General features: G+C 37.6%; 3 protein-coding genes across 10 annotated transcripts in view; 1 reads left to right on the top strand and 2 right to left on the bottom strand.

The window, feature by feature from the left end:
* Positions 1-21,336: 21,336 nt before the first annotated feature.
* On the bottom strand, positions 21,337-27,227 carry LOC120526056 (THAP domain-containing protein 2-like). Of its 2 annotated transcripts, none has more exons than XM_039748912.1 (3): positions 26,651-27,227; positions 26,254-26,458; positions 21,337-22,121 (listed from the first exon to the last, which is right to left on the bottom strand). In XM_039748912.1, exons 1-3 carry the CDS (start codon positions 26,731-26,733, stop codon positions 22,065-22,067), a joined length of 345 nt encoding a protein of 114 aa, XP_039604846.1. In that variant the 5' UTR covers positions 26,734-27,227; the 3' UTR covers positions 21,337-22,064. The 2 variants fall into 2 exon arrangements, with proteins under 2 accessions (XP_039604846.1, XP_039604847.1); XM_039748913.1 differs by lacking the exon at positions 21,337-22,121 and adding an exon at positions 22,630-22,759.
* A 61-nt stretch (positions 27,228-27,288) lies between these two features.
* On the top strand, positions 27,289-54,891 carry slc66a3 (solute carrier family 66 member 3). The gene is made up of 7 exons (XM_039748910.1): positions 27,289-27,541; positions 40,094-40,176; positions 41,590-41,659; positions 44,709-44,766; positions 47,460-47,580; positions 52,416-52,457; positions 54,422-54,891. The coding sequence occupies exons 1-7, from the start codon at positions 27,396-27,398 to the stop codon at positions 54,511-54,513; spliced, it is 612 nt and encodes a 203-aa protein (XP_039604844.1). The 5' UTR covers positions 27,289-27,395; the 3' UTR covers positions 54,514-54,891.
* A 13,110-nt stretch (positions 54,892-68,001) lies between these two features.
* The window catches only part of rock2a (rho-associated, coiled-coil containing protein kinase 2a), a 272,191-nt gene continuing 268,103 nt past the window's right edge, over positions 68,002-72,089 (bottom strand). For 4 of the 7 annotated variants that reach the window (XM_039748920.1, XM_039748916.1, XM_039748919.1 and 1 more), the window contains one exon: positions 68,002-70,144. In XM_039748920.1, the coding sequence (XP_039604854.1) occupies positions 70,069-70,144 (76 nt within the window). In that variant the 3' untranslated portion in view covers positions 68,002-70,068. The remainder of the gene's footprint in view (positions 70,145-72,089) is intronic. The other 3 variants (XM_039748915.1, XM_039748917.1, XM_039748918.1) reach the window with 1 other exon arrangement.

Below are 72,089 nucleotides of genomic sequence, written 5' to 3' on the forward strand. Positions count from 1 at the left end.
TCAATGCTTGCTTGCTAATATTCTATATAATCAATCCAATTGCCTTGGCTACCTCAATAGTGCCAACAGTGTAAATAGTAAGGTAGAAACTTTTCATGCTTATTTAGAGCTGCAATTGTCATAGTGGCACCTGAAAAGACAGTTAAGAAATCCTCCAGCACTATTAAACCTTGGAAAACCCAAAGAGTGTTCTAATTTAAAGAGAACATGCTGGGGAGCAGAGCATAAATGGAAAAACAATAAACTGATAGTTTACTATGAAATACTGAAAGCAAAAATAACCAAATATAACAACGCAGACTTGAGAGGCAGTCTTTTTTTCTCTAAAATTATCTATATATATAATTCACTAAGCCAAGACACCCATGGAAAGCACGCCGGAATGGGTGTGGATTCACTAAGCACACAACAAGCAAGACACCTATGTCGCACGCAGGGAGGAGCCACGCCCACCAACTCCAAGACCATTGGATACGACGACAACTCGCAGGGCCACGCCCACCAACTCGGACACGACGACACAGAAAGAACGGCGTCATTTATATTCGTCTGTCGTAGAGGCCTCATGTACCTCCGAGCCATCTTGACTGTTCATAGAGGCATGTTTCTCGTGGATGTGAGTCGCCATATGCAGCGTGTTAAATGGTTTGCAAGGGGTATCCCATGGGATCCTTAAAACAATCCTTTACAACTGAGGTTAAAACACAATGAAGAAAGCAGTCTTTAAAAACCGAGTTTTCGGTTACGACGCACGACCGTGTGCACCATGGCAAACTGTTTTACACGCTACATACAACAATTCGCATCCGCGACAAACATGCGTCTTCTTCACTCATGGACAATTATATGTTGCTCTCTCCAGAGTTCCATCTTTTCATTCACTTTCTGTTGTATCCTCAAACCCTCCTTTTTTAGACAACTGTGTCTTTCCAGAAGTGTTCAACCATCAATAAATAATTATGCGGCGTTTGTTATGCCGCGGGTTCACTATTGTGTTGTATTTTGCTCTCTCCAGAGTTCCATCTTTTCATTCACTTACTGTTGTATTCTCACACCAACCCGTTTTAGACAACCGTGTCTTTCCAGAAGTGTTTATCATTCAATAAGTAATTATGCATGAGATAGAGCGTGTGTCTACCCTGCGCAGAGAGGCGTGGGTAAGCCGTTGAACCCCATTCGGGCTGCAAACTGTGGAATTCCAAAGGTTGCGTCCCTACCCTTTGTGCACACCCCCCTCCCACCTCGCTACTACCGTGGTCGGGTGTCTTGGTGGATTATATATATAAAAGCAGCCAAAAACGCACAGAGCAATGAGACGTCTACGTGAGTCACAGGTGCATCTGGACTGTGTAAAGACGACGACGACTCAAGTGACGAGTTGGAGGTGGGCACATGAGCGGGCAGTGCATACTGAACGAGAAATCAGCAGACTTGCATGACGGAGGGAGGTGAATGGACGTCCTTCTCCTCTCCTCCTGTTCCACACTGAGCACTGTGCACCCCCATCCCTCTGTCTGGCAGGAGAAGGCGCGATGACGGTCCGCCAGTTTTCAGTCACGGACAATTGTGTGTTGGTTTGTTCTGTGCATTGTTACAATGTTGCTTTTCTTGCTGATTTATTACATTACTGATTTTTCAAATGTTAATTTTCTTCCTGTACTTAAAAATCATTAAAAAAACGGCCTGATTATGCGGCGTATGGTATGCCGCTGGTTGGCTAGTAAGTAATAATGCTAGTAATCCAAGAGTTTTATTTGTAACTATTGCTTATCTTTTAAGCCTAGCTCACTCAAAGGAAAGCCTCCTAAAAACTTGTGAGGCTTTTGCTATATTTTTTAAACAAAACATAAATTATATTAGAAATAATACAGTACATCCCCCCCCAAAGTTAATCCAATTGAATCCCAGCATGCCCTTTTAAGACAGTTAAATTCTTTCAATGGAATAGATCCACCCGAAGTAGAATAACTTCTCAGCTGAAACCCTTCACCTGTGTCCTTAACCCAGTACCAAAAGGCTTTTTCAAAGAAGTCTATGATGACTTTATTGATAGTGTATGTGGCATAGTGAACTCCTCATTAGATAAGGGGGTCTTCCCTGGCTGTCTAAAGGCTGCAGTTGTTAAACCCTTGCTCAAGAAAAATAAACTTGACTCTTTGTCTTTGAACATTTTATCTCAATTTCTAGCCTGCCTGTCTTAAGTAAAAGTCTAGAAAAGGCAGTTATTGAGCAGCTCAATGATTACCTGAATAAACATTATAGAATTCATAAGTTTTCAGTCAGATTTTAGAACAAACCATAGTACAGAAACTGAGCTGGTTAAACCTGTAAATGATTTGTGGGTTAATGCGGACAGAGGCTGTATATATCTGTTGTCCTTTTAGACTTTAGTGCAGCATTTGACACCATACAGCACAGTATTCTTATAAATCACCTTAGACGGTGGTTGGGCCTCACTGGCAACATCTTAAATTGATTTCAGTCTTACTTAAAAGGTAGAAAATTCTTTATTAGTTGTGGTTATTGTACTTTGGAGACCCATGATATTGCATATGGTGTACTACAATGATCTATTCTGAGTCTGCTGCTCTTTTCAATCTTCATGTTTCCATTAGCTCAGATTATCTCAAAGCACAAGGTGAACTACCACAGCTATGCAGACAACACAAAGTTTTATTTGTCAATAGCGCCTGATGACCCTGATGCGCTTGGCCCTCTGATCCAATGTCTTAGCACTTCCGAATGGATGAATACTATCTTTCTCAAACTTAATAAGGAATAAACAGAAATCTTAGTGATTGGCAAACATGGATATAGCGAAGGCATTAGAAATTAATCTGTTAGGTTTAAAAATCAAGGTGAAGATAAAGAATTTATGGGTTATCACCGACTCTGACCTAAACTTTAAACAGCATATTAACCAGACTATGAGTACTGCATTTTTTTACTTAAGGAAAATTGCAAAGGTTAGACCTCTTATAACTTTATAAGACTCTGAAATATTAATTCATACTTTGTTTTTAGTTGATCAGATTACTGTAATGCACTCCTAACAGGACTATGTAAGAAAGACATCAATCAGTAGCAATTAGTGCAGAATGCAGCAGCTAGAATTTTAACTAGGAAAATAAAATCTGAACAGTAGTTTTAGCATCATGACATTGGTTAACCGTGTCGTTCAGAATTGAATGCTACTAATGGTTTATAAAGCCTTAAATAGTCTTCCTCCATCCTATATTTTGGAATGCCTGACCCACTACACTCCAAGTTATAACCTTAGATCTTCAAATGGAATTCTGCTTATAATTCCAACAGCCAAGTTTAAAAGAAGTAATGAGGCAGCCTTTTGCTGTTATGCACCTACAATCTGGAATACTTTACCTATCAAAGTTTTCCAGTCTAGCCCATTATTTTAACGTGCTGTTTTCATAGAAACATTTCAGTTGTATTCCCAATAGACTGTATGGGTAAAGAATCATCATAATCTTCAGTAATGCACAATCTGTACTAATCCCCACTATTCTCTGCTGTCTTTTCAGGTTCCTCTGTGGTGACGACCTGCGCCACCACCACCTGATCAGGGCACCAGGCAACCCCTGAGATGATGGAATGAAAGCAGGGGTTTCATCTGTGCACAAGGCCAACTTCATTAGAATCCTCTCATATGAAGCTTGAAAAACCAGTGTGAATGATTTAAGAACATTTGTTGGGTAGAAAGCCCAAAGGGGGTCTTTTGGCCTTGGAACCCCTGCAGATTTTGTTTTTTCTCCAGCCTCACCAGAGTTTTATTTTTGTCATTTCTGTCTTCCTGGCCATTTGACCTTATCTTTTTTGTTACTTATTATTAATATTATTGCTTTATTTTAATTGTTTTTCTTTGCTTGTAACTTTCTCTTGGTCATTTTGTAAAGCACTTGGAGATACAGTGATGTATGAAAATATGCTCTATAAATAAAAGTTGCTGTTGTTAATAAAAATCTGTGATATACTGCTGAATTTCCAAGTTTTTCCAAATAAGTGAATTATGTTTTAAAAATATGTAGTAAGCTGAGATTCTTCCAACTGAGTTAAATGAGAAGACAAGCAAGCACCATGCAGTAATTAGAGATATCACGCTAGAATGCTGACACAGGAATGTTAATTCCACAAGATATTACTGCATAAATGGGTTTTAAGACAGTAAAGAGGGTTGCTCCAAAATGTCCTCTATATATTGGCAAAAACAATAGTTAAGCTGGGTGCAGGCCAATGACTTTTAACAAATTATCACAATGCTCCAAATTTTTGGGTTAGCATGATGTTTTTGGCAGGTCAATGATAAAGATGAACAGAGAAGAAATAAAACAGTTTGTTACCATCCTAAGGTGGCACTGTTGTACTTTGACAAAAATAAACAAGTTAGCATACATCCCAACAGTTCTTGTATACAACCCTGTCTAGTCAGTTAAGTACAAAATAAAACTGGGCAAGATGGGCAACGTTAACGGATTAGAAACCGCAAGACTGTTCTTCCTCAACTCCCAACTATCTTGATCCCCATACAGGCAGAACAATCATCAGTGCAACACCCTAGTCCTTTAATAGGAATCCAGAGAGAAGAATTTCAGAGGGAGAACAAAACCACTTCCCAACAATCTTGAATATTAATATTCTATTAGATGTATATGAATTAGTTCTGTTAATGCTTCAGCCATTTTGGTTTTCCCTTCCAGGTCCTCTTCCTTTTTAAACAATATTAAACAACAAAAAGTAATAGCAAAATAAATGTATTCTTTTGGCATTTTGAAATAAAAACAGAAACATTCACAGAATTATTTTTCTACTATAAGGGATGTCAACACATTAATTTCTAGTTATGTACTTCTAACAAGACTGGGTGTTCTCCTTTTTTCCTCTTTAGTATCAATAAAGCATTCAGTAATTATTGAAATCATAGAGCTCATCCCTTAAAGTTGTATTTGCTAGAAATACACTTTGTGACAAATGACTCCTGTTATGACATGAAACTTTATTAATTTTTTCTGAGGTTAATAAATTTCCTTTGTTACTCATATAAGGATTTACAGATTTTGAACGGCGGGAATTTTAAACTTCTGGTTGCTTGCCTTGCATATTTTGTTTGGAACCTTCCTTATTTAAATTATCATGTTTTGAAAATTCCCACAACGCAATTTTGTCACAGACATTTTCTGCTCTGCTGCTGTGACGTCATCGCCCATTGTTGGGACCACGGTCCCAGAAGTCACGTTTCATGATGTCATCAAGAGGATACCTTAAAAATCAGTGCCATGTGCTTACCTGCATTCAAAACTGAGAATTCTTTTTAACCTTCATGTATCAAAGTGAGTGTGTCTTGAATTATCACAGACATCATGCAACAAGACACTGATTTTTGGTCTACATTTTGATTTTGGTAAAAGATTTTTTTTATTGACTCTTGCCTTCTTACCTCTGAAACACTCAAATGTGTAAAAACAGCACTTGGCATGACTTTTTGTGTTGACAGTGAGTGGCGGACAAATTGGTAGTTCGGAAGCCCGGGATCACCAGTTTTCATTTTTAGAAACCAAACTATAGACTCACAAAACCTGGTTCATGCAATATTTTCCTAATCAAAAACAAGTTGATTCTTCAGGCATGATCTGAACTTGGGTGTTGCTTTTAAAGGCAGTTCCTAATAGTGTACCAGACAGCCGTAATCCCTGTCTAACAAGCATACTTAACTAGCAATATAGAGAAATTGTGCTAAAAGTTTCTAAAATAAGCTAGAGAAACAAATACATTAGCTGTAAACCAACTGGAACAGAGATATCAAGAATGCCAAAAGTTAATCATGTCCTCTGATCACTTACCGCAATATAAATAAGGTAATAATTAATGCATATAAATATATATATTAGGCCTGAGAATCACTTTAAAAAAATGAACTAATCACATAAAGGTATATAATCATATCTGATATTAAAACATGTAATTATTTAATAATTTAATACATAAATCATGAAGTAAATTTGCAATGAATCATAAAATTAAAGTAGAATCAACACAAAGGAATTCAAAAAAATAATGGCATAGTTTACACTAACCTTAAACTGAAATTTATCAAAATATTGTTTAAGCAAGTACAATCAGAAATTGAACATCTTCCTAAAAAGAATAAGAAAATAAGGCCAATGTATTAATTCTCAGATTGGCATAGCACGATTGAAATGACTGTTGATCTTGAATACAATTCCTAAAGACTGATTTAACTGAAAGAATATGCATCTCTTAAATGGGCAAACATTAAAACTTGTGTTCGCTGCTACCTCTTCTGTTAGCTGCTATCTTGATGAAAACTGACACTGTGTACTTGAATGATTATGTAGCTTTCTTTGCATAAATTAGCAAAGATACTGCAAACTGCAATAATAGGTAGGGATAATCAATATACTTCTATTCTTCACAGAATTTGTCATTATGCTGTATTAGGACAGTCAGCACTGTAAGCTACTTAGCAGACCAGGGAGTCAAACACAGAGGTACTAGAGACTTATTGTGGTTTCAGTGCCACTCAAAGATAACTTATTTAGCACTTATAGTATGTGATATGACATTGTTTCAATCTTATTACAGAAACATGAAATGGAAAAAAACAAATTTAATTTTTACCATTGCAACTTTTCTCTAGCAGTGGACCAGGACTGCCATAAACCCCCACCCCTTCCCGGTTTACTCCCAACTCCCTTGCAGTATGTATACATTAAGAAAATGAACAACAGTGCTGTGTATTGACCTGTGGCATATAAGTTTGAACCACGTAATGTAAAATTTAAATTTTTAAATGAAAATTATTATAAATATGGTACTTGATGTGTGTGCAGTTCTTTAGGCATACACTTAACTTTTTTGTATTATTGTTTTGTAATTTAAAAAAAAAATGACATGAAAAGGCTGTCCTGACCAAAGCACTGCCTGAGGCATTTGCCTCGTAGCCAGCCCTGGATGCAAGACACATATAAAAACAGAGGAAAGGACAAGGTGTACTGCTCCACTACTGCTTCAATACCAGTTACAAGTGAAAAGAATCATAATTACAAACAGCGTTATGAGAAAAGTAAATAGAAATTAACTTTTCAAATAATAGAGAAAATTTTTTCAGTGAATTAAATACAGAGGATAGGAGACCTGGGTTCGCTTCCCGGGTCCTCCCTTGTGGAGTTTGCATGTTCTCCATGTGTCTGCGTGGGTTTCCTCCGGGTGCTCCGGTTTCCTCCCACAGTCCAAAGACATGCAGGTTAGGTGCATTGGCGATCCTAAATTGTCCCTAGTGTGTGCTTGGTGTGTGGGTATGTGTGTGCCCTGCGGTGGGATGGCACTCTGCCCGGGATTTGTTCTTGCCTTGTGCCCTGTGCTGGATGAGATTGGCTCCAGCAGACCCCCGTGACCCTGTGATAGGATATAGTGGGTTGGATAATGGATGGATGGATTCTGCAATGTAGGTACGACTGCAGGAAGAGGACAGCATCACAACCAAGTCAAAGAATGACCACATATAAAAGTGGTCCTTTGTTTTCAGACAAAACTAATTTAGGATTAAAAAGGTGAGAAAGTATAGTAACACTGGACTGTTTACTATAATAGTCAGCCTATGAGAAACAACAAATACTGAGGCAGTGCCAAGTCATTTGATGAAATCTACAACTTGATAAGAACAATGTACACTGATAGAGAAAATTAACTGTTTTCCACTGACAGAGCTTGCTACCACTGAGAACATTACCTATAATATTCACCAGTTTGTTGATCACATGTGATGGCTTGAAGGTTGCAACAATGCTCTTGTCACAAATTTATGTGGTCACAGCAAGAGCATGGAAGGAATCACACAAAAAAATAAGATGCTCACAATTAATCAATATGTACTCTAGGCTCTTAACAAATATATTAGAATTTGCCAAAATGCTTTATACTATTAGTCCAAGCAATGCATTGTGTGGACATACTCTTTCAGGCCAAAACCTAATCTTTAACAACATGAAGTGTGACGAATTGCATGGCAGCTGTATAAAACTGGCTGTTGTCAACTAAAAGTGCATGCCACTGTAAAGGACATACTGCTCCTCAAAATAACCCAGACGGTGAAACTAATGATGTTTTTGACAGAGAAATTGTTGGTGTCTAAATTAGGTCTGAAAACAAAATTTGACAATACAATAGAATGCAGCATTTCAGTTTATTTTTGATCAAATATTTTAGTGTTCATTGGGAAAAAGACCAAACCTCTACATGACAAGCTAGACAGTGTGGTGTAATAGTTTAATTTTCTCAACAAGTGCAACTTTTCAGATCTGTAATATTATCTAGCAGAACTTAATTTTGTTTAGCCAGAATGCGACTGAAGACTACCATTAATTTTCTTGCCAATAGGCAGGAGTGCAGCCTTAAGTCACCTAGTTCAATTTGCAGAAGTTCATTCAGCATGGCTCATTAGGTTTTTGACTTTGATTTCATTTTGGCCTAGAAATTTCAAGTTTTTTTTTTTTTTTTTTAAATATATAAACTTTCATGACTTGTTCCTTGAATAATTCTTTAAGCTTTTCCTGGCTGTTCCATTAGTTTCAGAACATGGCCATTACAGTTTTCTTATTCCTCCAAGGCAGGGTTTATATTTGATGCAATGCGACGCGTTGTATGAACACACTTCAGCATTCATCCTAACAGTGATGTAACAAATCGGAAAACAATTCTTCAATGGGTAGCTAAATTTAGACAGACAGGTACATTGAACAGAAAATCTCCAGGCTGCCCCGGACTGTACGTACGCCTGACAACATCCAAGCTGTAAGGGCATCAATTTTGCAGTCTCCTAGACGTAGAGCGCACAAACATGCTTCTACCTTAGGCATTTCCAACATGTCTTTGAGGAGGATTTTGCATGAGGAACTTAATTACATCCATACAAAATTATGGTAGTACAGGAACTCACCGAGAGAGAATGAGAGAGCCATAGAGATTTGTGCTCAAACATTCAGCAAACCATTCATTGAGATGACATCGTCATGTGTAGCGATGAGGCACATTTCCATTTGAATGGTTGCATAAATAAGCAAAACTTCCACTATTGGCCTGAAACCAACCCTCGTGAACTTCATCAGAGACCCCTGCACAGTGAACATGTTACAGATCGGTCCGCTGTTGCAGAATTTGCCATTATAGGCCCTTACTTTTTTGAGGAGGGGGGAGCAACGGTCACTGTCATTTCAGAATGTTGCATTGAAATGCTGGAGACCTTTTTGCAACCCCAGCTGGAAGAAATGGAGGTGGTGGTTGCCTGGTTTTGACAGGATGGAGTAACAGCTCATACGGCTCAGGGATCCGTGTAGGTTTTGCGGGAGATGTTTCCGGGGAAGCTGATCTCCCCGTGCGGCGATGTGGCGGCCTTCATTCGCCTGATCTTGCTCCATGTGTTTTTTTCTTGTGCGGCTATCTCAAGTCGAAGATATACACACACCAACATCAAAACCATTAAGCCCTATTTGCCACAAACTCGCCGCTATTCCCCTTGAAATGGCCGAACAAGTCATGCGAGCGTTCAGAAATCGTCTCGAAGATTGTATTGCTAATGATGACCACAACCTTGAAGACATCATTTTTAAAACACAGTGAAAAAAATCTATTTTGTATACCCTTTCTTGTGTCGTTTCTTGTTGCATTTTTGTAGAATAAACATTTGAAATGTGGTACTTCTTTTTGGCTCACCCTGTACTTGCGTGTGTACTTTATGTAAATCTGGAAGATTCTACCAGGTGGCAGTGCGAGATATCATCACAGTGAGAAAACAATGTTTGGCTTCGTTGTGTTGTGAATTGCTTGACACCTTGCCACAATATCTCTGAAAAATTATGGATGCTTAATGATAACATCCATCAATCCAGAGACGTGCCCATTCCAGCAACCATCGGGCATGGTACAGAAACAACCCCTGGATGGGGCATCAGCTCCAAGGTGAATACATGCACACACAGACACCGTTGTCCTTTTATCATCGCCAAATCCCCAAACTTACTTGCCCTTGGAAAGAAACCAGGAGTGCACTGTGGAAACCCAACAGGAAAACATGCAGACTCCAGGCAGGGAACACCAGGAATGTGAATGCCTACTGCAGGGCAGCACCACTACCGCTCTGCCACCATGCTACCTAATTATGCTAATTATTAACAGTACTCATTATTTAAATGAAATTGACAATCTGTAAATTGTAATATACACTCACCTAAAGGATTATTAGGAACACCTGTTCAATTTCTCATTAATGCAATTATCTAATCAACCAATCACATGGCAGTTGCTTCAATGCATTTAGGGGTGTGGTCCTGGTCAAGACAATCTCCTGAACTCCAAACTGAATGTCAGAATGGGAAAGAAAGGTGATTTAAGCAATTTTGAGCGTGGCATGGTTGTTGGTGCCAGACGGGCCGGTCTAAGTATTTCACAATCTGCTCAGTTACTGGGATTTTCACGCACAACCATTTCTAGGGTTTACAAAGAATGGTGTGAAAAGGGAAAAATATCCAGTATGCGACAGTCCTGTGGGCGAAAATGCCTTGTTGATGCTAGAGGTCAGAGGAGAATGGGCCGACTGATTCAAGCTGATAGAAGAGCAACTTTGACTGAAATAAGCACTCGTTACAACCGAGGTATGCAGCAAAGTATTTGTGAAGCCACAACACGTACAACCTTGAGGCGGATGGGCTACAACAGCAGAAGACCCCACCGGGTACCACTCATCTCCACTACAAATAGGAAAAAGAGGCTACAATTTGCACGAGCTCACCAAAATTGGACAGCTGGAGACTGGAAAAATGTTGCCTGGTCTGATGAGTCTTGATTTCTGTTGAGATATTCAAATGGTAGAGTCAGAATTTGGCGTAAACAGAATGAGAACATGGATCCATCATGCCTTGTTACCACTGTGCAGGCTGGTGGTGGTGGTGTAATGGTGTGGGGGATGTTTTCTTGGCACACTTTAGCCCCCTTAGTGCCAATTGGGCATCGTTTAAATGCCACGGGCTACCTGAGCATTGTTTCTGACCATGTCCATCCCTTCATGGCCACCATGTACCCATCCTCTGATGGCTACTTCCAGCAGGATAATGCACCATGTCACAAAGCTCGAATCATTTCAAATTGGTTTCTTGAACATGACAATGAGTTCACTGTACTAAAACGGCCCCCACAGTCACCAGATCTCAACCCAATAGAGCATCTTTGGGATGTGGTGGAACGGGAGCTTCGTGCCCTGGATGTGCATCCCACAAATCTCCATCAACTGCAAGATGCTATCCTATCAATATGGGCCAACATTTCTAAAGAATGCTTTCAGCACCTTGTTGAATCAGTGCCACGTAGAATTAAGGCAGTTCTGAAGGCGAAAATATTAGTATGGTGTTCCTAATAAACCTTTAGGTGAGTGTACATACTTTAATGAATTTCATGAATTATACATCTGAAGATTCTACTGTACATGTACAGAGAACTGGAATATCATACATTTAATGTGTTTTAAGTAGCAATTGGTGCCTGCCACTGCTATCAGTTCAGGAGGAAGCTCCAGCAGCATGTAGTGCTTAAAAACTGGGTTGGTTTTAAGATAATGTTTACGATGGTCTGCTTTAATGACAAAATAAATGATGAGCTAAATGTGGAAATTTCTAGTTTAAATCCAAAATTTCCACTTTAATCACAAAGTAGACATAGTCACTGTGTTCCTATTTTTTTTTCTCTGTGGCTCAAATATGCCACTGTACATTCTGATGAAAAAAACAAAAAAGATGGCACAGAAGATGGTGCATGAGGCCATTACAATGTATTGCATCATTATGATGGAGAATATGCGACACTTGAAAAGAAAAGCACCACGAATACATTTGTATATCAGTATTTTGCTTCACCACATCAAACATCGAAGCATGCACACTGATTCTGCAGTACCTGCAAGGCGGCTTGCCGACACATGTTGATAGCAAACAAAGTCCCTGACTTCACGGTCTAACTTGAACACATTGCACCCCCCAATTTTTTCCTTGTACTGCAACTCGTGCACGCATCATGTAAATTTCTGAGGAGGAGGCATGGAGGACGAGGCAAATGAACACTGGGAACATGTGGCAACCATGATATGTGCGTGTACATGTTCCGAGTGTGAAGTATAAACTGGCCCTAAGACTGAGGTAGTTTTTCACACTTCTTATAATGTCATAGCCTTTATCTGCTCCTAAAAGATCTCTCCTGAATGGTGCCATCATATATGGTAAGTTGTTGCATAACTATTATAGTCTTAGCTTACCAAAATCTTTACTTGGGTGCCTGGGTACTATTTGTGTATAATTGCTGGTGGTTGTTGGTAGTGCTTACTTAAATTGTTAATGCTGTATTATAGATAGCTGATGCCTTTATTCAAGGTGTAATAAATATCAATATTTATTAACGCTGTATACATATAATTTTTAACATTTTTAAAAAATTAAGGTCATGTCACATTAGGCATCTTTTCCAGTTATTTTCAGTTGTGACCATCATTTGCATAATCTTACCAAGATGGAGGCATTCAGCACTGCGCTGCTGTGAAAGCATAATGTGACATACCTGCAAGTCACCCCGAAAAAAAGTCAAACAGGTTTCATTCAAAAGAGAAGCTTGTTTATCTGAGGTCTCTTACTTTACATACCATGGACAAAACAGAAAAAAAAAAAAAAAAAGGCTGGATATTGCAGATGAACTTGCCTTTTCCATTAACCAATCATATAGCACTGGCTCTGTCAGACAGCATGCTATTGGCTGCCAGAAAAAGGAGCAAGTTAAACTGTACTGGTAAGTCAGCACACAGATGCTAAATATTAGCATGCCCAATGATTTTCAGTTATGTAAATTGACATGGTCCAGTGGAGAGATCAGTAACTTAGGTCTGTAAGTCTGACAGAACCTACAACTAAACACTACATAATGCGACATTGGCCATAAGCGACTTGCTCACTGTCAGACTACAGACACCAGGAGGAAACTGAACCATCATAGTGGTTTATAACCCCAGTGCTTTAGCCAGTATCAAACAATGCTAGCCTATTAACATTAAAATAAACCACAGTTTGTTTTAAGGAAGATGGTTCCTTCATACTTTTACATGTGAAAACAAGACCAACTGGCCTTTATATTAGTTGGTCCCAGCAACATGTGGTTAAGTCATGTGGAAACCAAAATATCCGGGTCTGATGTTGTATCTTCAGAATGGTAACTCAAGTTATTCTTTTGGTCAGGCCTCTTTGGCATGAATTATTGGCACCAGAAAGACAGAGATTACAAAAGAATAGTACTACTGGACGAGTTTTTCTAAGGAGGCTGGCATTTTAAAATGGAATATTATAGGAATTTGTAGAGCCAAATGGTGAAGCAGACTTAAAACAAGAAAAAATAAAAATTGAATTTATTTAAAATAATCATTATAGATCATTCATAACAAAGACATGCGAGTATTAAAAAAAAACAATGAAGATAACTATAGTACAATATATTTTGCTTTTGTCAATATTTAAACATTTTCCTCTTTATCATTATGAGTACTTCTAAAAATCAAATATTAACAATTGAGAACGATCAAATTAAAATATCCTACCTCTGGAGAGGATGAAAAGTCAAATTCTGTGGGTACAGCATAATCTCTCAGCCGGACTGTTTGCCCAGTTCTATCAAACATATCAGGTTTAAAATGTTTGCTGCACAAAAAGCTGCGTTTTTGAGGTTCCCAAAGTTTATTATCTGGTGTCTGCCTAGACACAGCTAGTATCCACTGTTTTCTTCTTGTTGGCGCCTTTGGAAAACTAAGAAGACAACATTTTTAAAACATAGTACTGCAGGACTGATAGACTAGCCACTTTCCTGAACCAGGTTTAGGAGGTAAATATGGAACAGTGTCCAGTTGAGCCTTCAAATCAGCTGGTGAATAATGCCTTTAATTTAAGTAACAAATAATTGAACCATAACAGACTTGATTAGGCTCATGCCCAGTATCAGTGTAGAAAACACTTCTAGCTGGATGCAACTTTACATTTGGGAAATTAAATAGTTTTAGCATGTGCTTAACATGGGTCTTAATTTAATGAGGATATGATTCTCGAAAACATCCTAAAACTTTTCTTTCAATAAACCAAGGGCGGGCACACTAGGCCTTGGAGGGCAACATTAGCTACAGGAAGCCTGTAAAATGATGCACTGCTACTTTTAGCCTTAATTGCCATTATTTGTATTTAAAAATACTACCTCCTGTACTGGTGTTCCTGTCAACTGCCATCTCAGGATACAAACTATAATGACAGATTTTATCAGTACACCATTTTACTTCCTTTCCTGTGCATTCTTTCTTGCATGACAACCCATCACCTTTTATTAAATGATGGGTCGAGTAGAAGCAATAGCTTGCAGCCATTTCTATCAGTTAATGTGCATATCCATAAAACTAATGATATATTTTTTGTGTCAGTGCTATTACATATAATAGATATATAAGGGTATGCTACAAAATATTTTGTGCGTCTCAATTTGTTTTCATGGCATTTTCATTTGTTTTATTTTTTAAACAATATGTTAGTCCTAGGGCGGCACGGTGGCACACTGGTAGCGCTGCTGCCTCGCAGTTAGGAGACCCAGGTTCGCTTCCCGGGTCCTCCCTGTGTGGAGTTTATACAGTATGTTCTCCCTGTGTCTGCGTCGGTTTCCTCCCACAATCCAAAGACATGCAGGTCAGTTGGATTGGCGATTCTAAATTGGCCTGTGTTGGCTGGGATTGGCTCCAGCAGACCCCCGTGACCCTGTGTTCGGATTCAGTGGGTTGGAAAATGGATGGATGGATGGATGTTAGTCCTAAAACAAAACCAAAGTATCTGCTCTACGGAATACATAATATAAATAGGTAGGGACAGACTAGAAAAACCAAGTGCCAAAACAACAAAGCAAAATCAAGGTAAAAATACTAACTATCTAATCTAAATTCCCTTTACTTAACGCATAAGCAAAATATATTAATGAAAAAGTAGCCTTTGACCTAAAATAACCACGTGAGAGACATGGCAAAATCACAGCACCTGCTTGACATGTGTTCTTATTTGTTACTGCTACTACTGATGCCAAAACAGAAGATGCCACTTTGTTTTATATAAAGCGATTTTTTCTTGTAACACTTAACAAAAAAAGTCCAAAATGAACAGAAACATGAAATAAACGAGGACATGACTGAAGCCATACTAACTATAGTGATTGTCTTTTTGGGGCATTTACATATTGAAAAATATTGCAGTTTCTAAATATGCTGCATTAGTATTTCCCTGCCAGTCCGTTAAACTCAGAACGTGACAAGCTATTCAATTATCCCAATATAAAATACTGAAGTTTTGAGTTTAGTTTAAATACAACCCCTTTAAAAAAATCAAATAAGAAACCTATAAAGATGCATCACACTGAACAATCGCTGAAAAAAAAAAAATCTTTACTTTCTTCTCACCCCAAATCATTCCATCAATTGTGCAAAACATTTAGCCTTAGAAATGGCAATATTTTAATGGCTCAAACATTTAAATATAAACTTGGTGAATTAATACAAATAGAACAAACAGAACTTATAATATAACAGATTATTTAAGGGGACAGGGATTAAGACAGGCACAAATACACTCTCTTTGCATTTTACTATAATCAATGTTTAGAACGAACTGACAAATATGTTTTACATCTCATCACGTCAATTTGAAACTTAAAACCCTTAACTTGAAACAGTTTTGCACAACCATACCTCTATTAGAATAACCTGGAGAGCTGGATTTTTTTAAAGTTGTACAAAATTAAAAAGATTTTACTTTGATAGCCATAAAAAGAGATAAGACATTTAATTATTTTTCTGCTGGTATGTAGTCACTTCACAACATATTTTAAATAGTATAGAGAATAAAATCTTAAATCAAAAGCAAGATGTTACTTGGATGCCTATAGTAGGTTATTGTTGGAAGTGGCATTCATGAACATGCAACTGGATCAAACATATCGGGTTATACATCCATCCAGTAATTTAATAATTGGATTTTTCAACCTACATAAGCTGATCCATTTAAAGGTATGGACTATTATAGCAGAACTGGTAAAATGAAAACAGTCAAACCTGAACTGGACACCAGTTCATTATTGGGCAAAATCAGTCACAAACTCCCAATCACTCAGACTGGGTCAATTAACTGTACCAGCACATCTATCTGAAGTGTCTCAGACTATTTGTAAATGTTAGTTCTATACCTGGATTTTAAAAATAGTTTTATCTATATAGATGGAATGAAAACGGGTTACTTTTACCTATGAAATGTGATTCCATTCTTTCTTGTCTCTTTTTTTTGCACCTCTGAACAATTAAATGCAGCACAACATGTTGGCATGGCTGATATATTGCACCACTGTAGGATACTGCAATTAAAATGTACATTTTAAAAGATCATTACTGATTACAATGCTGCAAAAGTATAAAAAGTGCTGCTTAAGATACACAACAGAATATTTCAAGAAATGCATTCCCTAATTTACAGATTATCTTGGAATCAATATCACTAAACGGAAAATTCTAGGCTTTTTCTATAAAACACATGACTAAAACTGAGCAAATCATGCAAAAAATACTATAAATATGCTGTTTCACATCCAGCACTGGTTTTGAAATTATTTGCTTACAGCAGTTCCCTAGTTAAGAGGCATCATAACAGAGGGCAGGGGAGCTGATGAACAGGCTGAGTTTATTCACACCTATTTACAAATTCTCACTATTAACTAGTATACGTTGAGAAAAGTTAACATTTTGGCTACAGTGAACTATTAGTTTTTGAAATTCTAATTTCTTAAATGTAGTCTTCTAAATAAAAATAAATAAAAATAACATTCTCAGTTTACACTCTGGAATACAGTATGGTCTGTTTTTTCAAGAAACGAACAGATTTTACATGTTTGCAATCCGCTACAACTAAACAATGTGTGCTTTCGAACATATTTACTTAAAAAAAAAAAAAAAACTTTTCTCAGCATTTTAGCATGGCGTGATCGTTACGCTCAGCAGAGCCTGCTGAATGCAAGTATGACTTCAAATCTTTTATTTTCAAACAAGATACTGCTGTTCCTTTTGATAAACTTATTTTCCTAGACCTTCAAGTTACACCACAGTGGCAGACGGGGTCGTCACCACTGCCCATAAACGACAAACTTCAGCCTCAAACAAATCAAACTGTGAGCCGCAGTACTTCACAAGAGAGACCTGCAGATCGGTACATTCGCACGACTGCCATGTTAGACTTAAAAACCCATCAATCCAATCAATCAGCAGACAGATTGAGAGATGAGTCAGAAGAAAGTTTACACGTATTTGCCTTACTTTCACAAGCAATATAATTAACATACAAACGATTTCTTAACCATTTGCAAGAATGTATATATGCGCACATACATATACATGAAAGTTGAACATAAAACATTTCATTTTGGCTTCCTACTAATGGAAAATTCTTCCGGTTACCTTAATACTGTTTCAAGATGGCGTAAGTACTCGCACATCTAGCCGATCTGTTCTTATCTGTGGGATCATAGAGGTTTCAGAGAGGCTACATGGCAGCCCCACTTAATACAAAGCAGCCATGTTAGATGGGAAAACCGCCTATACGAAAGTTGGGAAAACGGATGGATAACTATACAATTTTGTATATGAACAAAAAAGTAAATTATGCAATTACAGTAAAACACGCGTTTCCATTAATAAAACAAAAATTCCATATTTTATTGAGTTACATGTATGTAAATACGAAAAAAAAGTTTTTACATACTTTATAATTACAGCATACACCCTCACACACAAAGTCCTCATAATGAGTATATTTTGAGTTACATATATAAATAATATGAAATATTTAATTCCACATTTTGAAAAAATAACAGAGAAAAAATGTGCAATGCAAATCTTTCTTTGAGGAATCGTCTTTCGATTTATACATAGGTGTATGTTTAATTGGAGTCAGGGCATACATGTCCAAATGTGCCTTATCCCTTAAAAGAGAGCCTCCTCTCCCCACCCTTTCACTGGCACATCTCCAGGATAATAATTTGGCCTCAACTCCTGTTTTTACCAGTCTCTTCTGTAAAAAAGCAGTGTATAGCTTTCTTGAAATATTGAACTAATAACAATCAAAAAAAAAAAAAAAATTAGCAAACATTGGGCCAATTAGCAGTTACCATTTAACTTTACACATACAGAGGACAAGGTGGGAACACTCCTTGTGCTATTATAATTCAGTAAAGCGGGTTGGTCAAAAATGGAAGGATGGATAACCACTCCACTGAAAACACCCATTATTTAAGTTATATAAAGAGATCCTTAAATATAATCTTACTGTATATGAAAGAGAACATTTGAAAAAAAGTGCTTAGTTTTAAACAGTATATCAATATATTTTTCTTTTACTAATACAGAAAGATCTATATATTGGAAATGTTATTTACCTTTGGATAATAGAAAGCTGTGAATGAAACAAGAAAGGTGATTTGAACAAATAAGTGTCTTAAGTGTTAAATGAGTCTAGGTAAGTGTCTTTCAATAGGAATTTGAAACCGTTTGCCATTTGGCAACATTCACTTACAGTCTATTTTACACTATTGAACACTGTTATAAAAACACAATGTACCTGTCCAAGTCCAAAATCCCTAAAACTGTACTTAATATCAAGATCTTATGAATATGCTTAGTATTTCTTACAGCTAATACATGAATACGAGATTGTATTATCGGTAAGCACTTCACAAGCACAACAGAAAAGTACCCCCTTCTAACAAGCTGAAGGATTCTTATGTACTGATGCAAAAAAAAAAAAATCATAAAGAAGTGATATTACCAAAACTTTTCTCTTTTAACAGAATGGTCTAAACTTCAAAAGTACAGATACAGTTTCTCTCAGAAACCAAATACATTTGGCTTCATAGAAGAAATATATTCATTACATTTCCTCCCTGGGAACAATGTGTTTATGAGAATAAGATGTAAAAAAATGCAAAAATAACAGATGACAAGATTTATTTTGAAAATTCAATAATTTATGCGCCATTAGGTTAAGGTTTACATTGTCATTTGAAACTAAACACAGCAGCGAACAGCAGAATAAACTTGCATCACCCAGCCCAATTACGTGCAAGAAAAGACAACAAAAATAAATAAAAACAGCAACTAGAATATCAAGATTAAACAAAAAAGCACTATCAAAATTTTGCACTGATGAGTTCTACATTAAGTTGTATTAACAGACTGATCATTATTTAAGAATCTAATGGCTTGTTTCAAGAATCTGCCAGTACTCATCCATGTACTTTGGTATCACTTGCCAGAGGGGCTCTTCTTATGCACTGCAGGAAGGACAGTTGCTTCTGTCAACTCTTGATTGGGGATGAGGTGTGTTGGGTCCAGGAGAGATCTTTTGTTATATCCACTCCCAGGAACAATGCGCTCCTGACGGACTCCAAGGTGGGTGACATGGATCTTCCTGAAGTTGACAGTAATCTCCTTTACTTTAATTTTACATTCAGGGTTAAGTTATTGTTCTTAATAAACTTAATATTGTTCATAATGTGTTTCATGCTGTACCTGGTGTAACATTCACGGGTCATCAGGGTGAAAAGTAGAGGTCTCAAGATGAAGCCTTGGGAGACACAAGTGCTCAAAAGAATGGTATTTGATGTATTACTTCCAACTCAAATTAAATGGGGTCTGTCTGTCATGAAACTGAATATCCAATTGCAGAGGGGTGGATTCTGGTAGAACAAGTTGATTCACGAGGTGCTGAGAGATAACTGTAATAAATGCATTATTGAAGTCTAAGAATGGCATCTGCACATAAGTCTCTACCCTTCAGATGTTCCAGGCTCCGATGAAGCACAGTGGCTAAAGCATCATCAATAGAGTGATTAGGAGAGTAAAAAAAAAAAAAACAGAGGGGTTGCAGTCTGGAGGAGAGTCTGGATGTTATGTAGGCCTTGATCAATCTCTCATAGCACTTCATCATAATGGGAGTGAATGCTAGGAGGCAGTAGTCATTGAGGCATACAACACTTGACTTCTTTGGTACTTATATGATAGAAGTGACTTTGAAGCATGAAAGACAGCCTTCTTTAGAGAAGTGTTAAAGATATCGGTGGCAATTTGTGCTTGGTCAGCACATTTCCTGAACACACAACTAATTATGTTATCCAGCCCTGCCCTCTTTCATGGGATGACTCTAAGCAGGGTCTGCTGAACATCACCTGGATTACTTTTTATTCTTTGTGCTCCTACTCTCTTGAGACAGCAGTATTATCAGGATCAGCTTGGTTTATAAAACCTACTTAACTTATCATTAAACAAAACTATTAATATGTAATAACTTTGGAACCATCTCTAGCTGCACTTATATAAATTATAGTATCTAGTAGCTCTTCTATAAATGTAATTTGATACTTAAAATGTGTGTTCACCCTGCAATGGACTGGCACTCTGTCCAGGGAACTGGTACTGCCTTGTTCCCTGTGCTTGCTGGGATAGGCTCCAGCCCCGATCAGGATTAAGCAAGCTTAGAAGATGGTATTGTATGATACTTAATAACATAATGAAATTATTTTGTATTTATGTTTATAATTATCAATAATGTGGCACTTTAAAAACAAAAAAATAAAGTCTTAGCTTTTCCTTAGAACTGCCATAAGGTAAAGTGGACAAACATAAAGGGTCATTCCACGTCAAATCAACCGATTTCCCAGAAATCCCATGCACTTCAGTCTAAAAAAATTCTGGAAAAAATACCAGTTATATTACCCATGTTATCAATGAGACACCCTGTAAAATTATTTTTATGTAAGAGCTGTAACCAAGTTATGGACAATTTTGTGAAGGGAGAGGGGTGTCAAATTTGACACAGCTTTATTTTCTCATCAATTTCACAAGACCATATCTCAAGAACTAAAACACCTAGCAGGCTCAAATTTTACATACCAGCACCTTTATAGCTATAGTATGCAACAAAATCAAAATGTTTGGTCCAGATGACATAACTTCAAAAATAAAAAAATATATATATTTTGCATCTTTGGCTTTGCCATGTTTGGGCTTTCAGAAAAAATGCTTCTAATTGATACAGCCTGCTGATTTTCTTTTCTAAGTTTAGATACCTAAACAGGGCTTTTCAAAAGGTTCTACACAAACAAAAAACTGCATCAGGGTTTGACCTGTAGACCTCTCAAATGTGAAAAAAATATTTTGGGTTTAATTTTCAGACCAGCTTAATGCATTATGCCTATGGGAATATCCAGACATTTAAAAAAAAAAAACATTTCCCTGTATCCTACATGGTCCCTTATTTCCTCAAAAAAACAAGTCTTACTTGCCTTATGTGATTCTTTCATTTTTATTTTCCATTCTAAACATGGGTTAAAGTCACCATTTGTCGGTAATGATAATCATCAAGTTCATAAACACTAACTTGGGTGTAGGATTAATGGAAAAAATAAATCACCAAAGGCCACATTAAGCACAACACATAGACAACAAAAAATAGCTGCTTGACTTATCATTAACAACAACACTATTTATAATGAAATGTTAACATCTTAGTATTTCAGCAGCAGGAATGTAAACCATTTCACTTCTATTTCAATTGAAGTGCAGAGTGTAGGTCATCTTTGTCTTCGAGATCATGACAGTACTGCCTCCCACTGACCGTTGAAGGTACAGTAAGCATTGCAATGTCACACTATAATGGCACCCAACAAATATTGTCGCTAGGTGGCCAATGGAAAGACTGTGCAGGATAGTTTGGATGCATGAAACATAGCAGGATGTCTGATTCCACTCCACTCTTGTCACGAATCACACCAATCCAATATTTTTCATCATACATGCACCCAACTTAGTCTCCAATAGGACACCCGTCTAATGTTAGGGATGCATCATATCCATCAGGAGTGTGATCTCAAGAGGGCAGGATCCCAGCTGCTGCTTAAGTGGTGAATATTCGGCGAGTCAATTGACTGTCTTCACCAGAGTTTGACATCTTCTGTAGGGATGTAAAAGTGGTATTCTCGAGTTTTCATTTGATATAAAAAAGTTTGACATTTTTGATAACTTACTGATTGAAAACTCAATGATTACCATTGCTGACACATGACACATTCAGCTTATGTTTAGGACAGAAAATAAACATGAAAGATTTTCAGAAAGAAGGGGCAATGTAGAATGAATGAAAAATATTTCAAAAACGATATCCACATTCGCACATGCTGTTAGGGTGCTCTGAAAATTAAATCCAAAATTATGTTTTAGATTTGAGAGGTCTGCTGTTCAAACCCTGATGAAGTTCCTTTTTAAATTTTGGTCAGTTTCAAGGGGCTGCTTTGACCATGCAGGATCAACTGGACCAAATGTTTTAAATTTCATTTCATACTATACCAATTAATGTATGAGCATGCAACGTCTGAGCCTGCACAGTGGTTTAGGTCTTGAGCTACAGACTTTGATGAAAAAAATGAGGCCAGATAAAATTGACAACCCCCTCAGTAACCTGGTTGTATCATGGAAAGTATTGATAGTACATCAAATTAAAAAAAATTCAGAGTGTCTCCGGACTAACATGGGTCCACCTGGTAATTTCTCCAGAAGTGCATTGGCTATTGGTTGATTTCACATGGAATGACCCTAAATTAATGAAAAAGAAAAGACTCTTGTCAGGTCCAATAACCTCTTTTTAAGAACCAAAGTAACTGATATGCATCACAAAATAAAACAAGGCACTACATTTTTAAAAAGTAAATGCAAGTTAAAATGCTATGAAAATTATTATTAGCATTTTATAATTATGCCATTAACAATGAATACAGTATATACATGTTGTGCTTAAAGAACTTTTTGAGTACAAATAAGCATTTCTGCTCCATTCTCAACATTCAAGATGCTTACAATGTAAACATATCCTGTTCACAATTGAAAAATATGCACTTAGGATCTGTGACAAGAGCTGAAATTAAAAATTCACCGATTTAAAATAAGCATTTACCATCAAAGCAAAGAAATAAGGAAAATGATTACTCAGTGTAAACTAATATTGTGAAATATATTACACATAGCCCATTACTCTTAGACCACTGCAAGCAGTACAGCACTGATGTTTTCACATGGAAATATTTATACATTGGTGTCTCTAGTACAGGTTCTATTACAAACAATGTGTTCTATAGAGGGTGCTCTTTGACATCAACATCATGTATGCTAATTTCAAAAAAATATATGGCACTTCACCAACACATCGCAACTCTGAATCAAAAAACTATTCTCTCCAAAAAACAAGCAAGCTTTTACACCCAAGTACAATGCGGTGGAGGAATAAGTAAAGAGAACAACCCCAATAAAACATAGCAAAGTGCTACACATATCAGCTTTACAAAGAACTGCTATGGTTGAGTTACATTTTCATGTAAAATAAACTAGCATTGAATTAACATAGAAAGATATGAAAACCTGATACTTTTTAGACATTAAAGACTTTATAGAATGGCACTTTAATGCAATCAAAATACAGTATTATCAAAAAGGGCCCTGGATGAAATGAAAGTTGACCAGTACATTCTTAAATTACATGAAACTGTTCATAGTACTAGTGGTAGTACAGTAACTTGTACAGATTAATGAAATTCGTGTTTGCATGTGTACACAACAGATGCAGAGTATGCATCTCTCTCTCTATATTTTTTATATATTTTATATATATATGAATGAACAAAATTAGCATGAATATTTAGGATTATCTTTGACAGTAGTAAAATAATGACTGTTGTCAGTTTGGATACAAATAAGATTAACTAAATCTGTACAAAAAGACGACAAAGACCAGATTCTATTAATGGTTTCATATTTTTCAGAGTAGATTGAAACACACATGAAATGTACCCCAAAATTGTTTCTCATTGTTCATCTTGACAGAACTGTGCACAAAACAGGAGGTTGCCCTACAGAGGGCGCCAGTCCCACTCGCATACTCTCAAAATTACACAAAAACAATTTTAAGAAAGACAAGTAAACATAAAGCTCTATATCAACAAAATTTCGTCGTCTGCATGGAAAAAAATTAAACAAGACTTGCATAGTTGGTCAAACCTTCATCTCACACTAGCTGGAAGAATTAACACTGTTAAGATGAATATTCTTCCTAAACTCCTTTTTTTATTTCAAAACATCCCAATATACATTAATAAATCGTTCTTTAAGCAATTAGATTCAACAATAACCTCATTTATTTGGAATTCAAAACATCCACGCATCAAAAGAGCGACCCTACAAAGACAAAAGGCAGAAGGCGGCATGGCTCCACCTAACTCCCAGTTTTATTACTGGGCAAATATACAGGCGATAAGAACCTGGACACAAATAGAAGAACATACACAGGCATGGACCGCAATAGAAGTAAAATCCTGCAGTACTTCTTTGTATTCCCTGCTCTGCTCCAATAAACACACGCGATCGGCAATACACTAATAACCCAATTGTGCTCCACTCACTTAGAATCTGGAACCAATGTAGAAAGCATTTTAAGACGGAGAAGCTTCTATCTGTGGCACCTCTGCAAGAGAACCACCTCTTTCAACCTTCACAAACATATGCAGTTTTTAATATCTGGAAAAAATTAGGAATTAACTTGCTTAGAGATCTTTATATAGACAACGTCTTTGCATCCTATGAACAATTACATTCCAGCTACACATTTCTTTCACTATCTTCAAATCAGGAACTTTGTTAAACAGAACCTTCCAGATTTTCCTCATCTTGCACCCTCATCCACGCTGGAAAAAATATTGCTCAATTTTAAGGAATTAGACTCCATCTCTACAATATATAAAATCATTTTACAATCCCTTCCTTTCAAAGATCCAAGAGGACACTGGGAAAAAGGAGTGGAAAGTAGCAATGCAGAGAATTCACTTGAGCTCCATATGCGCAAAGCATACAATTATACAACTTAAAATTATATATCGAGCACATCTGTCTCGACTAAAACTCTCCAAAATGTTTCCAGGGCATGATCCAACCTGCGAACGTTGCAACCAAGCCCCAGCCTCACTAGGTCACATGTTCTGGTCCTGCACCAAATTAACATTATTCTGGACAAAAATTTTTAATTACCTCTCAGACAGCCTTGGACTCACAATCCCTCCTAACCCATTAACAGCTGTGTTTGGGGTTCTTCCAGAGGGGCTTAAAGTGGAGAAGGACAAACAAATTGTGATTGCATTCACTACACTGTTGGCACGCAGACTTATTCTGATAAACTGGAAGAACCCAAACTCTCCTCTTTTAAGTCAGTGGGAAACTGATGTGTTATACTATTTGAAATTGGAAAAAATCAAATACTCAGTTAGAGGATCTGTACAGACTTTTTTCAAAACATGGCAGGATCTAATCAGTAATATTTTAAAATAAGTTTATAAAGCACAGAGAATTTATTAATTTAGGTATTTTTACAAGCCTTAAATTTTACACCGTTTGGCTTGCTCTCTCTCTCAGGGGTGGGGAATCGATCTGTTCTTAACATAATTCTTTTTTTTTTGTAAAAACTTGATTGCTATGTATCGATTGTAATAAAATTAATAAACAAAATAAAAAAAGACGACAAAGACCAGATTCTATTAATGGTTTCATATTTTTTAGAGTAGATTGAAACACACATGAAATGTACCCCAAAATTGTTTCTCATTGTTCATCTTGACAGAACTGTGCACAAAACAGGAGGTTGCCCTGCAGAGGGCGCCAGTCCCACTCGCATACTCTCAAAATTACACAAAAACAATTTTAAGGAAGACAGCGCAAACTCGTTTTGAACCCAAGATGCTGAATCCTTGAGGCGACAGCGCTACTCACTACCTGAGGGTGCTGCCTTACTTTGACCAGCTTACTTTAATCAAAGCAAAATTAATTCTACTTTGGACCATTCACATTAAAGTAAAATCCAAATAAACCCTAATGGGTTTGGGAACGTTTCTGCTGAATATTGTGCATGTCACTGTGAAATTACTGTAAGATCATTAGTAACTGAGCTATTGTAAGCATCAGCGGTACTTATACTTTTAACCATTAACATGTATTCATCAAATGGGCATTAAAATAAATAAAAAGTACTTTTAAGAGAAGCTTTCATATACCTCATCAATAGACTGGAAGTCAAACTCTGTGGGGACTGCATATTCTCTCAGCCGAACTGTCTGCCCTGTTCTGTCAAACATCTCGGGCTTGAAATGCCTGCTGCACAAAACGCTGCTTTTGCTGGGCTCCCACAACTTCTTATCCGAGGTCTGACGACTGACAGCCACCATCCATTGCTTCCTCCGCAGTGGATCCTTGGGGAAACTAGTATTTAAAACAGTAAATAAACGAAGGGCTGTTCGTGTTACTTATACTTGTTACACTGTACTAGTACAATAACATGTTCTCTTTATTGTTCTTATTAAGAACCGTTCACTTTGTCAGCCAACAAACAGTATGTTTTTTAGGCTTATGTTAATGTTGCGTGAAGGCAAATAAACGAAAGGCTTGCGTTACCCATGAAATGTGATCCCCCGTTTAGCCGTGTCTTTGTTTCGTTCTTCTGAGCAATCAACTGCGGCACACCTGGCAGGCATCATCGATCTGACACAATCCTAAATGCACTGCCTGTTCTGAGATTATCGGGTAAAAGAAGGCAAAACAAATAATCAAAACGAAAGCTGAATATACATCATTCGGAGAGACTGCAACAAGTCTTCGGACACTAAGGAACATCAAATTGTGGACAGAGGGACAAATTCATAGTTTTGTGCTACCGTCGCTTTGGGAACAATTTTAATTAAAAGACGTACACATTTTTGGCTTCAAATTTATAGCCAACTTGCTCAATTTGTCGCTTGCTAAACTTGTAATCGGTCTGTACTAGCGACCCCAGTTTTATAGCGAGGAGTCAAATCAAAGTCATAACTCTTTAGTCTGTATTCTTCCTTATGTTCGGGATTATTAAAATATCATATACTGACAACGGTCCTCGTGATTATCCTAACCGATTCAATTCCTGGCCCATTCAAGATGGCACACTTAAATTCTAAGTAAAAGAACACCGATGTAGACGATTTCTTGTAATGTCTGCCTACGTATCTCCACTCTATGGCAGTTGGCCACGTGAGCATAATACGGATGGGAGATGTGGACAGTTAGAGCGGACTGTACGGAAACGCGTTGCACGAGTGTATTCTTTAGGGCGGATGGTATTTAACTTCCTGCTTGCATCGTGAATACACTTAGGAGAATAATAGCAATGGATTCAGAATGGGTGCTCAATTTTTCCAATTTTACTACGTTATTTGTGTGCATGGTGCTGAAACTTCCACAGATATTTGCAGTTGTTTCTGCCAAGTCTTCAGCCGGCGTCAGTTTGAAAAGTTTGCAGCTAGAACTGACAGGGTGAGTCAATAAGCGTTTACAGTATTTGCTAAGGTGGCGGGCGAAACGGTGCACACATTTGGGATAACGCACACATATACCATGTTACAGAGTTTAATACAGAAGTTGCCTTTTTGTCGTTGGTGACGGCTAAATGAGCGACACAAGGAGTGCGCGATGCGGACACGTTGGTTGATTCATTGTACCTGTGAAAAGTGATGCCTCTCCTCAAGGTGTCTTCGCTACGGAGTTCAGAACAGTTCGCGGCGGCACAGTAGACAGGCATGTTGAGAGACTGTCACAGCTCTGATGGAAAGAGTACACAAAATATCACTAAACTGGACCGATTGAGTTAGAAAAGTAACGTTGCCTTCTAGAAATCTTCAGTTGTGCAGTATGCAAATATATGCATGGTATTTACCTTAAATCCGGGTATTTTGCACATTAAGCTAAATTGTTTATTTGAAAATTAATTAAAATAAAAGCAAACTGCTGAGTGTGATACTTCTTACCTGAACAAGATGGCGCCTTGCTGCTCTTCAATATAACGCGACGGGTGGAGTAATTCTTCAGTGACGGCCACTGACGTAATAGAAAGATGCGACGATCTCCCAAAAGTGGAGGCAAGATGTAGCGATATGTTTACTGTACTTAGGTCAAGTTCGATTTGAAATCTATTAATTTAGTTCATGAAATTATGACTCCTATGAATTCAATTCATATTCACAATTGCATGTTTAGCCATAATATTCCATCATACAATTCATTTTTGAGTTTCAGACTTTAATTGAATCTCTTAAAATTTATAATTATGAGAAAGTATAATGTTTAATGTCTATAATAACCAACTTAACCTATTTTAATTTAATTTTAACCTTAATTGTATTATTTAATTGTTTGTTTTTGTCATATTGTTTCTAACCTCATCTATTATAAATAAAAATGTAAAAAAAACAAAGTGAAGGCAAGGTTGCAACTGATTTTGCTACATTTTATTAATAATATTGGGAGCAGCAGGGTCATACTGTCAATGAAGAAAAAGACAGCACCAAAGTAAACTTGACTTTCGACATTCGTTTGATATTCTGACTTTGAGGCTTCATATCTCCGAAATGAAAATAGCAATGTCAATATAAGCAAATATGGAAAAATTAACATTTCCCACACTTTGTTTACAAATGTTCTGTTTTTTTCCAGAAATGTCCTTGTTTTTTTGTAAAATAAAAAAAGCTCTCAAAAAGCAATAAAAGTTTGAAAGTAGTCATAAATGGATTTAAAATGCACATAAAATTGGCACCAATGTGTAGAACACATTTTGTGACAGGCTCTCCAGTCCTCCTAGGATCAAGACTGCAGCCCCATTAGTTCGAGACTACCATCAAGTTGTGTGAAGATAATTCTGAAGTTGTCATTTTTCTTCTTCTACTACTCACCTAATCAGCTTCTGTAATTTGTTTCATGCTCAAAAGATGTCATTGCTCCTCTTTTTGTCTCTGCCGTGTCATATTCTTGATCAGTTTGCCTATACAGTCTGCCATTAGAAAAACACAAATGACAATAACTTTTTGGAGGTTGGCACTGGCCACATTTTTTGGCTTCACATATACATGTTGTATTATAAGCTTTCAATTAAGACCAAGAGATCAAGGTTCTACCCCAAATGGCTTGTGAGTAATCACGTGGCAGACACAATCCTTAGCTTTTTATATACTGTATATAGACTAAATCAGTACATTAGAACATTCAGGGGAATTAATAAATAATATTCCTGGTTGTGCTAAACACTATTTATGGGGGATTTCTTTTAATGGTAATTGGACATTTGCATTTTTCCTAGTGGTAGCCGTGTACTCTGATGAGTTGGGTTCAATTTTGAGACCACACAATAATGATGCGAATAAACAAAAAGAACATGAAAGAGAAAGGGAGAAATGACTCTCTTTCTGTGTCCCAAACTTTCCAAAAAGCTTCCACATACTGTATTTGCTACTCATCCAGCCATCAACACTTGAATTAACTCAGATCACTGTTTTGCTGCTAGCAGTGAAAAATGCTTGAATTACTTGTTTATACATCAGTAGCTGCACTGAAGAAAAATCTTCAGGTACGTGGAAGCCACCATTACAGACATGGGCTCTAAACACATCATTCTAGTCCAGAAAGCTCACTCTAAAGATGTTAGAGTCTGTAGTACTTACTCCTTTCTCCAAATATATTTTAAGTATTTTGACCTTCTCTATCACTTCACTACTTCATCATTAGGCAGTATGTCGACTGTGACAAGAAACAGCTAGAGAGAATAGTGTGACTGCAATGTGAAAACCCTTAAGTATTTTATGTGGCCAAGTGTATCCCACTTATCCTGTGTTCAGTTGGTCAACCATTTTACTCCATCAAGACTTGAATTACTGCATTACTGCACACTAACATCCTTATTTTTAGCTATGATCATAAGCTGTGGGTAATAACCAAATGAAGGATCACAAGTACAAGTGGCTGAACTGAGGTTTTGTCTCAGGATATGTAGAGTAACATTCTGTGACCAGGTGAGAACCTTAGTGATTTGGGACAGACTCCGTGTCGAACTGCTTCTCTTTTGGATTGAGGGGAGCCAGTCGAGGTGGTCTGGGTAATCCAATTGGACAGAGACCCTGCGGCAGAACCTTCCAGGAGATGCTAGAGGGATTATATCTGTCAGCGAGCTTGAGAATGCCTTGGTATTACTCAGGAAGAGCTGGAATATGCAGCTGGGGACAGGAAGGCGTGGACTAAGATTAAATATTTGTTAATACTGAACCTTTTATAACAAACTTCATCACAAGGTGCTTGCCAAGCAGTAAAAATAATAACACAACGAATAAAATAAAAAGTAATTAATCAAATAAAATATACAATTTAAAACAAGTACACAAATACAACAATGAACAATAAGAACTTAGAAATATAAGAACAATAAGAAATTAGGCTTAAAACGCCTAAGAGTAGGAGAGTTTATTAACCAATACAGAAAATCATTCCATAATCATTTAGAATAATTAACAAATGCAGTGGTATGACTAAAATTAAGCACAGCTGGAAGGAACAGGCCTTTGGGGCTGATGTAAGGTTAAAGAGTTTCAAATAACTGCTTAAACATTAAAGGAACACTTTTTAATCAGAGTATAGCATCAAGTCAATGAAACGTCTGGCATATTGATCTGGTCAGTTAAGTAGCAGAGGGGGTTGTTAATCAGTTTCAGCTGCTTTGGTGTTAATGAAATTAATAACAGGTGCAGCAAGGGGACGATCCCCAAAACAGGGATGGTTTAACAGGTGGAGGCCACTGACATTTTTTCCCTTCTCATCTTTTCTGACTGTTTTTTAACTAGTTTTGCATTTGGCCAAAGTTAGTGTCACTACCGGTAGCATGAGGCACAGGTAGTCCAACTTCTCCAGGATGGCACATCAATACGTGTCATTGCCAGAAGGTTTGCTGTGACACCTAGCACACTCAAAAGGGCATGGAGGAGATTCCAGGAGACAGGCAGTTACTCTTGGAGAGCTGGACAGGGCCGTAGAAGGTCCTTAACCCATCAGCAGGACCGGTATCTGCTTCTATGGGCAAGGAGGAACAGGATGAGCACTGCCAGAGCCCTACAGAATGACCTCCAGCAGGCCACTGGTTTGAATGTCTCTGGCCAAACAATCAGAAGCAGTCTTCATGAGTGTGGCCTGAGGGCCCGACGTCCTCTAGTGAGCCCTGTGCTCACTGCCTGGCACAGTGGTGCTCGATTGGCAGGTTCATCACTTGCGCCCTGTGCTTTTCACAGATGAGAGCAGGTTCACCCTGAGCACATGTGACACATGTGAAAGGGTCTGGAGAAGCCGTGGAGATTATTATGCTTCCTGTAACATGACCGGTTTGGTGGTGGGTCAGTGATGGTCTGGGGAAGCATATCCATGGAGGGACGCACAGACCTCTACAGGCTAGGCAACGGCACCTTGAATGCCATTAGGTATTGGAATGAAATCCTTGGACCTATTTCCAGACCCTACGCTGGTGCAGTGGGTCCTGGGTTCCTCCTGGTGCACAACAGTGCCCAGCCTCATGTGGAGATAGTATGCAGGCAGTTCCTTGAGGATGAAGGAATTGATACCATTGACTGGCCCCCACGCTCACCTGACCTAAATCCAATAGAATACCTGTGGGACATTATGCCTTGTTCCATCCGACGCCGCCAGGTTGCACCTCAGACTGTCCAGGAGCTCAGTGATGTCCTGGTCCAGAGATCCCCCAGGACACCATCTGTCTCTCATTAGGAGCATGCCCCGATGTCAGTACATGGCAGCCATACAAACTACTTAGTACAGTTTTGAGTTGCTGCAGTGAAATTTTGTAAAAATGGACTAGTCTGCCACATTATTTTTTCACTTTGATTTCCAGGGTGTCTTTGAATTTAGCCCTCTGTAGGTTGATAATTTTCATTTCCATCAAATGATGAGGCATCCTTTCATTCCTAACACATTACCCAGTCCTTTTCAGTTTAGATATCCAGTATGATTTTTTTTCCTTTAATTTTTTGAGCAGTATATATTTAGCACCAAAACTATGGACCTTAAAATCTAAAGTTCACAAGAAGGCAATGCAATTTTCTAAGAAATCGGAGTGCAATGCATTTTGTTTATTTGACCAGGTTAACAATGGTGTTTCCCATGTCAAATGATTTTGAATCTTTTGCAGACAAGTTTTTAAGCAGGCCATTATAAAGAGCATTGTTTTAATCAGTTCTACTACTAGCAAAGTTGCTTTGTTGTGGTCCCCAGCAGCAATAAATGATCCCTCGGGATGTATTCTATAATAATCCTGTAGAGGACATTGTGTGTTGTTAATTTATAGCGCTATATACAGCAATCAGAAAAGAATGTACATTTTAATTTAAAAATTAAAAATTCTATATTTTTTCTATAAACATGACAGGTTTTTTTGTTCATTAACTATACATAAGTAAGTAGAGCAAAATTTATGAAATGCCTTGTAATGATTGCTTTTGCAGGAATTGTTTAAGGTAAAGACAGATTACTTCTTCTGTACTACATACTTTGGCTTCTTGTTACCTATAGTTGTGTTTTGCCAGCTGTAAGCATATAATGGATACCTCTTTGTGAGTTAATTATTTGTGTTAGATGTGTGTGTATATTAAATATACTCCTTGCCTAAAATTTACCCTTTGAAAAAAATAATTCAAGGTAGCACAGGGGTTCAGTAGTTACGACTGCTGCCTCTTTGAGTCGGTGTCCCAAGTTGGAACCATGCAATGTCCGTTGTATGTGTAGGACTGACATGATCTCCCTGTCTCAGAGGTTTTGAGGAAAATTATTTCTTTCAGGGAAAGCAGACAAGAGCTTTGAGGTAAGGTAATTTTGCTCACTAATCATGGAACCAAAGAGTAAAGTACCTTCTAGAAATAAACCCCATTTGAAAGTGTGTGCTGAGACATTCAGAAATAAACTTTTTATAATTTGCTCATGTGTATCATAATGAAGACTAGTATGCTGAGGTATGTGGGACAGACTACACTGAAAAAGTATATTAAAGTTATCCATCCTCATTTTTTTTTTTTTTTAAACTAATACCAATTTGAGTGTAAAGGTACCTGGAAAAGTGTTTGAATCTCAATTATGATGGGGACCAGGGTTTGCATTTGTTCCTCAAGAACAAGAGATTCCCAGGAAGTATGAGTCATAATCTCACATTGGTTATGTCCCTTCCGTATAGTGAGGATCCAAGAAGCTGATTGAATACAATTGACTAAAGAAGGTGGGCTAAGGTTTGGTGTTGCTTAATGCCTCATGTGACCAGGCTAGAGTCCAGCTCCCAAAGATCTTAAATCGGACAATACAGGTGCACAGAATGGATGGATGATTTTCCTTTGTATTTAGAGCTTTGTTCTGAACTAGATGAAGAGGTAGGTAAAAACATACAAGAAAACCAAAGTCCCGTTTATTAGCTCAAAGTGTTGCAAATTTCATCTGAAGTGATGGTGAATCAGTCTTTTCAATTTTCAGCAGCATGGAGGCTCTCAGAAACTTACAAGCATCAACTTGCAAGATTTCTTTCACTGCCTAGACAAGCTGAGTGGTAAAGATTGGCCTAAACATTTTTTTTCTTTCTGCTACATGGAACTGGTCCTTTTTTGAAGGTATGCTATGCATGGAGTAGATTTTGCGTGTATGTGAATATAGCCTGCTCCTTTTAGCCAATTCATTTTGCCCTGAATTAACAGTCCTGCTTCACAGATCCTGTGTGCTGGCTTTGAATCCCAGGGTGGTTGCCATCTGCACGTTGTCTGCATGTTCCCCCCACCTCTTGAGTGGTTAGTATGGAGTTAAGTCATTGTGTTCTTTGCATGTTCTCCACCTGTCTGCTGTGGGGTTTTCCTCCTAAATCCAACAGAGATGCACATTAAGTTAATTGGGTACTTTAAATTTACCCCAGAATTGTGTCCCATCTGGTTTTGCTGCCTGGTTTGCATCTGCTGCAGTCTGATTTGGCTTTGGTCCCCCTGATTGCATTAAGTGGGTCTGAGAATCTTATATTTGATTTTTTTAGTGTGGCCATCAACAATGTCTATTATTTATACAGTTTCTTGAACATTTTCATTTGTTTTTTTGTTTTATGTATAAATTGGCTTTACCTTTTATTATTAATCTTCACTTTTCACTACAGATCGCCATTGCTCAAAGGATCACTCAGTTCTTTGCCCTTTACTTTGCTTTAGTTACAGTGCAAGAGGAGCCCTAGACATACTGCCTTACAATGGGCATGACTAGGGATGGATATGTACATCTTGAGTAAGACACTGATTGCCTGAATTTCCTTAAATAAACTGAGTGGCACAGCATACAGTAGAGTGCCTTCATCAACACTAAGGTGTTCACATTGAACCTTTGTTATAGATTGCACATCTAAAGGTGAAAAACACAAGACTTTCTTGTAGTTGTCACTGAAAGTCCATGAGAATCTGTTAAAATTCTAACTGTAAATGATGCTTACTTTTTATTTTTTTGTTAAGTTAAATGTTGTGAACGCTGGCCCAGACACTGTTTATTTACACTATTATGTACAATAATTACGTGCACTCTCAACCCCAGTGCCTCCAGCACAGATTCCCCAAAGCACAGTCCTCACAGTTCCACTGCCTTTCTCCTGGCCGCCTCTAGTCCTCTCTCCAGCTCCGTCCTCTTCCACCTGACTTCTGCCGATGACTGGAGGGAGGCGGCCCCTTAAATGGGAACCTGGATGGGCTCCAGCTGCTTCCCGGCATTCCTCCGTAGCCACGCCCCAGTATGGCGGAAGTGCCGGCTGCGCACCCGGAAGCCGTCCGGGTATCCCCTGTCATCTTCCCCCCAGCACTTCCTGGTGTGGTGGAAGTGCTGGGCTCCCGGGATATTCAGGCGGTGGCCACGGGTCCCTACAGGGCTGGGCTTCGAAGCCCTTTACCCGAGGCCCCCAACATAACCAGGGTGCACGTTCCCTCGCGGTCTGGAGGAGGCACAAGCCCTCCTCCGGTCCTCCTGGGCATCCCGTATGTACATGGGTCTTGTCTTATTTTTATTCTTTACCTATATTATAAAACATGCAGTAGCTTTTGCTATAAATTATAAATAAACATATTTTAAAAGACACTGTTTACCCCCACTTTAAGACTGAAGGTAATTATGCAGAGATACAGTACTTAATTACTTCAGTCACTCTATGTATAATGAGAAAGTATAGACATTTAAAGGCAATGTGGTGTCTATTAAAATAGAAAAATAGTAGTAGAAGAAAATAATAGAAAATATAAACATCCAAGTCTGGATTGATATATTTTGTCTTGGAAAACTGGCTGAAACTTACCAGCCATGTCAAAAAAGGATGCTGTCCTGGTGGCATTTAGATTTAGCAGTTAGTTTGGTACATGAGTTTGTTTCTTCTGTTGTCCAGATGAAATGGTGTCTCATTTTCGGACATAGCTCTGTCCTTGACGTCTCTCTTGGTGTATGAAACATGTTATTATTTATGATAAAAATTCATTTGGGATTCCGGACCTCGTGACATTACAGACTTGTGATTGGCTAGTGTAAACCACCAGGGGGCTTACCAGCCACCCGACACATTGATAGACACGAAAGACAAGTTCTGTCCAGCACACACGTTTTATTCCAAGTGGGCAGTGCTTTTTTTTCGTTCCCCACTACCGAGCACAGTACATAAAGCACCAAAACACAGCCCTTTCTTTCCTCTCTCTTTCTCTGCCACCTCCACTCCTCTCCCAGTAAGCTTTGTCCACCTCCTCCTGACTCTGGCTCTCCGAATTGAGTGATGTGGCCCCTTTTATAGGGCACCTGGAAAAGCTTCAGGTGCTTCTGCATCTTCTTCTGGAAGCATATCTGGGTATGGTGAAAGTGCTCCAAACCAGGGCTCAGAAACTGCCCAGGTGCCCCTTGGCAGTGGCCATGGGCCCCAGCAGGGTTGAGCTTCTAAACTCCATACACATGGCCCCATAGTGAGCCAGGGGGTTTCCCTCTCATGTTACAGGGGAGGTATCGCCCTAAATATGTCATCTCCCCCAGTCTTTCCATCACAAGTGTGTCCCAGCCAGACAAGGGCCCCAATCATTCGCCACACAAAGCTATCCTCGGGCCTTGTTCGTAAGGTTTGTGTATGCATAAAAAAGGTTTGAAATGTGCATATGCAACTTTCCACATAAACGTCAGAATGTATAAAAGAAAACTTGAGGAGGGAACATGCGTATGTTTCCGACAACTCTGACCCATGCATACGCAACATTTTGGAGAAACTGAAGTGAGAACACCCATGATCAAGTAAGAAATACAGCCAAAGCAGCTAAATGATGACTCTTATGCATAATTACTCATATCACCAAGACATTCTTATTATGTGAGTTGATGTCACAAACATATTACACCTCAAAAGTGCTAAATGTGATGTAATACTTTGGTTTAGTTGCTTTTAAATAGGGCTAATGCTGCATATTTGCACTGAAAAACTTTTTTTTTTTTTTGCTTTTCCCCAGTTTATTTTGGCTGCTTGTTATCTGTTCTCAAGGAATTGGTTGACATGTCAGAAATATCTCAGACAAGTTTCAGCTCTGTCACTGTACTGGAAGCCATTTACTGACTGGCGAGGCATTAAATCCAGTTTTTGTTTGATGTGGTTGTATATACCGTACATAAAACATGTTTTTGCCAATATAAAAACAAATTTGCTGCAGTGTTCCGGTTCTCCTAATGTGCTCCAGTTTCCTTCCAAAGACGGGCAGGTTTGGGGATTGGGTAATGCCAAAATGATGTGTGTGTATGTGTATTCACCTTGCGATGAGCAAATGCCCCATCCAGTGACTGTTTCTGCCTTCTGCCCTGATGCATGCTGGAATGGGTGCATCTCTTAATTGATGGATGTAATCATTAAACATCCATCCTTTTAAGGGATACAGTGCTAAGGTGTTCTGGGAATTTAATGGATGTTTCAGGCAATTCACAACAAAGCAAATTTGAATGTCGTTTTCTCACTGTGATGACATCTTGCACTGCCACCTGGTGGAATCTTCCAGATTTACATAAACTACACACACAAGTATAAACTGTTCACCGTTTGCGTAGCAGTACCCGTCCACAGATGCACACGTTGTGTCGTGTGAAGTATAAACCCGGCCTTAAAGGACAAATTCGAGGTGAAGGTATCTCTGCAGTAATTTTGGAATTTTTGATTGTTAGGAAAATTGACATCAATAAATTGGTATCTATTGCTACAGATGGAGCACCCAGTAATGACGAATAAAAATAAAGGCTTTGTTACCCTCTTCAAACAAAACTACTTTTCTTTGCAGAACACTTGAAAAGTGGAAATCTGTTTCTTTTCGAAACTTTAAAAAAGATCTGAAAACTACTGGAACTGTCATTGATAGCAAGATCTTTCTGGCAACTGTTACAATAATGCATGGTTCATTTACTGGTTGCTTCAAAGATTTCATAGATCTTGACAGAAACCCCTTGTGGCAAATGCTAACTGAATAAATTCTTCGGCGTTTCCAACAGACTTGAAAAGCAACGATTTGTGGTCTTTAAAATTTACATCTTTACAAATGGAACTAGAAAACCTGGAAAGAGAAAAGGCGACTTTAGCCATGAATTACAAATAGATGGAAATTTCCAGCTGGCGAAAGAAAGACCAAATGATTTTCGAAACATGGAACAGCCTTCCAGACTATTATAGTTTCAACTCAAAATAGTAGTGCTTGGAATTTTGATGATTTTTGGGTTCACTTATGCTTGTGAGCAGTTCTCCAACATGAATGATATGAAATGCAAAGATTTGAGCTTAATGATGTAAGCTTAGAATCGCATTTAAAACTGAAGACTTCCAACTACTTGCCGAACATAAAGCAACTCTGTGGATATGCTTTGTTTTTCTTCATTTCCAGGTAATAACAGCTATCTACTCAGACATTTTGCCTTTCCCTAACCCCCATAACAGAGAGGAGAGGCACTATAATGCCCAGTGTGATTGTGCGCTCTCAGTTTAGAGCTTAGCCTGATACTCTGGAATGCAAGTGGTGGGGTCTCAAAGCGTTGGGAGTGAGGCTGCTCTACCAGCCAATGAAGTTGTGCAACACCATGATTGCATATATGAGGTTGATTAGCATGCTACTTATATGGGTGTTTCAGGGTAGCATTCAACATGCATTCCCACATGGACATTTTCAAAGTGAATGTGATTTATAAAGGGTAAATTACATAGAGAATTGTGTATGCCAGGTTTTATACTTTTTTTTTTTTTTTGCTGTGTGCATATTTTCATGCTCAAATCCATGCAAGGTTTTGTAAATGAAGACCCTGTTGATGGTTGTCTCTGCCTTCTGTGTAAAATCTGTTGTGATCTCCAGTTCTTCTACTATTAAGTTGCACGTTGTCTGATCATTTTAAAGTAAATGTACCAGAGATTACTTAGATAACAAGAAGGAATGCACAAATATAGTCATAAGTTATGCGTTACAAGAAAGAGAAAGAATGTTGGTGTTACTCACTAAATTGCTATCAGAAGTCCATTAATGTTCATTGCCTACTTATTTGAGAGGAAAAACAAGCTTGTAATTGAGGGAGCTTGTCGTTTTTAACATAGTGTTTGCAGTTCCAAAATTATGATATTTATTCCTCCATTACAGTTTCACCAAACTTGCCTCTTGGTACTGCGTCCAAATAACTCTATTTTTGCTTTGTCTGGCCAGAGCACATTGTTCCAGAGATCCTGGCCTTTGCCCAGGTGTTCATGGGTAAACATTCTAGACGGAAAAGGTTTCCACTTGATACACTTCCCATACAGATCTAATTTGTGCAGCTTCTTTCTGATGGTAGATGTATGCAACGTGATGTCAGCAGTGGCAAGAGTTATCTGTAGTTCCGTGACAAAGTTCTGGGGTTCTCAGAGGCTTCTTTCAGCATCTTGCATTCTGCTATCAGGCTGAACTTGCTGGGGTGACCAGACCTGGCCTAGCCTAGTTGACAGTCCTATTTCCACAGTGGCAAACCAAACTAAATGTTTAAATGAGATGGGTTCCTTCAAGATACTCTCTAATTATGTTCTAATCTTTTGCACCAGATTCTACTTTTAGATATTTGAGGTAGTGATAAATGTAGGGGAGTACTTACTTTTTAAACATGCAAAATTTGCATTTATGTTTATTTAAGCTATACATTGGACTACAAAATGTCAATGTAGCTTGGTGTTTGTTATATTAACTTTTATCAATAGAAAGAAGGTTAGGAGCTTGCGCTGATAGCACGTTGCCGCACCCACCGCACGCCAAACCATCTGGATCGGGACCTGAGTGCAGTGGGTGACACCTCAGCATCACACTGGGACGGAGTGAGGTTTGTTTTTTTGGTGGTTGGAGTACCAATCCTGCCACCAACCCCCAAGATTTCCATGTTGGAGGACCTGCTTGCACATCATACCCAGGACAAAGCAATTGCAGGTTAAGGGCCTTGCTCAAGGGCCCAACGGAGTAGAATTACTTTCCAATTGCAGTGCAGATTCCTAGCCTCAGAGCCACCACTCCACCCAAATTTAAATGAGAGCAAAATCTTGGTATGTCCACGGATGTTAAAAATTAAAAAATATTCCATGGGGTGTTTTTGTGTTTCAGTATATGGCATGTGGTGTACTAGATATTAAGTCAGAACTTATTCATAAATTGCATAAAACTTTATGCTGCTAACCAACAGAAAATTGTATATACTACATGATTAATGAGTTATTTATTTTTACATTTTTTATTGTTAACAATGATGAAGCTATCCTGTGTTTTGAACTAAATGGTTTCATTAAACTTTTTTTTTTTTTTTGACTCACTGGAGGCTGTCCCTACCATGATATTACCATGGATTAGCACAACCTTTATAGACAAACTCTTTCCAGTTCTGCAGTGTCACGCACATTATATGCCATGAGGGTCTTATAATGGGATGCATTTTTCTAGTTCTGAATGTTTGTCTTTGCAAGTTCAAGATGTTTTTTTTGTATTGTTTTAGGTACTTGGTGTTCCTCTCGTACCAGATGTATTATAACTACCCCCCTGCAACATATCTGGAATATCCCATCCTTATTGCTCAAGGTAACTGGGGGTCACTCAGTGGAAATGCTGGACTGGGGCTCTTTGCTTCTGCTGTCAGCCAGAGGAGTGCAGTTCTATGTTCTGTGTGGGTTATCATGGTGGCAGGTCCAGTGGCCCCAGTTTCTGTTTCTTTCAACTACATAAAGCAGACTAAGAGCAGGTGAAGTTATGATCTCCCTTTTTCTTTTTAGGATTGAGATGATTTGCAGTTTTAGCACAATGTACCTTATTTTTTTTCTGGGAACTCAATGGCAGGCCCTGTGCACACTAATATGTATTTGTTGGACCTGCTGCTTGTAATATCCGAATCGCTGTAGGTTTAAATGTCAAAAAAGCCAAATATAATCCACTGGGATTCGATGTTGTATTGCAACAAAATGTGGCAGCTTCCAGGGGGTGAATACTTTTTACGGCACATTACCAGACAGAATAAGACTACTGAATAATCTACATAGTCACTCCTTACATGTCAAACTTTTGTCCTCATAGCTGAGTGGACATTAATGAAATTTTGCATTTATACTACAATAACCCCAATACAACATATAGAGTTTATGGAGTTTCTAAAGTTCTTATCCTGAGCGGAAGTTCAGTCGAGGAAACACCAAAGCGTTGCCCAGCTTACATACCATATCGGTGATTCAGTTATTCAACAAACCATCCAGTTTATTAATGTGAGATAAAGCAGCTATTCGTGAAACTGTGGTAAACCTGGAAATACAAAGAAGCAGCATTCGTGGTACCAACCCAGCAAAGAGTTACCACAATTATGGAATCCAATAATCCATGAAAAGAACAAATTCTCAATTCATGAGAGCATAGAAATTGATAGAGTAGTAGTGTAGATGACACATAGGACACTTGCATTTTACCCAGCGATGACAAAAGTTTCAACATTTAAAAAAAAAAAAAAACACTAATATTTGTATAATAGGTTAAGGTAAGAATGCAGTTACTTCCGCTAGTATAAAATAAAACATTTGTCTGGAATACTTGGAAAGGAGAAAATGCAACTTGACATCGCCATGGACCTGGGCTGAATTCCCAATATGGCCACTGTCCCTATGAAATTTTGAGTTTTCAATGGTTTTTCCTCTGACTACCCCAGTTTCTTGTCATATCCCAAAGTTAGCCATGTTAAGTTAATTGGAGACGTAACATTGACTTGGAATTATTTTCAGCTATTTGAACTGTAAATCTGTAAATGTAAAAGAGAATGACAAATACTGTAACTCCTTATTGGCTGATCTTTTATTAACTGCCACTACAAAAGCATCCATCCATTGTATCACAGCAGGGGTGGCCACCATGTTTCTTATTTGTGATGGCCATTGTGGGGTAAAGCTTTAAATGTCTTAAAACACAACCGTTGGTGTCACAGGTGTTTCAGACTTCCCACTGTCCTTTTTTCAGATGCAGTTCTACTGGTGCTGATTTTTTATTACAATGGGAAGCTAAACCACGGCCTCATTTCTGCTTTCATGTATCCTTTTTTTAAGTGGGAGTTTTGTAATATAGTCTAGTGGCGGTGGGTTTTGTTACAACCAGCTTCTGTTTTTAATTGAACTCCTGGGCTAATTAAGTGAACTGTTATTTCTCAGATTCTGTGTTTTGGGAACAATATAGAAATTAGAAAACTAAGTTTGGTAAGTAAATAAATAAAGCAATATATGGGAATGATGCTTTTTTATTCTTTTTAACAATATTTTCATCTCGATTTTCATTCTAATTTTCCAGGTGTTCTAATTGTTTAATTAATCCATTATTTACTAATTAGTGGGTACGACACTGAAGTAGTTGCAGCCTTTCATGATTCAGTGTTGTTCACCAGCGTGTCTGCTCATTTTTAATTGTCATTATTAAGACACAATGAAGAGAGCAAACTGAGAAAGGGCAAAATATAATGAAATCAACAAAACAGAGTTAAGCATTTAAATCTGTAGCAAAAATAGAAATATTTCTAAATGTAAACATTTTTTGAATGTAGAATAAGAGAAGAGAGAAAAAAAATACCAACTAATTACATGAGATCAATGTTACCAGTTGTTGTCACTGATTATGAATCTGGCTGGAACAGAAACTTGAAGCCAAAGTGGGCCCCTAGAACTGACTTTGAGAACCCCAGTCTAGTGGTTTCTCTTATCCCTTATTTGTAATTCCATAGTATCCATTATCTAAGCCATTTATAAGTGCCTATCCCAGCAGCATTTGTGCCAGGCAGGGAACAATCCAGGACATAGTGCTCGTCCAACACAGGGCACCAAATCTGGAACAGTGCTTAGCTAAGACTAAATATATTTGGATTGTCAAGTCAGAATTTGAATAACAAGACTCCGCAGAGCCCTGGGCTGCCATCAAAGAGAGCCACTTACCCAGTTATCCCGAATAGTGACTTTGGCAGCCAGTCATTGAAGATTTTTATAATAATGTTCTCTTGGTGTTTATGTGTATTTATGTCACCTTTGGTATACACCTGTACACATTTTTACTACTACAGTAGAACCCTGATTATCCACTGCCCAGTTTGCCGAGGTTATATGTTATCAGAGGCGAAGTTGTAAGCAGAATACACTACTTTTGTTATAATACATAAAAACCGTGCCATGAGTACTGTACAGAGTATGAAAGTTTTACTTTTGATCTCGACTGTACCGAGCAAGTAGTTGACAAGCTGTTGACTGTGGGAATGTGGTTGTGACTCACTCGCCCCTCTACCGTTGTCTGTGTTGCCAGCGTTGATATGTACACATGCTCTACTGTTTCATTCATTTAGGATTGTTTTGTTTACATGACAGTGAGGACTGCACAAGATTTCTCATACAGACGACCTAAATGTCATCAAACCTGCTGACATTTTGATGCTGAGCCAACTGCGGAACATCACAGCAAACAAGTGAGGAAAGTTTAATTCACTGAGGTATGAAAAGAGGCTTAAAAGTGAAAAGTGTACCATTTAAATTGGCAAAATCTTTTATATCCGTAATTTTTAATCCAAAATGGCCACTGCAATCCGTTTTCACCTGCATTTTCAGTTATCTGCGGTAGCATCAGTGCACATTTCCTCAGATAATTGGGGATTTCCTGTACCTAATTTTTTCAATACATCAAAATGAATTTTCTCCCAAGATTTGTATAACTTGCTGATCTTAACTTAAAGCAACATAAGGGTTATGGGAGCAAGTTAATTATCATAAATGATAATGGAATCCTTCTAACAGTTCCAGATTGGAGTCTTCTTCAGTACACACTTCATCCATCTTATTCTGTGGTTATACGGGTGTCCCTTCATTTAATATTTTGTTCCTTGTATTAGTTTCTATTCTACTGTATCAGAATTTCCATCCAGCCTAGACATTGCCTTTCTGGGTGAATCAGTAAAATACACTGCAGAAAATCAGGACCTGTTGACTCATGGTCAGCTTCTATCTGGTTAATAAAGAGCAGCAATAAACAAATTCAGTGTTATGATAGGCAAAAGAATTAAACTGAAACAGAAATATGAAAACTGAAGCGACCTTCGCAGAAGTAAGCACTTTCTAAAGCTCAAAGAGAAGTCACTTAATTATGAATTTATGAGAGAGCTGACAGAGTTAGATGTAGTGATGTGTGTAAGTGAACAGTTAACAGTTCATCTTAAACTTATAAATCAGTCCAAACGAAAGGCTGCAGCATTCCAGATCCTAGACTGCCCACCCAGCTATTATAGTAATCTGCGTAAATAAGTGATATCTTAAGGTATATTGTCAGTTTGCTACATGACAGAAAAAAATACAGTGTGTTGTGACTCTAAGGGGCAGGTGGGAATTGATTTTGAATAGAATGCCACACACCCAGTGACTCACAGCAGGCCTGTGATTTTAAACTGTAAATTGCATTATGCAATAAGAAGTACATATTGGTGTGAATAAACGAGAGGTCTGAACTTGAAATTACACCAAGTATCCACAAGTCATAGTGGACACATCACTACATCTAAACAGTGAACAGAAGTAATCAAGAAGGCTGACAGGATGTTAGTTATACATCACAATGTGTGGCGTACAGGTCAGGGGTGGTTATGCTTAACTTATATTGTGCACTACTGTATGTAGTGTTTAAAATTATGAAAGGAATTAGTACATGGATTCCAGTTGTAAAATAAGTTCAAGAATACAGGGACTCAAGTAGAAACTTGTTAAGGACAGACATCACACAAATGCTAAAAGGTCTTTCTTCACATAAATAACCACAGGCACTTGGAATAAATTATCAAGTAGTGAATTAGAGAGAAGGACTTTAGGGACCCTCCTATCTGACTTGATATTATTTTGGACAATCTAGGTGAATAGAATGGGATTAGCTTGTTGGGCTGAATGGCCTATTTTCGGCACAATGGCTCTAATGTTCAAAGCAATACCTTTGATAGTTTTTACTTTTTTAAGAGAACAGTTTTAACTTGGGTATATTAACTTAATAAAATGTCTCTAATAATTTTAGATTATGATTTATTAAAGGTGCCTTTTAACTTTGCATCCTTAACCTGAGTGGAACAGATATGCTGCTGGATGGCATGCTCTTGCTTTACATAAGTGGATTATTGATTTGGCCATGGTAAGTAAGCAGAATGAAAAGAAATACAGCAAAGATCATAAATATGAGCAATGTTATCATTTTACTAATTGTGTTAGTTTTCATATGTTTTATTGTTATTTGCACAAATTGGAGTAATTTTTGGAATGCTTAATTTTTCCTGTTTAAGTTATTTGTAGTATGTCTGTCTGCTTTATGAAAATTCATCTTACAAAGGAGTTTAGGAATAAATTAACTTCACAAAGTGGGGAAAGCCTGTACCTTCAAACAGTTTGTGTTAGCACACAGTGTGTTTTATTAGTTTTTGAGTGTAATTATTTTCATTCAAATCCACTCCTGCAATCTACACTACCCAGATGGGATAGAAAGGATGGCTGCAGGTTACCTGCACGCATCCAAAGTGTGCCACATTCATTTAAAGTCAAAGGGCAGGACTGAACAGCAATGCTCCAGGATGGCTCAGTAGTTAGAGCTTCTCATTCAAGGCTCTGGTTCAAGTCCTGCCTTCTGTGTGGAGTCTGCAGGTGGTTCTTGCGTCCATTAATACTGCAGTTTCCTCCCACAGCACCAAGTTGTGTAACTGGAGAGTATAAGCTAAGTTGGTCTAAGTAAATGGTGGTCTATGACTGAGTGGCACCACTTGATGTTGGCCGGAGTGTTTCTGACTCCCCAAGAACCTATGAGGAATGAGGGGATACAGAATACTGAGCACTAGTTCGATTCCTGATACATGGAGAGAGAGATGGCAATCTGGGCCTTTCTAATATGGCAATCCAAATTATCAATTAGAGATATCAGTAAATTATTTTAAGATATCTGGATACAACTCAAATACTGTATTTCAAAATCAGTATGTTTAAAGGTAATTAAGATATCATTACATAATTATATGAGAGTAGAAGCAGCACCCGGCATTGCACAGGTAAGTAATTTTTAGCACTGGTCCGTTTGTCTGCTAGTCTGGCTTTTGTCTGTTCTGGTGTTTCACTTGCTCTGAGCCAGCAGGTGGCAGTCTCATTCCAACTATACAAAAAGAAAGAAAAAAAAAGCACCAAGGTAGGCCTGGGTTGAAAATTTGGGGTTGGGACAAAGTCCATGATGTTCCACTGATAAAATGAGGGAGGTGTGCAAATTTTTGCAGAGAATGGTCCAATGGTGGGGATTTGTATACCGGATAAACATATAATATATACACAAACACATAAATGTTGAGCTTTATATATTGTATTAGATATTAGAACTAAAAGTATCTTCTAACCACTTATAGATTTCTCTAAATGTCAGTTTGGCTTAGCATATTTATTCGAAATTGTACTTCATGTATTAAAGGATTACTGTACCAAAGTGTTACATTTGTTTTAAATATATACGGTATGTTACGCTATGTACTTTGTGGTGATGGTTGAGAACAATTTCCCTTCGTTCATTTTTCAAGAGTGGAGTCTTTAATTCAAAAGCACAGAAAATTGGGAATGCACCTTTACTATGTACTTCAGAAGAGGTCATCCACATGAGGCTAAGCATGTTTGGGCCTGACCAGTACTGGGATGGGAGACAATCTAGGAAAAGCTTGGGTTGCTGTTGGAGGAGGTGTTGGCAAGACCAACAAGGGGTGCTTACCCTGTAGTTTGAATGTGGATCCCAGTGCAGTGATGGAGACACATTGCTGTAAAAATGGTGAAACAGAAAGAAATAATATACAGAGGTAAAATGAGGTAGAAGATGACGAGTGTGAAGGAGAAGTTAGGGTCAAGGCAGAGCCAGTGCAGTGGAGAGGTGGGAGTGGGGTGGGGGTCACTCTGGCTGAGCATCCTGGGAAAAGGAATAACTAACCACTGCAGGAGACCTCAGATGCCAAGGCATGGCAGTAGGAGTAGGGAGCAGTGGGTTTGTGTCATCCCTGCAGATGCCATGGGATGGTGGTGGGGACAAAAATGGTTGACTGTGCAGGCCAGAGGGTGTCTCGTGTTTTGGAGCAGTGGAGTTGTATTGATGAAAGAAAGCAGAGGCTTGTGATTTGTTGTATGTGGATAGATTCTGATTTTTAACTATTTTGTCATTGTTTATTTATTGGTTGATTTTTAACTTCCACAAACACTGTTTTCTTTAAATACCACTGGCTTTATGGTTAAATAAATTTGCACAATGCCTCATCTCTTGATACTTATGTGTCCTCATTCGCCCTAGTCCTTCTCCGTCTATGACTATTGGTGTCTGTGTTTAGGAATGTAATGATGGCTGCAGACAACCTGGACATCACAGTGATGTGCTCCTCCTAAGAATGATAAGCGCTGTATTCATCCTGATGTTGCACTAGAATTCAGTGTGGGATGTTACACTGGCTTGATGGGTAAAGCTAAAGACACTTTGTGTAGTGGACGGCTTCATGGCTGCTGTTCTGGTGACTGACTTCGTTAAATTGAGTCACTTTATTTATTTATTTTTCAATTTACATTTATCTTGTTTCCTGAGCCAATATACCATGTAGTTCACTGACATGAATGTGGTTATAATTGGTTTAATTGAAGTTTATATTGAAAAATGCAACATTTAATAAGAGGGATTTACAAACTTCTAAGTGGCACCGTAACTTCACCAAAATAGACAGGAGACTTAATTTTGCTATACAGACATTTTATGTTTTAAAAAGTGACCTACAATGATAAAAAAAAAAAAAAAATCACAGCTAACTCATGTATGTGTTTGTGTTTCAGAGCTTATGTACCTTCATTAGTGCTGCAAGCAAATTTGCCCAGTTGCAGAGCCTATGGGAAGCTCAAGATGCTGGCCAAGTAAGCGCTTTGACCTGGGGAATGGCACTGTACACCTGTCTGAGTAAGTACTGCTTTTGGAAGCTGGAGTGAGAAACTGGTCGGTGGGGTTGAAAGAGAATCAGAGTTCTGCTTGTGCTTAGTCACACTTTTCAAATGTTCAGACAACAAAATGCAACCAGCATACCAAATGTTTGTGTTTTTTTTTGATGGTCAGAAACAAACCAACAACCTATTAAATTCATTCTGTTATGAAAATCAATCAAATACATGTTTAATATTAAAGACAATTTAAAAAAAAGAACCAAAACAATACATTACTTCAAAATTTGAAGCACACTATCATCTAGACAAATTGCTAAGAGTGGTTCTTCAGTCAAACAAAATCTCACAAACCCCTAGGCCTTAAAAGCTTGATCTTGGTGCCTTAATATGCGGAACATGACCCATGAACTGGACATGCAGGCTACCTTGGCCAAGAAATTGGGCATCTGCACACAGCATTGCAGACAGGAAAAGAACCACAGCACAGTCATCTGACAGGGAAGCAGCTTGCAGAAGCCAATTTTATGTGATATGAAAAACATGAATGACAACCTCACCCTTTCACTGTGCGCAACCTGCTGGTACTCACAATTTAGTGGGGCTGGATCTGCTGGCTGTGACTCAAGTTGCAGAAACTGACAGAAGAATGACAGCTCTGGGGTTGGCATCTTTCTTACAGCAAACTGATTGAGAAGTTAACATGCCTACTGGGAGTGTAACAAATTGCCAAAGGCGAATAAGAAAGAAAGAAAGAGCTGACACCTAAAAATAAAAAAAAAAATTGTCTCATTGATCCTGGGTACCTGCTGCTGCTTTTCTGCACCACTGTCCTTGTGTCTTCAAATATTGCTGAGTGGAATGTCTTTTTGGTCACAATTCTTCCATGAACACCACTTCTTATAAGATTTCTCTGGCCCATAGCTGGGTGTACCAAGTTGCATATGGCTGCTTTCATACATTTTAAACATAACAGCTTGTGTAGCTCTTCACTCTACTGTATTTTCTGTTCAGAACACAGTAATATGCGTTTCCCACTGCTACCATATTTCCCCAACAGTGTTTTCAGCATGAAGTTGCTCTGCTAAACCATAACCTTCCTTTGACTTAAACTTCAAAGCCATACAATATTTACATACTTCTGACATATCACCAATGTCCATATATTCAATTTCTATTCACCTTTTCTTTATTTCTCTGAGTAATAATTTCTCTTTTTTTGCGCTAATGCGATGTTTACTTTCTTTGTTTGGACACTTTCATTTTTTTGCTGATTTCATATTCTGTATCTTGCTCTGCATGTGTTTTGCGCCTACGTTTTTTTTTTTGTTTTGTTTTTTTTTTTGAGTCTTTTGAATTCCAGTTTTTCATTATCTCTAACCTGCTGTCCATGTGTTTGCCCCCCTTGTTTTTTTAACCTCTTTGACGTTTTACTTTGTTTTCTACTCTGTCTTATTTCTGACATCGCTTTGTTCTGCTTTTTTTTTTTTCCCCCCAATGACACCTGGTCCGTGGTGATTATTTTCCCTTTTTCGAGTAATAATTTATATAATATATATATATATATATATATATATATATATATATATATACACACACACACACACACAGTGCATCTCTTTTTCCACATTTTGTTATGTTACAGCCTTATTCCAAAATGGATTAAATTCATTTTTTCCTCAGAATTCTACACACAACACCCCATAATGACAACATGAAAAAAGTTTACTTGAGGTTTTTGCAAATATATTAAAAATAAAAAAAACTAAGAAAGCACATGTACATAAGTATTCACAGCCTTTGCCATGAAGCTCCGAATTGAGCTCAGGTGCATCCTGTTTCCCCTGATCATCCTTGAGATGCTTCTGCAGCTTAATTCGAGTCCACCTGTGGTAAATTCAGTTGATGGCACATGATTTGGAAAGGCACACACCTGTCTATATAAGGTCCCAAAGTTGACAGTTCATGTCAGAGCACAAACCAAGCATGAAGTCAAAGGAATTGTCTGTAGACCTCCGAGACAGGATTGTCTCGAGGCACAAATCTGGGTAAGGTTACAGAAAAATTTCTGCTGCTTTGAAGGTCCCAATGAGCACATTGGCCTCCATCATCCGAAAGTGGAAGAAGTTCGAAACCACCAGGACTCTTCCTAGAGCTGGCTGGCCATCTAAACTAAGCGATCTCCACACACTGAGGAGAGGCAAGACACATGACAGCCCGCATGGAGTTTGCTAAAAGACACCTGAAGGACACTGAGATGGTGAGAAATAAGATTCTCTGGTCTGATGAGACCAAGATAGAACTTTTTGGCCTTAATTCTAAGCGGTATGTGTGGAGACAACCAGGCACTGCTCATCACTTGTCCAATACAGTCCCGACAGTGAAGCATGGCGGTGGCCGCATCATGCTGTGGGGGTGTATTTCAGCTGCAGGGACAGGACGACTGGTTGCAATCAAGGGAAAGATGAATGCGGCCAAGTACAGGGATATCCTGGACAAAAACCTTCTCCAGAGTGCTAAGGACCTCAGACTGGGCCGAAGGTTTACCTTCCAACAAGACAATGACCCTAAGCACACAGCTAAAATAATGAATGGCCCAGCCAGAGCCCTGACTTAAACCCAATTGAGCATCCCTGGAGAGACCTAAAAATGGCTGTCCACCAACGTTTACCAACCAACCTGACAGAACTGGAGAGGAACTGCAAGGAGGAATGGCAGAGGATCCCCAAATCCAGGTGTGAAAGACTTGTTGCATCTTTCCCAAGACGACTCATGGCTGTATTAGCTCAAAAGGGTGCTTCTACTAAATACTGAGCAAAGAGTCTGAATACTTAGGACCATGTGATATTTCAGTTTTTCTTTTTTAATAAATCTGCAACAATTTCAAAAATTCTTTTTTTTTGTCTGTCAATATGGGGTGCTGTGTGTACATTAATGAGGGAAAAAATTCATTTACTTGATTTTAGCAAATGGCTGCAATATAACAGAGTGAAAAATTGAAGGGGGTCTGAATACTTTCCGTACCCACTATATATACACATATATATATATATATATATATATATATACACATATATATATATATACATATATATATACATATATACATATATATATACATATATATATATATATATATATATATATATATATATATATATATATATATATATATATATATATATATATATATATATATATATATATATATATATATATATATATATATACACATACTGTATGTACAGTATAATAAAGATAACAGCAAAACACATAAGAACTTTAGGCTTGGATAACAGAGAGCTGCTGCTGTCAATAGCAGGTTGTTGGTGGAAGTAAGATAAGAACAGGCGTGCACGGATTTTACCAGAGGTTGATATTTAAAGGCATTAATACTTGGACAGAGTATGTAACTTATCTTCCTGTCTAGTGATGTGAATGAATTCATCACACATTTTAATTTTAACTGTACTTTGCCCAATCTTTTTTTACCATTGTTCATTCACATAAATCTCCAGTCGCCCTCCAGTATTTTTTCCACTAATGTGTGGGGAGTGCAACCCATACAGCATTGATACTGTGTCAGAACTAATGCTAATTAGACTAGATGTAGCAGTTCGTAGAATTTATATAAAAGCAATTGAACATTTCTCATTCTATGGAGTCAGGCCAGGCCTGAAAACCTTCCACCTTTACACATAACTTGTGACATCACTCAGGCTCACAGCTTGTCTGAAATGCAGTTTAGATGGGATGAAGCTCAGGTCAATTTTGATAGCAATTTTTGTGCCTTGATTGTGCCGATTTTGAAAACTTAGTTTTTATTGGGTGTATTTTTATATATTAATTTTATTTCTTGCTTGATAAAGTTTAATTTTTTTGGTTACATTTCAACACTGTCACTTTCTTTGAAATTAACTACAGGCACACAATGATTGGTATAAGATTCTTGCCTGATTGTTAGGGCCTATCTTCCGATACAAGCTGTAAAATACAGTGCGGTGGTGTGATTTGCTTTGTCTGAGACACAGATTCAGTCTCGATTTTAGTACACTTACATTGACTTTTGCTATTTTGTTTTTTTACTTGGTCTTTGTCTTGGCATTTTTGGCTCTGGTAGTTATTGCAGAATTGTAATCTCCTTGATGAAGATTATGCATCTGTCACTCACACAACACTGTAGCGAAGATTGTAGTGTGCAAGGGGCTGCGGCAGCATTTTGATCCAAGACCGTGCAGTCAGGAGAGGCTGAAGGTGTGTTTATGAAGTGGTGTTGCACTCTAGCAGCTCCTTCTTTACCTCTTAAAAAAAAAAAAATAATCTAACTGCATGTTTTTACGTAGCTAGGCTTATGAAAATTGGAATGTGCCTGCCTATGAGATCTGGCTTCTGTGAGCAAAAGAAAATTACATTGTTACAAGAACAGAAAATGCAAAAACAATGGTAAAGAGTGACAAGCAGCAATACAGAATTTGTTTTTCTTCATATGAAATGGTCTTCACAGCATACCTTCTGACGAAATCCTAATTATCCAATCTCTGCCCTGTAGTAATCGCATATCCACCTACATGCTCTGGGGAGCATGTGAAAGCAGCTCACAACAATGAACACCCAGGAAAACAACTGCTTTGGCAACTTATTTATACAGCTATTCAAGATTTGTGATCTTTGTGCCATTCATTTGTTGCCCAAATTTTTTTTCCCCGCTTTAAGCAGGAGTTCTTTCATTTGTTTTTTTTTTTCCTGTTACTAAATACATTTCTTTCTTGAAATGTATTTCTAATCACAAATGATTAATACTTGAAAATACTGTTTATCTTGAATAAGCTTCTGCTATGTTTTTGTCTTTCTCTACAGCAAGGATCGTCACCACCATAATAACAACGGGCGACCTTCAAGGTTAGTGGCAATTGCTGGCTATTATTTTACCACCGTAGTTTTCACTCAGACTTCACAAGTCCATTGTTGGCTTTATTATGCACCCTGCAGAGGCTCACTGTCAGTTTGAAACAGTTATCTAACATCACGTGTAATCCAGGAATGATACTTGAGTACATCCAGATTAGAAAACTCACACCAAATCCAGATTACCTTTTGAGCATCTGCTTCAGCACCCATTGCCACATCAGAGTAAAATGTGCACATGCTAATGAATGGCACTGGAGATTGTGGTAGTAGTCACCCCTGGGCACTCCATTTGGGAAAGGCACTGGTGCAGTGGAGTTAGGAGTAAGTTTTTATTCTATTTAATTTCACAGAACTAATTCACTCTTAAAAGAGGATAACCACATGCACTTTGTTGTGAATATTTATTAGCAATTTTAGAACATTATTTGAGAGTCAAGGCTAATGGTGGGAAGATATTTCTTAGCCAATCTCAAAGAAAAATACTCCTCAAGTGTTTGTCATATTTGGTGAATGAATAAGGCTTGCGGTAATGCAGCAGCACACAGTATGTGGCACCGTATAGAAATTATGATATTGTGTGCTCAGTTTTACAGCATACTGCTGCTATGAGTCATTTTCTCATGTGCAAATAATTTTGAGAAAAACAAAAATTAACAGCTCATAATGAACAAAGGAAAAAAAAAAACGCATGCTCACTTGAAAGTCATGGTGTTGGTAATTTTGTATGATGCTTTTTACTTTTATATCTATATGATGCAGTACATTATGCCAAAAATGTGATCCTTAAGTAGATAAGTGATTTAGAAAATGCTTGTTTTATTTATATACATATATAAAAAAACGTGTGCACACACATACACATTGGGTGAGCAAATTATTAGAAACACTTTTCTACTACTACGGGGAAGAACCTCATTTTGCTCTGAAAATGGCCTTAGTTCTCCATGTCATGGATTCTGAAAGATGTTGGAAACAGTCCTTTAGGATTCTGGTCCATGCATCACTCAATTTCTACCATTGTGCCACATCTAAATAGTGTGCTATTGAATTTAGATCCAGTGACGGGGAAGACCACTGAACTAATTGTCCTGTTCATTAAACATGTTTGAGGTGATCTTTGGCTTGCGACATGATGTATTATCATGCTGAAAGTAGCCAATAGAAGATGGGTAATGTGACCATGAAGGGATGCACATGGTCAACAACACTACTCAAGTAGGTTGTGGCATTCAAGTGATGATTGATTGGTATTAGCAGGCCCCAAGGATGTCAAGCCATTCTGCACATCATTAAACAACCACCACCACGTGAGACTGTTGACACACAGTCGGACGGTTGGACACATGGATTCATGACCCTTCAGTCTGTGTGCCTCATCAGAAACGGAGATTGATTAGATCAGGCTACATTTTTCCAGTTTTCAGCTGTCCATTTTTAGTGAGCCTGTGCCAACTGGTGCCTCAACTTTCTGTTCTTGGCGGACAGGAGCCCGATGTGATCTTCGCCTGATGCAGCCCATCTGCCTCAAGGTTTGATGTGTTGTGCCTTCTGAGATGTTAAATGTAGCCTTTGTTAGCTTGAAACAGTCTGTCCATTCTCCTCTGAGCTCTCTCATAAACAAGGAGTTTCCATCCACAGAACTAAAACTTGCTGGTTATTTTCTGCACCATTCTAAGTAACCTCTAGAGACTGAAAATTCCAGTAGATCAGCAGGTATAGAAGAACTCAAACTAGTCAGGCTGGCTGAAACAGTCACGCCCCGTCAGAATCAGTAAGATCACATGTTACCACATTCTGGCGTTTGCTGTGAACATGAACTGAAGCTCCCGACCTGTACCTGCATGATTTTTGTGCATTGGTCCTAATAATATGCTCAGTCAGAGCATGTATAAGAAATATTTGTACTAAACATAAATAGCATTCTCAAAATGAACCTGCAATCTTTTTTGTCCTAGTGCTTGCACGCTTCATCATATTGGCTACTCTTAACGCTGTGGTTACTTTCACCATACTACGCTACAGAAGAGTTGGAAAGAAACAGCAGTGAGTTTGTGTTCATCTTCATCTGCCATCTTGGAAACTGTGCATGGCCTTTTTGACAAATGAAACATTCCAGCGGCCATATTCTCAGCACAGCATTAACTGCGATAAGAGACATCTGGGTGGGCACTGTACCGGGATTGTTACAATTTAATGGAGAAAAAAATGTAAGCATATGAATTAATTGTATTGCTTTCGTGTTCATTGTTTAAAAGATTACATTTTTTTGGCATCTTCATGATATAAGTATTGAAATGTTGTAAAAGCTGTTACCAAATGGACATTGACCATTTTAATCATTAGGGACTTGCATTTTACCTCTTTTCTAACTTATTTTTATTTTGCAGCTTGCAAAGCACTTTGAACTCCACTTATGCGTGCAGATGTCCTTTCAAATTTGTTTTCTTCATATGAAATGTCCACACCTTCTGAAATCTAATTATCAATCTCTGCCCTGTATATCGCATATCCACCTACATGCTCTGGGAGCATGTGAAAGCAACTCACAACAATGAACACCAGAAAACAACTGCTTTGGCAACTTATTTATACAGCTATTCAAGATTTGTGATCTTTGTGCCATTCATTTGTTCAAATTTTTCCGCTTTAAGCAGGAGTTCTTTCATTTGTTTTTTCCTGTTACTAAATACATTTCTTTCTTGAAATGTATTTCTAATCTAAATGATTAATACTTGAAAATACTGTTTATCTTGAAAAGCTTCTGCTATGTTTTGTCTTTCTCTACAGCAAGGATCGTCACCACCATAATAACAACGGCACCTTCAAGGTTAGTGGCAATTGCTGGCTATTATTTTACCACCGTAGTTTTCACTCAGACTTCACAAGTCCATTGTTGGCTTTATTATGCACCCTGCAGAGGCTCACTGTCAGTTGGTGTTGGTAATTTTGTATGATGCTTTTACTTTTATATCTATATGATGCAGTACATTATGCCAAAAATGTGATCCTTAAGTAGATAAGTGATTTAGAAAATGCTTGTTTTATTTATATACATATATAAAAAAACGTGTGCACACATACACATTGGGTGAGCAAATTATTAGAAACACTTTTCTACTACTACGGGGAAGAACCTCATTTTGCTCTGAAAATGGCCTTAGTTCTCCATGTCATGGATTCTGAAAGATGTTGGAAACAGTCCTTTAGGATTCTGGTCCATGCATCACTCAATTTCTACCATTGTGCCACATCTAAATAGTGTGCTATTGAATTTAGATCCAGTGACGGGGAAGACCACTGAACTAATTGTCCTGTTCATTAAACATGTTTGAGGTGATCTTTGGCTTGCGACATGATGTATTATCATGCTGAAAGTAGCCAATAGAAGATGGGTAATGTGACCATGAAGGGATGCACATGGTCAACAACACTACTCAAGTAGGTTGTGGCATTCAAGTGATGATTGATTGGTATTAGCAGGCCCCAAGGATGTCAAGAAGCCATTCTGCACATCATTAAACAACCACCACCACGTGAGACTGTTGACACACAGTCGGACGGTTGGACACATGGATTCATGACCCTTCAGTCTGTGTGCCTCATCAGAAACGGAGATTGATTAGATCAGGCTACATTTTTCCAGTTTTCAGCTGTCCATTTTTAGTGAGCCTGTGCCAACTGGTGCCTCAACTTTCTGTTCTTGGCGGACAGGAGCCCGATGTGATCTTCGCCTGATGCAGCCCATCTGCCTCAAGGTTTGATGTGTTGTGCCTTCTGAGATGTTAAATGTAGCCTTTGTTAGCTTGAAACAGTCTGTCCATTCTCCTCTGAGCTCTCTCATAAACAAGGAGTTTCCATCCACAGAACTAAAACTTGCTGGTTATTTTCTGCACCATTCTAAGTAACCTCTAGAGACTGAAAATTCCAGTAGATCAGCAGGTATAGAAGAACTCAAACTAGTCAGGCTGGCTGAAACAGTCACGCCCCGTCAGAATCAGTAAGATCACATGTTACCACATTCTGGCGTTTGCTGTGAACATGAACTGAAGCTCCCGACCTGTACCTGCATGATTTTTGTGCATTGGTCCTAATAATATGCTCAGTCAGAGCATGTATAAGAAATATTTGTACTAAACATAAATAGCATTCTCAAAATGAACCTGCAATCTTTTTTGTCCTAGTGCTTGCACGCTTCATCATATTGGCTACTCTTAACGCTGTGGTTACTTTCACCATACTACGCTACAGAAGAGTTGGAAAGAAACAGCAGTGAGTTTGTGTTCATCTTCATCTGCCATCTTGGAAACTGTGCATGGCCTTTTTGACAAATGAAACATTCCAGCGGCCATATTCTCAGCACAGCATTAACTGCGATAAGAGACATCTGGGTGGGCACTGTACCGGGATTGTTACAATTTAATGGAGAAAAAAATGTAAGCATATGAATTAATTGTATTGCTTTCGTGTTCATTGTTTAAAAGATTACATTTTTTTGGCATCTTCATGATATAAGTATTGAAATGTTGTAAAAGCTGTTACCAAATGGACATTGACCATTTTAATCATTAGGGACTTGCATTTTACCTCTTTTCTAACTTATTTTTATTTTGCAGCTTGCAAAGCACTTTGAACTCCACTTATGCGTGCAGATGTCCTTTATAAATGTTGCTGTAAACGTTAAACGTACAGTGTTGGTCACAATACACTATCGACAGACTCAGTCATGGTGCGCTCCGTTTATTGTAGCAAATTGTTTTATGTATGGAACTTTTGCAAAAAATAAAAACATGCCAAAAAAAAAAAAAAAAGTCTAGCATCTTGCTTTTATACAAGTGGAAATTACATAATTGGTAAAGTACAAAAACTAGAAATACATTTTGATTTAAACAGGTGGATATGCCGTAGTTGGAGGAATTAAAATACACACACACAGGGACCTTAGAGCTTGTGGGGAATACGGACTTCCCAGTAAATTGAAAGCTTCATCCAGGTTCTTTGCTCCCACTACACCACCATAGTATGGTACATCATCACCAAAATGGCTTCTTCTTCACCTAGTTTTGGTCAATCTCACAATCACTTCTCCTTTCACAACCCCTTCATAGTTGAACTCCTCCACTTGGAAGCTGCCTGTCCCTTAGTTGCAGAGGACAAGATCCTCTTTTCCAGAAGAGTGCCGTGACCCCAAGTTTGGAGGCACTGTTTCTAACTCAAAGCAGCATCACATTCAACCTCGCCACAGATCACAGTTTGTTGAGGACAAGGGGACAACATCAACTGCAAACAGTAGGGACGTAACCCTTTGGGTTCTCAAGCCAGATTCTCTTAACACCCGAGCTACACCTTGATATTCTGTCAAGATGCAGGATAGGTGAAGTCCAGCATTTACAATGAACTGATTAATGCCAAGTATGGGAACACAGCTCGAGCTCCATAAATACAAGGACTGCATGTAATGGTGCAGTGGCCTAGGAACTTCAAGCACTTGTAGCATCTTACCCAAGATAACGTGAGGCACAGAGTCCTGTACTTTTTCCAGATTCACAGAGCACATAAAAATGTATAGTCCAACTGCAACGACCCATCAAATATCTGTGCAAAGACAAAATACGGAGCCGTTATTGCAGGATGCTAGCACAGAATCGGCATTGTTTCTACTGGAGTGAGAATGGAAGCAGGAAAAAGGAACAGAAGAATAAAGTAAATCAGAATACTAAATTCCAAACATGAACCAAAAATCAAAGTCGAAAGCTAGGCAAGTGCTAATCTCCCAAGTGATTTTTGCACAACTCAGCATTGTTAATTAAATCCTAGACAACAGAAGTGGAGCACCAAGACTGAATACACTGGTATGAAGATCACATCATATGCCACAACTTTTAATCATCAGGGGATGATAATGCAGCACCCCTGCCAACAAGAATACAACTACTAAAAAAACATTATATGCAATAAGAAAATGGGCACTACGGAAATGAATAAAAGTAACAAGTTCATAACTCAAGAAAAATGGAAAAGTAAATACAAACCGCTATGAAAATAAAATCTGTAAAAATCCCTAAATGACAAGCTTAGGTTTTCTCTGGGAGGCAGAGGGCTGCCATTGCTGGTAAGTGTAACATGTAGTAACCCTCACGAGGACCCCCCAGCCAGGCACAGTCCATAAAACACTGTAGAGATGTATTCGACCCTCACGCCATCACAATAGTAATTTTAGCATTTTAACCACCTCAGTAACCCCAACCACAGATTTTGCAATTTCCATCTCTGAGCGTTTAGGGGTCGCTTATTGTGCTTCTTCTACCCGTTTACTTTCCCCACAGTTGCAGAGAACAGACTGGACGATATCCCACCTTTGAGTATTTTTGTATGGTTTCCAGTCTCTTTGAGGCCATCTGAACATTATTCTTTATGGACTTAGGAAAGTCCACACACACACACCCCTTCCCATATAACTGGTCTCCACAAATCTGTGCCACCATGACAGACCCCCAAAACCAACTTTTAGGCTCAGCACCTTGCAGTTGCCACTAGCACAGAGGTTATAAATGGGGTCCATTCACACTCCATGTTCCTGACCTTTCCCAAAATGCAGATGAAGTTTCTCTAATAGTGAAAACTAAACCCGCTGTGAACAGAGGCATCCGCTGATCATCCCCAGCATACCCTCACAATTTATTTGAGTCTTTCAGCATTAAGATTAGTTTTGCATTTTTTAACTAAAATTGTAATCTGGCACAATGTCTTGGATTACTATAGGCTTCCATATAAACTAATTTAAAAAGCTGGAGAAAACTACCATCGCTAGTTCTAAATCAATGTTTGATTAATACAAAGTTACAATTTAAACATTTGTATATATTTTTAGAAAAAAGTATAGGCAGTTATTTTTGCTTACTAGCCAAAGTATCCAAAAATGGGGGTGTGTTTTGGGAATTCAACATTGCTAAACACAACTCACGATGAGACCAAAACAAATACTCTTATACAAAAGCTATAATCCCACAAGACAATGCCAAAGCAACCGAGAAGGACTCGCGGTACGTACCTTCAGCTTTCTCTGCTCCCGCACTTGGTTCGCGCTTTTAACGCGTATGTCCTCATCCCTGATGGGAATTGTAGTCTCCACGTTGGGCTCGGTTTTTTGCCCCGCTCCCATAATAACCCCATGCTTTCCAATACGATATATAACCCATATCTTAAATCGGCCCAACGGCAATTTCATGAAAAAGACTCCATCCGTTTTTGAGGGATTAGCAAACACTCGGACATCCAAAGAGAAACGGCTCACGATTTTATTTATGTAGAGGTTTCTCAGGATTTTTCAGAGTTACTATGAAACAGCGGAGAGATTCAGTAAAATAATGTATTTTGTCCAACACATCGGATCAGTAGTGATACACTTTCTGGACGCGATTGTGCCGAATTGATGTCGACTCAGTATGTATTTATGGTAACGACGATCTGACGGGTTTAGCACTACTGCAGTGCTCACGAGAATCGAGCTTTAGTGTTGCTGCAGTGTGCATTTTGGAGCCAGCGAAGGAAATCAAAGTGGCTCAAGGCTGTAAAGCGTCTCGGGAGCAGAGTCATGAGAGTTAAGAAGTGAATGCATACAAGCATAAAGACCACTATGGAAAAAGTACAGTACATTAAAATCACTACAAAGGAAGTAAACTCTAAAACATACATACTCACACATAATCAATTAAAATTGCCCTTATGTGTGGTAAAAAAACAAGGATCTGCTTATACACGTACCTGTTTTTTATTCATTCTTCAATACTGGTAATGCCTTTAGTGAAATTCTACATTGAACGATGCTGTGAATTTCTTCCAGGCGGCATTCCTTCGAAATGCTGATAAGTTTCTTTACTGGTGTCCTCCAAGTCTGATATTCACATTTTCGTTGCTGGAGTTTGTGTTCTGGCGTGTGATTTTGGTGCAAATGGACTTTCTTTGCGACTATCGGCCAACATCTGAGAAGGAATTAATCACCTTTGGGCTGAACTTGGTATTATAAACATTACTAGAATAAGCTGTTCGCCTTATTGCTGACAGATATCAACATCATCAAGAACTTGACACCCGATTACTTCACTAGCTTTTCTTTATTATCTACAAAAATTAAAAAAAAAAAAAGTTAAAAATAGACAGCTATGATACTAAAGATGCGCTTCTTGTAAGATGTACATCACCTATCCAAATTCTCATAAAGTTATTACTCTCCATATATTTCTTTAAATTCGGCGCTTTACTTATGACAGAGTCTCGTTTAATTGACCAAGCACACCATATTTAGTCTCAGGTGCTACTCTTTAGTGTTTCTCAACCTCAGTGTGACTGTGCTAACATGGGAACTCCTATTTAAGTAATCTCCAGAAGATGTTCTACAGTGAATGATAGTAATATGAGAATGTAAATGAATAAAGTTAACAAAAATCCACCAGCCTGTCTCATGACAGTCATTTTGATGTTAGAACAATATTGATGCACAGAAAGCTTGACAATTGTATTCAACGAATTTCTCCAAAACATTGAGTTTTAAAAGTCCCCAAAGAACTACCATCCACCAAAATAGTTAGTACTTTAATTCACGTGTCCATGGATCTGTGTGATGAAAGATTTTTGAATTTGTGTGAAATGTGGACAGCTTCCACTTGTGTCCCAGTGTCCTTCTCGCATAATTTATTTTACAGTAACAGCTGGAGTCCACTGCACAGATTCATTTAATAATTTAAATAATTCAATCATGTCACGTCTTAGTCTCCTTTGCTAAACTAAAAGATTCAACTTCTTCAATTTTTTCAAAAGAGTTCGCACACTGAAGTCCAGAAATTAGTCTAGATCTTTTCTGGAATTTCTCCATTGCTGCTACATTTTATTTTACTATGAAAGAAAACAATGAACAGAGTTATTTCAGTCAGCCCAGTTGATTCTTTACATTATGAGATAACAATTTATAAGTTATCAGTTCTTAGAAATTTCCCCAATATCTAGTGATTTCTAAAAAAACAAAGACTACAGTTGGTAGTTGCTGAATTCTCTAAACACTATGGTATGTTACCCGTTCTTGACTTTGGCCTTTTTAATCTAAGCTGTACATCTCCTTCTACAACTTCAATAACTAAGTACCTTCTTAGTAGTCCCTTTACCCATTGAGTGGTTTTCATATTCTTTAGATTGAAGCAAATCTTCAAAAAGTACAGCATCAAATAGGACTTCCATTGTATTAGCCTAATTTTTAAAATTTGTCAAGGAAAGGTTAAGGCAGTGCTCAAATTAAATATAAAAGAACCACAGTAGATTTTTAATACTTACTGAAGCTACCAAGTGCAGGTTAGGAGTAAATGCTGTAAACTATTTAAACTTGCACCAGTCACTGCACAAATCTAATGCTTCACTTAGCTCTGACTTCAGAGAAAATGGCGTCTGCACATCTCACTAAATACGATGTAATGCAGCCGCACTTCAGAGAACGAGTTGAAGGCAAAGTTATTATAGTTAACAAACTAAAATCAAAACTGAAACTAATAAAAAAACATTACAGAAGTAAAATAATTACCATAACCAAAATGAAAAACTAAAACTAAATTAAACTATTAAAGTAGCTGAAAAGACTAATCAAAATAATTTACTAAAAATATTTTTAATTTTTGCAACAACCAGACTTATGCAAGGGCTAACCTGAGCTGCAGGTGGTCCCAAACAATCAAAATATATTAATAAGAATTTCATATTAGGTTTTTGAATAAATATTCCTGCCGTTAGTGTTTAACCTTTGTAGCTTTGAATTCTAAAACAAAAAGTCATCCAGCATGAGCCGCCCACAAATATTCATCCAGTACATGGAGGTTGAGCACACAGCACTGCGGTGACATAAACTGAATATGGGCGCATAAAGTGTGCGATGAAGAAAGCGATTTATTGTGTGTTTAATAGTGACAGTTCTTCAGGACCTGATAATGACAGCATATATATATATATATATATATATATATATATATATATATATATATGAGAGAGAGAGAGAGAGTATTGGTGCAAAATATAGGCAAACCCTCCAAGGAATTTTCCTGCCTTGCATCCAAAGTTGCAGGGATAAGCTCCAACTTTCCTGTGACCCTGCTCTGGATTAGCAGGTTTAGAAAATGTATATACAGTAATCCCTCGCTATATCGCGCTTCAACTCTATTGCGGATTTTATATGTAAGCATATCTAAATATACAACATGGATTTTTCGCTGCTTCGCGGGTTCTGTGGACAACGGGTCTTTTTACTTCCTGTACATGCTTCCTCAGTTGGTTTGCCCATCTGATTTCATACAAGGGACGCTATTGGCGGATGGCTGAGAAGATAACAAATCAGAGCACGCAGTTAAGTTCCTGTGTGCTGAATGGCTCAGCGACGGAGCGCTGAATTCGATTCCATGGCGTTAACCAGGAAGACTCGTCTCGCTCATTCAGCATCAACCTGTTTCGCTGTGTAAAGAGTTAACTTTTGTGTTCATCTTTGTGCATAGTCAAGCCCTTCATTATGGCTCCAAAACGATCTGCTCCTGCTACTGCTTCAGGGGCCGTGCCCAAGTGCCAACGGAAGATGTTAACGACTGCCGAAAAGGTAAACGTTTTGGATTTGTTGAAGGAAGGGAAAAGCTACACTGCTGTAGGACGCCATTACAGCATCAATGAGGCTACGATTCTTTTATTTAAAAGTAGGAAAGGAATATAAGATCTACGGCCGCAGTGTCCTTTTAACCAGGGTGCAAAACGAGTTGTAAGTGGATGTAATAAGGCAGTAGTCTGGATGGAATCTGCTTTAGGGATTTGGATTGAAGACTGCCAGAAAAACAACGGCGATGCTACACAATGGCCTGAAGAGACTCCTTTAGAAGAGCTGTAACGCTCTCCTTTGTTGTACAGTAAAACTAAACTCATCGTTATTGGACAAGTCATTGTGTCATTGTGGGTGAGTAACCATAATTAATTTACTACTTACAGTACTTAGTACATGTACGTACGTTTAGTGTCACTGTACACACATTTACTGTATACAATTTTTCTTGCATTGTACGTATTTATTGCTGGTGGCCTTTCTATCATAATGGCTGTAACATGTGATATCGGAGACACTCTATCTTTAAAATAATATTTAGGTTTTACTGTATATAAACAGTGTGGTTGCATACATAATTTCAATGAATCTTGGAATATTTATAAACAGTGTGGGAGAGTTTATAAGGGGTTAAAATATATAAAAATAACCATACAAACATATGGCTTCTACTTCTCGGATTTTCATCTATCGATTGAGGAGGGATTACTGTATTGTTCCTAATCTGATATTGTTTTTTGTGGCTGTCCGCTCTCCTATTACCAGCTCATTAAAGGGCTTACTGTTCTTATGCAAGTCTCTATTCAAGTCTCACAACTCCTAACCTTGACACTACATGCTTGTTTTTCTTTGTTTACCTCAATACAGCTAGGTGGGGTCTGCACACTGATTTAAGCCTAAGTGCCCTGTTCTTCCCATAAATTTTTCTGACCACACCCCTGTCAGAACACAGTTGAATCTACAGTGCTGTGAAAAACTATTTGCCCCCTTCCTGATTTCTTATTCTTTTGCATGTTTGTCACACAAAATGTTTCTGATCATCAAACACATTTAACCATTAGTCAAATATAACACAAGTAAACACAAAATGCAGTTTTTAAATGATGGTTTTATTATTTAGGGAGAAAAAAAATCCAAACCTACATGGCCCTGTGTGAAAAAGTAATTGCCCCCTTGTTAAAAAATAACCTAACTGTGGTGTATCACACCTGAGTTCAACTTCCGTAGCCACCCCCAGGCCTGATTACTGCCACACCTGTTTCAATCAAGAAATCACTTAAATAGGAGCTGCCTGACACAGAGAAGTAGACCAAAAGCACCTCAAAAGCTAGACATCATGCCAAGATCCAAAGAAATTCAGGAACAAATGAGAACAGAAGTAATTGAGATCTATCAGTCTGGTAAAGGTTATAAAGCCATTTCTAAAGCTTTGGGACTCCAGCGAACCACAGTGAGAGCCATTATCCACAAATGGCAAAAACATGGAAGAGTGGTGAACCTTCCCAGGAGTGGTTGGCCGACCAAAATTACCCCAAGAGCACAGAGACGACTCATCCGAGAGGTCACAAAAGACCCCAGGACAACGTCTAAAGAACTGCAGGCCTCACTTGCCTCAATTAAGGTCAGTGTTCACGACTCCACCATAAGAAAGAGACTGGGCAAAAACGGCCTGCATGGAAGATTTCCAAGACGCAAACCACTGTTAAGCAAAAAGAACATTAGGGCTCGTCTCAATTTTGCTAAGAAACATCTCAATGATTGCCAAGACTTTTGGGAAAATACCTTGTGGACTGATGAGACAAAAGTTGAACTTTTGGCAAGGCAAATGTCCTGTTACATCTTGCGTAAAAGGAACACAGCATTTCAGAAAAAGAACATCATACCAACAGTAAAATATGGTGGTGGTAGTGTGATGGTCTGGGGTTGTTTTGCTGCTTCAGGACCTGGAAGGCTTGCTGTGATAGATGGAACCATGAATTCTACTGTCTACCAAAAATCCTGAAGGAGAATGTCCGGCCATCTGTTCGTCAACTCAAGCTGAAGCGATCTTGGGTGCTGCAACAGGACAATGACCCAAAACACACCAGCAAATCCACCTCTGAATGGCTGAAGAAAAACAAAATGAAGACTTTGGAGTGGCCTAGTCAAAGTCCTGACCTGAATCCAATTGAGATGCTATGGCATGACCTTAAAAAGGTGGTTCATGCTAGAAAACCCTCAAATAAAGCTGAATTACAACAATTCTGCAAAGATGAGTGGGCCAAAATTCCTCCAGAGCGCTGTAAAGGACTCATTGCGAGTTATCGCAAAACGCTTGATTGCAGTTATTGCTGCTAAGGGTGGCACAACCAGTTATTAGGTTCAGGGGGCAATTACCTTTTCACACAGGGCCATGTAGGTTTGGATTTTTTTTTTCTCCCTAAATAATAAAAACCATCATTTAAAAACTGCATTTTGTGTTTACTTGTGTTATATTTGACTAATGGTTAAATGTGTTTGATGATCAGAAACATTTTGTGTGACAAACATGCAAAAGAATAAGAAAGGGGGCAAATAGTTTTTCACACCACTGTATTTTCTGATTTTTGATATCTCTTCAGGCCTGCAGGTGGCAAAATTGTGCTTAAAAATTTTATGTGCCATAGATGGAATCAGAGATCAATAGGACTGGTAGAAAATAACACCCAGTATGGGAGATTTTTGAATACAATATTGAAGACATTAATTGTAAGCGCATTGTCTTGGAGGAAGATATATTATGTGCTATAGATATTTAGAGTAAAAACCTCAAACCTTAAAATTCACCTAAATTTCTCCACAAATTGGCTTACTCTGGGCAAAAAATGGAAAACATGAATCATGCCAACAGTCGGTTCACATTTGTTCAGCACAAATGACATAGAAAATATTTTTAAAATTATAAAATACTTCATATTCAGTATCTGGTTTTGATTATGCTTATTTTTTATCAGACAAAAATACCAGATAGTAAACCATGTAGTAAACTTCCACAAACATTAAACACGTTATCCAAACCTTTTAAGTGTACAGTTCTGTCGGATTTTGACACAAAACTAAACTCCATAGTAGCTCTTTAACCGTAATTACTAAAACTATTATATATATATATATATATATATATATGTAAATAGAAATGTCTTTGTTAAACAAAAACTAAATTAAAACTAAAAATACACACTTAAAGAAAACTAAACAATTTCCAAGAATATACAAGTAAAAACGAATATAAAAAGACAAAACTATAATAATCTTGGTTGAAGGAATGAACTACTTGCAAGTTTGTTTCATTAAGTTGAAAAAAATTAAGTTTTTCTCCCAATGTGCTCCACCCCTTCAAATGTGGGAAGAAAGCTTTGCAGCGTGTCATTAACTGCTCATCAACAGTGGCGCACGAGTAATGCGACGCTCAGCTGACCACACAGATGATTAACAACTGACCAAGAGGACTCGGTGCAGTAACAGCACTTAGTATGGTACCAGTAGGTACTCCACAGATGACCACACTGATTATTTTCTATGTAAAGCTGGGGTTCCCAAGTTCAGTCCTGGAGTACACCCATGGTGTGAGTTTTCATTCCAATAATTTCCACAAATAAATTATTCAGTTTTACTTCTAAATGATCTAATTGTTCAATTAGCCTTTTTCTTCTTTTATTTTAAGAAATACAGTATGTACTAAGATATATACAGGTAAACAAAATTCAGAAAATTTTTTCCCCTACTTTTAAATTTTTCTTTTGTTTTACCATCTTGTTTTTAATTCACTCTCTTAATTGTATCCAAATACTGATGATTAGTGACAAGCAGCACAGACAATTAATGCAAATAGCACTGAATACTAAAGTGATGCAGCTACTTCAGTATAAAAATGTGTGAGCTAAATAATACGAAAAGGCTCAAATAACCAAAACATAAAGAGGGAAAATCTTAAAACAAGAAAAATAACAAAGATTAACGTTACACACACAAATGCTTGATACATTCCCTAAAAATGTAAACAAATTTTCAAATTTCTGGATTGATATAAAAAAGGCAGATACTGGGAAACAACAGCATGTTTAATAAAGACCAGAGTCTAGTTAAAAGTATTAAGAGGCTGGGACGAACACCTGCAGTAAGGTGGTATGCAAGACTGAACTTGAGGACCACCAAGTTGAGCATTTTATTACCATTTAGCAAAACAAATGAATGTGACATTGAAGCAGCAACTCTGCTATAATACTCAGTGCCATTTGCCCCGGTGCCTGCACTGCTCACCACTAATTGTCAGTAACTGGATACAATTTAAACAGCAAACTCCACAGAAATAAGGCAAATTGAAAGAAAATGGTACAGTGTTTAAAACTATGACAAAGAACATACATTTCTGAATTTCTTCTAAATACTACACTAGATCACTTTTTTGAATGCAGAATAAGAGAATAAAAAAGGCAAGCTAAACAATTTGATTGATACATAAGATTGACCAACTGACTTGTGGGACTAGCTGGAATGAAAACCTGTAGCCACACTAGTAACTCCAGAATATCTGTTTAAAAAAAGTATACAAAAACACTAAAAAGAAAATGCATATATAAATGAACAACTCCAATTTATCATATTCATAAGAATACTGCAAACTGTGCAGGAAATTTGGCAAAGGTAATGCCCTCAACCTATGAACATTATATAAAATTCTTCAGCAAGAGAACAGCACTGTACTTTAGAACTTATTTATTGTAATCCCAAATTCTACTGGTTGCAATGTCATTAAATCTGTAAAGTAGAAAACGTTTTAGTAATGAAAAAAAAGTGTTGAACAGGAGCGTGGGTTCCAATATTTATGTACTGTACATGTAAACATGTTAACACATCTAAAGGATGCAAGAGTTAAATGGCAACGGAAGAAAGGATCACAAGGAAGGTTACATCATTTTATTATTGAATGCTTTACATTTTAACATACTGTAGTCTGTATAAAACATGCACTTTCTGAATAGCACTTTTAAATATTAAGTGAACAGATATAAATTACATATTTTTGCACCATGACACACATTGCACTTATGTGTGCATTTTAAAGAGTGTGTGTGTATTTTTATATATACATTATATATATTTATATAAAAATGTGTGTATGTATGTATAAGTATACACACATATATGTATGTATTCATATACAATATATACACACACCCCCACTTAAATGCCAGTTTTAAGGCATCTTCCCATATTTGCCAGTCGACACAAGAAACTATAGTATCTATAGTTTTTCATTTATGGAGAACTTCATAGAAAAAATAAAAACAATTCTACAGTATGACTCATAAATATTTAAGGATTTAGAAGTTTTACATATGTGCTGTGAAGTTTTAGTAAAAATAAAGAGTCAAGAATTTGTAGGAATAATAAAACACATCTAGAATACATAAAGGCAAATACAAAATGTCAGCACTTTGTGATGGCAATGAAGACTCTACACAATAGAGTTTAAAAGACTTGGTTGGATAATAAAGTCACTCATTTATATTATAATTTAGATAAGAAATATTGTACATGTTCCTTCTTACATTACATAGTTCAATTAGTATTTCCAATCCTTTTTAAAGGTATGTAGTTGTATACATTCAAAACACAGGAATACATCAACATAATACTAATGCATAAATATAGTGCACTATTTTAAATGAACATTTATCCAAGAAGTAAATGTCACTTTCAAGGAACAGGAAAACACTGAAGTAGGTGTTTAGCAATGTGTTGATATGAAAAGAAATGATGCGCGTGTTTTTCTTCATAATCATCTTTTGAATATTTGTCACAAATGTAGCTGCCCAACATTCATATGCGGCCTTTGATATTTATAAAATATTTATGCTTGTGTGAACCACTTACTATGGCATTTTACAGGTGCACAGCTGCATTGGTAAAAACACGTTATTAACGTACTGGTGTTGTATTCACTATTTACTTTTCTCTCTCTTCTTCTAGTATTAATATTTGAAAAATAATATTTTAAGTGTGCAATACAATTTTAACTTCCTTTGAATGTTCTATTCCAACAGTTTCTTGAGTGCTCTCTCTCTTTCCAAAACCTCTTTGCAGCATTTCACTTTGTAAGCCTGAATGAGGTACACTAACCAATTTGGAAAGATACCTTTGACAAAAGAAAAGTGCACAGATGTAAGACACACTCAGTGCAAACGTTGATATTTCAGTTAGATGCCCAAAAGCTGTAGGTACTGACCCAGGATTAGTATTTATTAATTCACTTATGCCATATGCTGTAAACCAGTGATATTTAAATGCATATTGATAGATTTTCTGGGTTTGTGCATTGGAGGATGTGTCATATATCAGTCTTTTAAATGTTAGGAAGAGACCCATCACCTTGAAGCGTGACTGCAATCCCATACAAGGCAGTTAACTGGAAAGACAAGAAGAAGGTCATTAGTTCAGAAGTCATTCCCCACAAGCAAAAACAAAGATGAAGTGTTCTATCTATTAGAACGGCTACTTTGAGTTATGTGATAATGAATTCCACAGTGAAAATATTGCACATAAAATATCTAATATACAATTTTATTTTTAATATTTCTGAACTATAATAAAATACATGCTTGTGCAAAAAAGTGTTCTATGTACAGTGCAGATGTTGGATAGAATAAAGGGAATTAAAGTCCAAAACATTCTTCCATTAAAATATTAATGAAAAAAGCCGAAGACTTTTAGAATATTTCAAAGTGGTCCATATATTTTCATTTTTCAAGTTAATATTACTTGCAAATTCATTTTTGATTATGGTGATACAGCTGTTTATAATCAAGTAAAAAAAAAAAAACCACTGAGAGAACACAGGAGAACAACACATGCAGAAGGGGAAAAATAAGAAATAAAGCCATGCCTCTTTCTATAACAATTCTTTAGCAATCAATTCCAAACAAAGTCAGTCCAAATGCATAAACAAAATATATAACAGAAACAATTTTAAAGTTTAAAATTTGGTAGACTTTCACTGCTGGATTCTTCCCTTTTTATCCTTGGAGGTTCTGGTCTCGGTGGGCTGTCACAAATATAAGAAATACAATATCAATGTTCATGTGAATGTTACTAAACCTGGAAGAATTGCCTTAAAGTAACAACAAAACCACACAATGCAGTATGTGTATATATACAGCTTTGCACTTTATTCTATGTGATGTAATGTCAGGTCTGTATATCAGAAAAACAAATATGAATACTGTATATTAAAAGTTTTAAAAAATGACCTTAAACTGGCTGTTGTAACTTTATATTTATTTACACAGTGCACTTGTAGGCAATTGTACTGGAAAAGTTTTGGTTTTTTTTTGTAAAGTGACACACTCCATAATGTCCTTAAAACAAAGTAAAAACATAGTATATGAAAAGGACAAATAATACATTTAGGTCTTAAAGGGAGCAAATCAGATTTTAAAAACACATAGAATACAACTACCAATCCTGTTGTGATGTCAGTACAACAGAAAGAGATGAAAAGCTTTAATGTCACATGGCTTTCTGTGTTTAAGGAACAAAACATTAATAATGGGATGGGTTATTCCAAATGCAATACAGGTCATTTGAAAAATAACTCCAGGATTTCATTGCTAAATAAACAGATACATTTTATATTTTATTACAATATGCAAAAAGCAAGCCAGCCTTTAGGAACACTTATGTGTAGGTACATATCTGTCCTGACTAAGCAAAATCCATAGATCACATAAATATCACATTCGTTTTTAGGTGTGTTTGCATATACAGATTATTACCGCTTTTCAAAAGTTAACCTAACGTCACTTTACCTTCACAAAAGACCTACATCAGCACCCGTTTTCACAAAACCAAAGAAATCTGAAGAGAATTGTTGCTTTTATGAAAAAAAGCAAAAGTAGTGTTCAGTATTTGTTTTTCAGCAAGCCACTATAGAGGCAGAATGCACCCCAAGCAGCGAAAATGGTGCTGCCAAGCTCCTACCCCAGGAACTAAGCTCAGTATCTCACCATCAAGTTGCCATAGCTGTGAACAGTGCCTGAGAGCCTCCATGCTTTTATCTCAATTTATTTTGTACTTGAGTTAATGCAACTTCAAGAGGAAAGGATACAGATTGAAACAGAACACAACAGAAAACGGCCCAGAAGTGAACAATCAAAATCTCCCTCTGAAACAACTGGAGACTTTATGAACTTGTCTATATTAAAACAGAGTAACATTTGGTGCAAGTTTAGTCACAGATTAGTTTACTTTTTCAAATTTACCTTGAGAGGTAACTAACTTAAATATTTTACTCTTTTACTTGACCAATAGCCCCTCCTGACATCAAAACAGATCCCTAATACAAGTTAATGAAATGCCAGCAGAACTATGCTTGCAGTAGTGGCTTGCCTTGATGCTGATTGTAGAAGCTACAGCAGCTTGCATAAAAAGTTTTCACACCCACTCAGTTCTTCTGCTGTTTTAAAATCATACAGGTTAAGTCACATGATCAGTGTCACTGTTTTTAAAAAAAAAAAGAAAAGAAGAAAGCTCCACCCACACTAGCACCTTTTCACAATGTTTATAAAAGTATTTTCATCCATACTAAAACGATTGAAAACGCAAATGACATATTCATCACTATACACTGGGCATTCACACAGCATACATGTCTTAAACCGGGCTTATACTGTGCGATTTCAGCACACTTTTAAGCCCGATTTACAGTCGTCAAATTTCATATTTACCAGCCATTGTTTCATGTGCAGTATGACAGTGGTTGTGATGCTCAAATTGTCTCTTGCATTTGGTCTGTTACACAACCAGAGCAATTTCTGTTATGTCAACCAGACCAAACTTGCTCATGCAGTTTGAGCATACATAAGACTACTGCCTCTATCATGCAATTTAAAGTAGCTGTTTGACTACGATTTCTGAAAATTGCACAAAATGCAATTTAGATGCATTCAGGCAGGCAACACAACAAGCACAATGGTAAGCATCTCTTCTAT

Source organism: Polypterus senegalus, chromosome 3, assembly GCF_016835505.1.
Source record: "Polypterus senegalus isolate Bchr_013 chromosome 3, ASM1683550v1, whole genome shotgun sequence".
NCBI lineage: Eukaryota > Metazoa > Chordata > Cladistia > Polypteriformes > Polypteridae > Polypterus > Polypterus senegalus.

Coding starts and splice junctions, on each gene's coding strand:
- LOC120526056 (XM_039748912.1), bottom strand. CDS start 26,733: ATGATGCCTGCCAGGTGTGCCGCAGTTGATTGCTCAGAAGAACGAAAC. Junction 26,459..26,650: donor CGGGGGATCACATTTCATGG/GTAACGCAAGCC, acceptor TTTAAATACTAG/TTTCCCCAAGGATCCACTGC. Junction 22,122..26,253: donor ACTTCCAGTCTATTGATGAG/GTATATGAAAGC, acceptor ACATCCCTACAG/AAGATGTCAAACTCTGGTGA.
- slc66a3 (XM_039748910.1), top strand. CDS start 27,396: ATGGATTCAGAATGGGTGCTCAATTTTTCCAATTTTACTACGTTATTT. Junction 27,542..40,093: donor TTGCAGCTAGAACTGACAGG/GTGAGTCAATAA, acceptor GTATTGTTTTAG/GTACTTGGTGTTCCTCTCGT. Junction 41,660..44,708: donor GGCCTCATTTCTGCTTTCAT/GTATCCTTTTTT, acceptor TGAGTGGAACAG/ATATGCTGCTGGATGGCATG.